Genomic DNA, 72089 nt, shown 5'->3' with positions numbered 1-72089 from the left:
ATTGGGGATGATTTCACAGTTTGGAGCAGAAATTGGCTAGCTGAAAGAAGATATACAATTGTGGTTGATGTGAAATGTTTATTCTGGAGTTCAGTTATTGTTGTGTACAGCAAGGACCTGTCTTCCATCCACTGCTGTTTGTCGTTTTCATAAATAACCTGGACGTAGAATGATGGGTTATTGATTTCGGGGAGGGCACGAAAGTCATTACAGCTGTGGATAGTGCCAAAGGATGTTGTAGGTTACAGAGGAACATTAGGAAGCTGCAGAGCTGGGCGGAGAAGTGGAAAATTGAGTTTAATGCAAAAAAGTGCGAGGTGATTCACTTTGGGTGGAGTAACACGAATGGTAGAATTCTTGGCACTGCAGATAAGTAGCGAGAGCTCAGTGCCCATGTGCACAGATAATTCAAAGTTCCAACTGACGATAATAGGTCGTTTAAGGAGGCATCATATATGCTAGCTTTTATTAGTAGAGGGATTGAGTTTCGGAACCATGAGGTCATTTTGGAGCAGTACAAAACTCTGATGCAGCCAAAATTGGAGTATTGTATGCTGTCCTGGTCACGCCATTTTAGGAAGCATGTGGAAACTTTGAAAAGGGTTCAGAGCAGATGTACTGAGATGATTCCTGTTGTGGATGGAAGGCCTTACGAGGAACGTTTGAGGGACTTGACGTTGCTTTCGTTAGACAGAAGAAGGTTGAGAGCTCACTAAGTTGACACATATAATATAATGAGAGGTTTAGATTGGTTGTACAGTGAGACTTTTTTCCGAGGATGGTGATGGATAGCACGAGAGAGCAGAACTTCAAATAACTAGATATACGACAGACGTCAGTGGTGTTATTTTTTTAATCAGAGGGTGGTAGGGGTGTGACACACACTGGCTGCAACAGACGTAATCTCGCCAACTTTACGGACATTAAAATGATCATTGGATCATCAGATGGATGAGAATGGAATAGCATAGGTTAGATGGACTTCAGATTGGTTTCACAGGGTCAGCACAACATCGAGAGCCGAAGTGACTGTACTGCGCTGTAATGTTCTATGTTCTATGTTCAATGTTCTATAATATAATCAGAGGGTCAGATGGGGGTGGGGGGGGGGGGGGAGGGTGGCATTGAGAGCCTTTTTCTTCAGATGGTGATTTCTTGCACGAACGGACATTGCTTTAAATTGAGGAGTGATCAATATCCGAAGGATGTCATTTCTTTAATCAGAGAGGTCTCGGGGTGTGGAACGCCATGCCTGCAACAGTAGTAGACTCACCAACGTCATGGAAATTTAAATGATCATTAGATAAACATATGGATGAAAATCAAATATTGTAGGTTGGATGAGTTTCAGATTAATTGTATCAGTCTGCGCTACATTGTGAGTCGAATTGCGTGTACTCTGCTGTAATGTTCTATGTTCCATGTAGACTCGTAAGAGCTATGGTCAGGGTAGATAGCAAGACGCTTTTCCCATTGCACGGGACTCAATTAATAGAGATCACGAGTATAAGGTGAAAGGGGAAATGTTTAAGGGAGATATGCGAGAGGGTGATGGGTGCCTGAAACACGTAGCCAGCGGAGGTAGTCCAGGCGGGAAGATAGAGTCATTTAAGATGTAACTGGACACATACATAAATGGAGAGAGACCAGAGGGTTGCAGAACTTTAGAAAATAGGCGACAGGTTTAGGTACAGGATCTGGACCGGTGCAGGCCTGCCGGGACAATGGGACTTTCCTGTGTTGTAATTTACTTTGATTTTGTTCTTTGTTACAAGGACATTGAACGTGATATGGGTGTGATACTTCAAAGTCCATCATCAGTAGTACCTCCACAGGACCAACACTGACTGAGCATGGCGAGGCCTCAAATGTAGAGCAACCCGACTGTGTAAAGTGATGGCGGAACCAACAAGAGGAAAACGTTCTCACCAAACTATTTGTCACAGGTATATGTGCCCGAAACGCACAGTCCTGGTGGAGGGAATATCCCAGCCTGATTTTGAAGATATTGCCAACTGTGTGTTGTGGAACTAACTCCTGTGAAGTACGACTTATTTCAAAAGTTTCAAGCAAACAGAAACTGATCATCAATGAGGCACTCTGGGGTACTGGCAGCCGCAGCATTAGTTGGGTTCCCTCCATCATAAAGTCAAATGTGGGTTTTTCACTTTTGATTCCAAGACGTTCAGCACCATTCACAATTACACTTATGGGTAGAATACGAAAGAGGCATAAAGTGGACTTTCTAAAAGTGGGGATTACGTGTATACTGAAACAGTCTGTTCAGCCCATCAAGAGTTTTATACAGGAACAGAATGGGGCCATATAGCCATTCAAGCCTGTTACTCAGCAATTGGATAAGCTCTTCTAATCTCTCATGTCTGTTATACAGGAAACGGTAGGGAACATGCAGCCTTTCAAAACTGCTAAATAGGATACAGGAAGGACAGGTTACTGAGCCGGAAGCAGGGGTTAATGGCTCTTCTAATACTGTAGTCAGTGTTTCCTAAGATTAAACACTTAGTAGAAGCCTCACGCCATCCCACCCACCCCACCAAAGAATTCCTGAAGTCCATCAAAGACACGAAGATAGAAGAGGATGAAATAATGGTCTCCTTTGATGTCACAGCCATGTTCACATCAAATAACATCAATCTGGCCAAGGTAACACTGACTACACTATTAGAAGACTCAAAGGCATATACACCAAACACCACGAAAACCATCAGCAAGGACAGTATCGTTCAGATAACGGACCTATGTCTCCCCACCCACTTCAACTTCAACAGAAAAACTAACAAAACAACGAATGCAATACCACCCATGGGATCGCCGATATCTGGGTTGTCGGCAGAGGCAGTAATGCAGAGACTCGAACAATAACTCTGCCAAGCATCCAACCCAAATTTTGGATCTGCTATGTATTCAAAGCCTTTATCATCACGAAACGAAACAAATGAGAGGAGACCTTCAACACCATCAATAATAGCTTTACCAGCATAACATTCACTAAAGAGGAGAAAAACAACAACAAGCTGTCATTCCTAAATGCCACAGTACATCAAACAGCCAACTTCAAACCTCCATCTACAGGAACACTACACATACGGATCAAATATTGAACTACAGAATCAATCAACCAATCTTCCACAAACGAAGCTGCATAAGAATATTAGTGCAATGAGCCACCACACGCTGTAGCACAGAGGAACTGCGCGGAGCAGTGGAAAATCACCTGTATAGTGTATTCAAAAAGAACGGGTACCCAATGAAAACAGTCCACAGATTTCTCATCAGCAAACACGAATAATCAGACAAAACACGTCCGAAAACTCTAGCCACTACTTAAACCCGAACTACTGAGACCCCTTGGAATCATGGTATCCTACAAACCCACCAGCGCAATAAAATAGCAGCTAATGAAATTGAAAGAACTTAGACAGACAACAAGCAAAAGCAACGTCATTCATAAAATACTGTGCAGACTGAAAGAATCATTACATAGGTCAAACAAGCAGAAAACTAACCACTAGTATGCATGAACATCTAGCCACAAAATTACATGACCCTCTCACACTTATATTTTTACATACAGATAAGGAAGGACATCACTTCGACTGGGACAACACATCCATCCAAGGACAAGCCAAGCTGAGACATGCACGAGAATTCCTAGATGTATGGCATTCCAACTGGAACAGTATCAACAAACACATTGACTTACCACCCCCGAGAAAAAGGAGAGGAAATGACATCACCAATGGAAATGACAGCACCACAGGAAATGAGACCACTATCACAAAGAAGCCCGAACATATAAATAGGAAACTGGAATCATCAGCAGTTCTTCATCCGGAGGCTCGCTGAAGATGTTACATAGTATAGTAATGAAACATCTCAAAATGAACCTGCCAACTCAGCGAGCAAACCTACATCCATAAGGCGATGCCATAAGCCAGGACATCGCAAACTTTTCACTGCACTCATTCGAGATACGTGTCAATGAAACCAATTCAATTCAAATATGGCAAAGTTACTGTCTCTGATGATTTGTCCAAACAAAGCTGCTGCGTTTGCAGAGCTATGTGGTGACCAGCATAATGTGGCATTACAGCACTTTAAACACAACAAGGATGGAGATTGAGTAGGGACATTTTGACCTCCATTTCAACGGAACGATTCCCAATACAAGAGAAACCAAAATGTTCAGAGATACAGATACAGATACAAAGCACACACAACAACACAGGCAAACACATATACATACACATAGACACGTGCAGACATTCAGCCCCTGAAGCATACCTTGTCCTTCAATTACATCATGGCTAATATGATCTCAGCCTTAGCTTGATTTCGTTTTGGTACGTAAGGCATGGCAAGTGACTGAGCTCTTAAAGGGCGAGCATGTTGGGACCAGTACTCGTAAGTCTATTAGTTTGAACATTGTTCTGGAAAAGGGTAGGCCTGTTAACAAGCCAATATTATAAGTTGTGACAAGATCAATTTTGATGCTATTACGCAGGAACATTCAAAAGATGATAGGAAGAAAGTGTTCACAGGTAAAGGGACACCTGGTCATTGGGAGTCTTGCAAAAGCGAGACGATGAAAGTTCAGGGACAGCATGTTCCTGTTACTGTGAAGGGCAATGCTGGCAGGAGTAGGAAACAGTACATGACAGGGGATATTTAGGCTGTGCTAAGAAAAATGATGGCGAGTTATCTCAGATGTCGGCAGCTGTGTTCAAGTCATCCCTTGACATGCATTTGGGGTGTAGGATTACACTTATGAGGAAAATCAGGATAGTATGAAAGGAGCATAACATTGTTTTTGCAAGTAGATTTAATGATATTCGAAAGAGATTCTACAAGTATATTAAGGGCAAAGGAGAAATTATGGAGAAAATTGGATCCCTTAAAAACCAACGAACCTTCTATGTGTGGAACTACAGGAGATGAAAAAGGTTTATTAGGTTTATTATCACAAATACTCACATGAGTGCAGTGAAATTTTCACAAGTCGCAACATGAAACGCAAACTTAGGCACAAAGGCAAGCCACCTCAGGTACAGAATCTTTGTTCAAATCAGAAAACATAATGAAAACAAAGTTAAATATAATACATTCCAGGCATTTGTATAAAAGTGTAAAAGCGAAGAAACAGTTAAACGTTCGTCAATAAAGTTCATAAGTGCCTGGCCATGCTAGTTTCACACACCTCACAAGGACTCGACTTCCCCCTCTCCGCTGTTTTATAGCCTGCTCCTGCTCGATTGGTGAGATCCTACAGAAATATATTGGGTCCGTATTTACTGTGTAGAAAGGCATGGAATCTAAGGAACTTGGGAAAACAAACACATGCAATAATGTTTTGAAATGAGGCCACGTTACCGATGCGGAAGTTAAAATCAGTAACCAGGGACAAACACTGAGGAAAACTTGAAGAGTACATTGTGGGAAGCGAGAGAACAAGCAGCAGAGCACGTTGCTGAGATATTTCTACAATACATCACAATTCTGAGGATGGTCACTGGACCCAAAACAATGACTCTGGTTTCTCTGCACTAATGTTGCCAGACCTGCTGAGCTTTTCCAGAAATTATCGGGTTTTTTTTCCCGTTTTGCAGCATCCACAGTTTTTCAGTTTTTATTTGTAATATCGGTAATGTGATGGAGGACTGGAAGACAGCTAATGTTGTGACATTATCTTCACAAAGGTTGCAATGAAACGCCAGGAAACTACAGACCAGTGGGTTTGAATTTAGGGGTGGGTAGGTGTTTGGAGGAAATTTTGAGAAAGATTATTCACATGCATTCAGAATGGCAAGGATTGATTAGAGATAGTCAGCATGAGTTTGTGGTTTTGAAAACATACCTCACAAAATTGAGTGACATTTTTTCAACAGGTGACCGAAATGATAGTTGAAATTATAATAGCTTCCGTTGTCCACATCTACCTTAGTTAGGCCCAACAGGGCTCTGCATGGCTGACTAGTTAATAAGATTAGATCAAAGCGGATCAGGGAGAGTGAGTCAATTAGATACAAAATTGGCTTGACACTCAGATACAGAGGGTGCTGCGAGAGATTTAATATTCCTACTGGAGGTCTGTGACCAAAGATGTACTACTTGGTCCACTGCGGTGTCAACTGTTGTTCCATATTTTTATAAATGATTTGGATGAGAATATATGAAGCGTTAATAGTAAATTTGCAGATGACATCAAAATTGGTAATATAGTGCACAGTGCGGAAAGTTATCTAAGAGGACCATGAGATTTTTATCAATTTTGCCAGTAGGCTGGGGAATACCAAATGGAGCATCGTGCAGATAAATGTGAAATGTTGCATTGTGTGAGACAAGACAGGGCAGGAATAATACAGTTAACAGTAGGACGCTGGAAAGTGTTATCGACAGACAGACCTAGGGGTGCACGTTCATAGTTACGTGAAGTCACAGGTAGAGAGGGTGGTGAAGAACCTGTTATGCACACGTCTTCTTGATTTAAGTTTGGAGTTGGGATATCATTTCGAGGCTGGACAAGAGAATGGTAAGTCATTTGGAGTATTGAGTACAATACTTTTCACCCTGCTGTAGGAAAGACGTTATACATTGGAAAGGGTAAAATAAAATTGAAATGATGTGACAGAGATTTCGAGACATAAGGATACGCGGGATAACCTGAGATGTTTTGCCCTTTTGTGCTGGACACTGAAGGATGAAGTTGCATATGTTTATAAAATAATGAAGCGCATGAATAGGATGAATATCCAAGGTCTTTCTTTTTCCAAGCGGGTGCCCGAAACTGGAAGGTTAAGGTGAGAGGGAAAACAGTTAAAACAGATCGAAGGAGCAGCTTTTTCTGACAAAGTGCATACGTAACGAACTGTTGTAAAAAGTGGAAGATGTGAGGGTCAGAGGAATATGTATCAAACGCAGTCCAATGTGACCAGTTCAGTTTATGAAATCTGGTGAGTATGGACATGTTGGGCCTCAAGGTTGGTTTGCTTATTGCATGACTCTAAACATCTATGATATCATAACACCTCCTTCATCATTAATTATTCAATGTTCTCAATTCGTTTCGAGGTCAAAAACCCTCCGCAAATGCTTTCGATGATCTAGTTCTTCCAATCTTCCTGAATAGAGAATACCAAATATTTATGCAGGCCACAGAAGCAGAATTATATTAAAACCCAATCCATATTTTTTTTGGTCGGGATAATCGTTCAGTCTACCATTACCATCAAGCAGATCGATGGCTTAGTGAAGAGCCTGTGCGAATATGTCATGATCAGAACCATGTACAACTAAACTGATCACAACATATTAAAGCTACTGCACGCCCTGGATGCTTAATTCCAAACAGCAGAACTAACAACTGAAAGAGAGGGCAAAATGATCCCAAGATTAACAGATCAGATTGAAGCTCTGCAGTCCTGCCACATCCAGTCATAAATAGTGATGAACTATGAAACAACTCACGAGAGGAGAGGTTTCCACAAATCTCCCAACTCAAAGTAATGAATCATCCCTGCACAACAGTGTAAAATGCAAGGACGTATTATCTGCCTTTTTTTGTCTATGATTCACCTCAACCTCATTATGTTGTCTGCAAAATCACAGCTGCCAGTTTTTAACCAATTGATTCGTTGCATGTAACACAAAGGAACAGCTGAACACAGTCGATACGACAAAGGCAACGAGCCCTAACACAATTCCTGCAATAAACTGAAAACTTGTGCTGCAAAACAATCCGTGTCCATGGGGAAGCTGTTTTAATCCAGCTCGAACTCTAACATCTACCCGGAAATGTGGAAAGCTGAGTCAATTATGTCCAATGCCCTGAAATGAGAATAATTACAATCTGACCAACTACTACACATTCAGTCCCGAAACGATAGTCAAATCGGTGGAAGTCCTTTTTGAAAGAGCTATCAAGCAGCACAGACATAACCTGCTCAGTGCGTTTTCCAACAGGTCCTTTTGATACATATTTCTCTAAAACACACCTCTCCCACTTTCTACAACAGTTGGTTACGTATACATTTGTGGAAATTGTGCTATATCGGATATATCACAGGATAATTAATCCAGACAAGGCGACTGCTCTGGCAGTTGGTGGAAGTTAAAAACAATTAATGAAATGTGGATATCTAAAATCTGATGCAGTAATAGTGACCTTGAAGCCAATATCAATTGTAAACACGTCCTTGCGTCATGAATGTAGTTTCATAAGCAATTCTCAAATGCTTTCCTGGTCTGGCCTGACTCCAGAGGCACAGATATGTGATATACTCTTCACCGGTCTTTGAAACAGCCAAGCAAGACGCTGAATTGTATTGAACTGCTCGGAGATCTTAAAGGATAAAACTGGACAGAATATCTGGCACTAGCCTTGCTATCAGTAACGGTACTGGGAAACACAGTCCTGTTGACCATGCAGAAATCTCCTTCCTTGCATCTGAGATTTTTGCAATAACATTCACAGAGCTTTCGCACAAGCTGCTCGGATACATCGGGAAAGTAGTAGGCCATTAACACATTCAGCCTCCCCATTCTAGTGCATGGCCGAACATCTCGATTGCCGTTTCCCACGCAATGTACACCTCACTTCATGTGGTTGACGTTGAGAAATATGAAATATTACTTTCAGCAGTCCTTTCCTTCCACCTATTTCTCTACATTTCATTATAATGATACCTGATTCTCTATCTCCACACCATACTCTTGCTCTGTCCCAAATCCTTTCGTGTCTCAAAATCCTTGTGCATACTCAGTTTCTTGCTTTCCACAGCCTTATGTGGAAGAGAATTCCTCAGGTTCACCAGCCTCTGCATGCAGGCATTGAATATCATCTCAGAGTGGCCTGCCCATACCTAACACTATGGCACTTTTTTTAGATGCCCCAGCCTGGGGAATTATCATCACTGCCTCAAATCTGTCTCAACCTGTCAGTGTTCTTTATATTTCACTGAGATCTCCAATCATTTTCGTCAACCTCACGGAATACAGACCCAGGTGACAAAAAAAGACTGCTCCCTCAACAAACGTGTCATCCCGGTTATCAGTCTGGTCATTATTCACAGCACTCCCACAATGTCAGGCGTGCCCGTTATTAGATAAGGAGACCCAAACTGCTCACAATAATGAACAATGTACGAGATGATATCTTACCAAGGTCATGTACAGCTGCAGTAAGATTCCCTCACTCTTGTACTGAAATATCCTGAAATGAAAGTCCACAAATCATTTATCTCCCTAACTGTTTTCAGTGCCTGTCATATTGCTGTCAGTGTCCGTTTCAATGTTTTAGCTATCCAATTTGGGGTGTGGGGGGGTGGTCTATGTACACTCGTCCATATGCCATTGCCATTATTTGTATTGCCTTCTGGCTTCAGAACTCGCTGCCCTGCATGGACCTCTGAGGTCTGCGCCAAAAAAGAAACAAAAAAAAACTGAGCATAAGTCCCTTTATAGAGTAACATTTTTCAGACAAATGTTTTCCAAAAATTAGACTGTCTTTCTATTCTTCCGCCGAAACTGCACCACGTCACAACTACCCACATTGTTCTTCATCTGCCACGAATTTGGCAACTCACTCCACTTGTCTGAATCAACTTGGATTTTTTTTTGCATCCTCCTCACCCTCTCGCAATTCCATTCTATTACAATCAGCAGACTTGGAAACATTGCATTTGATTATCTCCATCAAATGTTTGATGTGTACTGTGAGCACCTGGGACCCAAGCATCTATAACTGTGACTCTCCACGAGCCTTACATTCCAAAAATGATCCATTTATTCATACTTATTGTTTCCTGTCAGCTCAACAAATTATAACACCATGTCAATGTATAATTCCCAATTTTGGCGCTTTTATTTTGCAGAATAGATTGGCACTCCATAAAAAATTTCAGAAAATCCATGCATTTTGTAGCCATTGTGGTTTCATAGTATATCACACCGTTTTTTTCTCAAAATTCACATCCATTTCATAAATCGATGTTGACATTGTCTTTGGCCATTATATTCAAACCCAATAATTCCTCCAAAAACGTTTATCTATTTCATCGTACTTCTTTTTCTCATCAGACTTATTTTGTTCTCCTATTTCTGGGAGTTTTTTTTTAATATACTGCCATTATTTGCCTAGGATATATTATAAACAGTCAGAGAAACATTTCCACCTTGGCATAGGGTTTGTGAACTTTCTAAATTCAACTGCAATTGCCTCTCGTTCTTTGAAACTCTCGAGAAAACAGGACAAGTTACCTCATCAGAAATTCTTGCTATCTGAGGGATTTATTTGGGGAATGTTCTTTGCAATTCCTTTGTCATCAGTATATTCTTTCTTAGACTGGGACACCAAAACTGTGTGAAATACGTCAGGCACAGTCTGACCGAAACACTGTACAACTACTTCATGAAGTCCTGACTCCCAAATTTGATTCCTTTAAATTAAGGATAACTAAGTTGAACTTTTCACTCATATGTAGCCTTCGGAATGCACGTTAAATTGATTTTAATTACGAACTCACTGTCTGAGTTCGTACAGAAAGTCTTCTGAAAATCTAAATTTACCTCTTCCAGCAGTTGGCCATTGTCTATGCTGCAAGTAACGACTTTAAACAATTCTGATGTTTACCAAGTCTGGTTTCCCTTTCCAAAATCATGTGGATTCCCTCCAACTTTGCTGTTATTTCTCAATAACTGATATCACTTTCTATTTAATAGGTTGGAACATTTTCGCTACAGATGTTCATTGCTCTGACATTGCCCGCACGACCTCATCATTCCTTCGTAAATGGTTGGATCACGTTTAGTCCCTTCCAATCATCTACAATGGCTTCAGGCCTTTGCAGAATGTATAGAAAAAATAAAACTGTCATCGATTGTACAATTAACGTGACTCTTGATTTCTTCTTCTGACATTTTGATGTAAGTACATCTGGTCCCTCAGATTTAGCGATGTTCAATCCAGCTACATTTTCAAAGACTACCTTGATATGGATTAACTTTACATTTCCCATTGCTCAGGTCTGATACAGTGGCTCAACGGTTATCACTGTTACCGCATGGTGCCCGGGTAAAGGTCAGATTCTAGCGACGGCTGACTATCTGTGTGTTTTTTACACCTTCTCCCTGTGTCTGCGTGCGTTTCCTTCCTCAGTAAAAGAACGTGCAGGTTTGGGTGAACTGGCTATGCTACATTGCTCGTAGGGTTCAGTGATGAGTCTGTTAGGTGCATTAGTGTGGGGGACCGGGTCTGAATGGGATACTATTCAAAGGGTCGGTGTGAACCTGCTGGCCTGATGAGCCTGTTTCCACACTGTCGCTGTTCTAATTCTAAAAAAGATACCCATCTGATTACTTATTTCTTTTTTCTCAAAGAATTTCTGGATCTTTCCGCATGAATACAAATGCAAAGCAACTGCTTAGTTTCTCAACCATGTCCCTTTTCTTTGAAATAAATTACTAATTACCTCATTTGATGTTGCTTTTACTTTGTTTTCCTTGAAAGGCGAATCATGGATTTAGACTGTGTTCGTGTTTCCTGTTCATCTGTATTAATGTCCTCTTTTCTATTCCCTTATCGGTTTTATGGCTCTCTTTTTCTGGATCGTCAATTTCAAAGAATTCTCAGGTTCTCACAATATCTGGATTTCTTCTGAAGCAGCTATCTTTGATTTAATAAATCCTCAAATTTTGTATTTTAATCATTATTGAGTTACCTTCCCCTCCTTTGTGTATTTACTCAAGAAATTTTAGTATCTTTCAGACTTCACGGTATTTCTGTCAGTAAAAAAATTGCTTGTCCATCGCTCAAATTTTATATTATAATTTCCTCAGTCACTGTAGCCAGCTTGACTATGTAGCCTCCGGTTTACCATGACGTTTCATCAGAATGTGCAAAAACCTACGTTGTCAGCAGGCGCTGTGTAAAATGCAATACTGTTGTCACGATCCATCAAAACCTACTTCAGAGCAAGCTACTAATCAGCTCTTATGACCACGCAATACCAAATCCGAAATAATTTCGTCTCTAGCCTGCTTCCCAAAATATTTTTCAACCTCCCTCGTATGCACTTTCAGAATTAATCTTTTCATGGTATTAATAGACACTTAGTTAACAAAGTTTAGTTGCAACCTGATATCATTTAATGATACTACAACAACCTCAATACTTGCATATTTAACTTCCAGTGTATAAGGGGCGCAAACTGCTTTCGTTCAGAAACGAAATGCACTAACGTTTGCTTCTCATTGCTATGTATAAACTCCACCAAACTGGTCCTTTGGAATCTGAGGGATGTGGTCTGTGGTGTCATTATTGATAGTCTTTGAAAAGATATTCGTGGAGGCTCAACTCAGTAATGGCATGATGCCAAGAAATGTCCAGTAATACAGGACAAGCATCAATAAACTCGAGCCTGGATAAGTGTCACTGTATTCTAAGATCTCCCTCATTCTCACTGTATATCTTTTAAGCACCTAACTCAAAACAAAGCTCATGGTCGATCTCCGAATGAGGTGCATGGTCTACCACTCTCAATTCTACTGCGATTCAATGCAGTGCCTTCCTTCCAACACTCTCTGATGAGTGTGCTATGCTCCAGCACGAACAAAACTGCATGGATGAAACACTGTGAACAGGCTGAGTCCAAACTCCTCACTATTCTCCCCCTCCAGCACCCTCCCTCGTATACCAGCACTAATGGTAGGTTCACCAACTCACACCCTCACACCCTCCATTCCTTTCTGCCATTACATGGGAAACAGTTTAAGAATGGTTAGAAACGTTCAAACCAAGTGATGGAGTCCCGATATCCGTTCCCTCTCCACACTACCCACCCCCGGCATTTGGAGAGGACATTGGAATGATCTGGAGAGAACTAGGACAGTTCGTGTGGAGATTCTGAAACATCCACCCGCTAACCGGGTCAGGAGCAATACTGATTGAAGGGTGATTCTCACTTTAAACCCATTGTCAGTTCCAACGTCAGTTCTCTCTCTCACAAAATAACAAATGCCTCGTTGAACAGAGATGCACATACAGAAATACACAGAAACATTGATAAACAACACAATATACTAAGACGCACACGAGAGCCGCAAAGGCATATGCATAATTCTATGGCCGAGGGCAGACCACTCACAACATTCTCAAGCGGGCAGCTCAAACCGTAACTTTACTATTTGTTTCAGTAAGTGCACAGTGATAATTACCCGGAGTAAGTTAGCCAGGTTGACGACCAGATTGTGATTCAGACAAAAAAGTTACTCACAAAACTACAAAATGGAACACAAAGTATGGAATATATAATACCGACAGAACTCAGTCTATCCAAACTGGACATAATTAGGCTGTACCGAAAATATGTAGTTGTCTCAATGCAAAAGCCCCTTATAAACGGAACAAAAATGAGCCAAAGGTTTACAGTAGAAGAGCAGAAGGAGGGAGATTCTACCAGCCCGTCTCTACACAGCCCACTGCTGATCTGCACTCACTTCACAACAAAAATTCAGCTTCCAGGACTTTACGTATAAACAAAAATAATCTCCTGGAAAAGTTTTTCCTCTAGGACTTCTGACAGTATCCTTGAGAAATAAAACAGCTTTTAGACTAGCTTCGTAAAACCTATCCTTTTAAAAAGAACTATCTACTGTATATCCAAAGAAGACTTCAATTTAAAACCCCTCAAAACCCTAGAAATGATTAGCATACATGACATTGACCATACACATGCAAACATGCACAACCATATTCGAATTTCGGCCGTGGCACACGCACCACAATCATTTGAATATCGGCAACGCACTGGCAATCACGTGTTCGAGACCTGCTACATACACAATTGTCAAATTGAATGGTTGCATCAACAAGCTCAATCTAAACGGGCTGGCATTTTAATCCTTAAATTTATCCACAAACGACAGTGGGTTGTTATCAGTGTATACGATTGTCTCAGATGTGTTGCTGGCAATATAAACACTGAAATGTTGCAATGCCAACACCAAGCTCAAAATCTCTTTCTCAATTGTTGAATATTTCTGTTTATGAACGTTCAACTTCATGAAAAAAATACACAATGTATATCATGGCTCCATTATTTGGGGAACACATGATACTTTATCGTGGTGTGCTGGCAGTGAGGAAGGAAGGAAGGAAGGCAAATGTTTTGCACCAAGTCGCAAGGAGGCATCTTACATCTCCGAAAAGACAGACACATGCTCTACATGCATGTCGGAAAGTACTGGGAATGGTTAACTGTTTTAGAATGAAGGTATTGTGGCTGCTTTTAGAAGACTGCCTAACATGACTTTCAGTACAGGATCACCCACTAACTGCGCTGCGTTCATATAGGGATAGTTTATTCAAAGTCTGAACATTTCTCTCTCTTTCAATCGATAAGTGGAGGTGTGATGGAGTAGAGGGAACGTCCGAAGAGGCGAGTAAGCTGTCAAGAATCATGTAAACGGAGTAAAAAAATTAACCAAAATAATTATTACGTTCTCGGTATCCACATAAAACATAATGAGTGATTGCCCATCCCCCTCTTATTCCCTCACAGCGCTACAGATTAATCTTCGCTCACTCCTGATGGTACCAGCATGCCAGGGATTAGTCTGGTGAAACTGTCACAACAACACTCTCAGCGACGATGATAGTAATTCTTTTTAATTACTTTGCCATCTCCGATTCTTTCTTGTGACATGTAAGACCATTCTTTGTCTGTGCAGTGCGACTGGCGTGGAATTTACAAATTTATAACATTTTTGCACCAACATCAATAAAACCAGCACCAGAGGTCTCTCTCAGGATGCACATCACTCTCGATAAAGACCCAATCAGATATAATACACCTGAAACGGAAAATGGCCACCTGTTTGAATGGAAATGAACTGTGGGAATATAGAAAACAGGCAGAGGAAGGGAGCTATCCTTCATTTTGTCTTCTTTGACGGGATGTGTGCCGTTCTGGTCAGACCAACATGGTATGCTATTTTGAACTGCCTGGCTGGTTCAGCTATTCCATAGGAGAGTAAAGAGTAAAACACATTGTTGTGGATTTGCAGTCCTATGGAGACCTGGCCAGGAAAGATGACACATTAACTTCTCCAAATGACATGGGGCAAGCAGATGGGCTTTTCATTTTAAAAAAAAGGTTTAATTTAAATGCCATCTATTTCGGTCATAAAATGTCAACGGATTATTATTCTGTGCCTCGAGATTATGAGTCAGTGACTGTCTGTCCATCGAACAAAATCTTTGCAAAGAACAAGTTAACATCTCAATTGCAATTACTTTTTAATGGACACTTGGTTAGAAGGGACATGGAGCAGGTGAATCCAGGCTTAACCAAGATGCAAATGATGTTTTATTCAGAAGTTGCACTGATGCTGTGGAGGAGAGTAGAATATCATTGTGGTGTTATTGGATAGGATTAGTGAGTGGAGATGATATGGAGATGTAAATCTGTTTCGGTCTAAAATAATTTTAGATTTTTAGGACAGTCTAGTTACTCCTCGCATATTGGTGAATAATTTGTAAATATTCATTAGTTATAATTTGTAAGGAATAGGGTTTTTGATTTGAAATGAACACGTTGACTTCGACCTAGCCAATTTTTAAATAATATGATAAGCAAGACAGCTTAAGCTGATTTAAAAGACAGACTGACTTACCAGGAACACCAACTATCACGAGAGTGGGATAATAACCACCTTGAATAACCATCAGTACATCATAGATCCGCACTGGTAATGATATCCAAGGCTGAGAAAGCCAGTATAGACCCCAAGATAAACTCCTGTCCATTGTTGTAATATTCCAGTCTGATGTTCTCAGGCTCTAATCTCTCCTCCCTCCAACCTCCGCATTCGCTGGAGCTGCTGATCGCTGAAAGTGATGTCAGTGATGCTCCTGCTCAATTTATGGAATTACGAATTGAACTGAGTAACTTAATTAATAGAAGAGGCAAACTCTCCAACGACATATTTATTATCCACGGAGACTGACATTAATTATAATCACTGAACAAACAGCTCTAGACAACGGCTTTCAGTACAATTCAAGATAATGACTAAAATGTACACATTCTCGATGGGACAGGAAAGGGTGACTGAGTGAATGAATGCTGGAACTGGTAAATCAGTTTTGTATAAACATTCAAACTGTCTTGCAATGGGAATGATTTCAGACATTGATCGGAACATTAACATGCTTCTCTCGGTTATAAATGGAAGCATACATACTGTAAATACTGATCGGGCATTTTCATATCTGCAAGACATTGAGAGACCAGTTATGTTTCAAGATCTGAGGGGAATATGTGCCTGAGACAACATGGGGTCATAAAAGATAAACAGCGAGTGTGTGTGAACAACGAAACGTACCTAGTAGACAATTCAGATAGCATTCAGAGTTGGTAAAGTGTGGCTATGGAAAAGACACAGCAGAGTCTAGATGCATCTGAGGAGCAAGAGAATCGCCGTTTCAGGTAGAATTATTCAGGCGAGTATCATAGCAGTATTCTTTAATAAAACAACTGAAGAATCATCCAGTTAAGCTTTCTGGGTTGAACTAAGAAAAAAAGCAGGGGATGGTGATCTTATTGTGGTTGTACTATAGGCCAGCAAATTGTCAATGGGAATTAGATGACCAAAAGTATGCAGCGAGATCGGGGAGACTTGCAGGAATAATAGGGTTAACATTGTACGGGTTTCAATTTTCCGAACATAGACAGGACTGACATAACATTCAGAGCTAAGCTGGGATGTAGTATGTTAAGTATTTTCAGGAAAATTTCCTCAAACAGAGTATAGAGGGTCCGAGACGGAAAGGGGTAAAACTCGAACCACTTTTCTGAAATGGAGCTGGTCAGGTGACGGAGGTGAAGGTGGGGAACACTTTGGGAACCGTGACCATTCTTCTAATATTTTTTAAATAGTTATGGAGAGGGATATAACTGGTCCCCATGTTCAAGTTGTAACTGGGACAAGGAGATTGTTGACGGAATTAGAATATCGAACATAGAACATTAAGGAACAGTACACACTATTCTGCCCTCGATGTTGCACAGCCCTGTGAAACCAATATGAAGCCTATATAACCTCAGCTATTCCTTTGTCGTCCATTTGTCTATCCAATTACCAGTTCAATGCACTTAAAGTTGACGAGTACACCAATGTTGCAGGCACACTCTTACTACTCTGAGGAAAGTAACTATCTCTGACATCTGTCCTAAGTCTATCACCACTCACTTTAAAGTTATGCCCCCTCGTGCTAGCCACCATCATGCGAAGAAAAAGGATCGTACTCTCCACCCTATCTCATCATCTGAATATTATCTGCCTCAAATGTGTCGCCTCTCAACTTTCTTATCTGCACTGAAAACGGCTTCAGGTCCCTCGACCTTTCCTCATAAGACCATCCCTCCATACCATACAACATGGCATTAAATCCCCTCTGAATCGTTTCCAAAGCTTCCACATCTTACCTATAATGCAGTCGTGCATGATACTGAGGATGGTGGAATTTGAAATCAGTAATTTTAAAAATATTAATTAACAATTCACAAATAAATATAGCCCATTGTGAATGCATGAAAAAATCCAAACATTTGTCCTTTAGAGATGGCCATTTGCCACCTTCATGTGATCTACAAGTCATACCCACAGCAAAATGTTTACCTCGCAATTGTTCTCTGCAATTACCTCGCAAGCCATTCAGTTCAAAGGCAGCTAGGTCTGGGTTATAAATGTTGGACAACAAGTGTCACCCACAGCCGATACGTGATTTTAACAAAATGTCCATTAGGATGGCCCCACTGAAACCGTGCTGGGATCAACGTCCTGGCCAATCATATTTGTAGGTTTAAGGACAGGACTTTGAACTGACAGAGAGGATGCCGTTTGGAATGGAGGTTTCCAAGTCGAAAGAGGCAAGATGAAGCATCAGAACAGCATAGGGAGGTGGCTGTAGACAAGCAGAAAGGAATAGGAAGGAACAGAGTTTACCTAAAATTGCACATCAGCAAATAGGTTCGTTTCAGGAAATTTTGGGAAAAAGTAAGGTATGTTTTATTTTTGGAATGGGCAAAGTCTCTTCCATAATGTAGATGGATTTGTGGCAGAGAGAAAAATGAGATATGATACCAGAGAGACGTAGTTACAGAGTGAACAAACTAGGAACAGGACAAACTTCGCTGAGACTCAGACAGAATGGGATGTTTAACCCTGACAGTAATGGTTAATAAATGCATAACACAGAAAGCGTTTGTCCTCAGATCGTGAAGTTGAGTGAGTATGAATGTAAAGTCTGGCTACTAAATGCCAGGCACTCAAGCAGCAAACTATTTCTGGCCACCGAGCAGCATTTGGTTGCTCATCATGGCTTGAAACAGGAATTAATTGGAATTTTCAAAGACATTGTTATCATTTCAGGAAACTTTAATATTCGTATCATTTATGACAATCATATTGGCAAGAGTGATATTTGAAGAGCAGTTCCGAGAATGTTCCTGTCAGTTTTTCTTTGAATACCACATTGCACAATTGGCTACGGGTGCAACTATCTCAATTCCGACGTTGTGTTTTGAAGCTGAGTGAATGAATAATGCCACATGGAGAGATCCTCTCGGTATTTGCGATAAAGTGCAGTTTAAATGAATATTAAGTTTCAACTTGAATCACAGAAGAGGACAATCTACAACTAGAATCAAAAATATCAAATTACATGAGTTTGAGAGGAGAACTAACCAAGGTAAACACGGTAAACGCACTGAAATGCATGTTTGCAATAAACGGTGGGATACATTTGTAGGAATTCAGCAAAAGGAAACTCCATTGAAATATATGAAACCTCAACAAGGAAATCTCGCCCGCCCCTCAGTCAAGCCCATTTGGATTATGTAACATTAGAAGATCCCCAAAAGTACGAACAAATCTGAACAGAGAGAGTGTCTCAGAAATTAGTCTTCAAGCGCTTTCATACGATCTCCTAGTAGGACGAGAGCAGTGAGAGTGGGAATCATTTTCAGTGTTGAATAACACAATCGGACCAGTGAGAGTTGAAGGTGGTGGAGGTGCTAAGAGCTTTACAGAGAGTGGCCAGGGCCTGAACAATGTTATAAAGACAGTGCGAGTTTCTGCAGCTGGAGGTATTTACAGAGGTAGGGAGGGAAGTATGTACCTTTGTTTATTCATTCATGGGATGTGGAATCACTAATTGGAACAGCATTCTTTGCCCCACTGCTAATCATCAGAGGGCGTCTCACAGTCAGCCACAAAGCTGTGGGTCTAGAGTCACATGTTGGCAAAACCTGGTAAGAATATCAGATGCCCCTCCCTAAAGGGCGTAAGTGAACCAAATGAGTTTTTTCCCGCTGATCAACAATACCTTTATGGTTGCCTCACCAACATCGTGTACAACCGCAATATGACATCTCAACTCCTATTCTCTGTGCTCTGAGCAATGAAGGTAAGTGTCCCAAATTGTTGCATCTGCAGTCTGTACACGTGTGAAACAATTTTCGAAGAACTGTGTACCTGTATCCCTAGGTCTTTGATTGACAACACTCCCCAGGGCTTGTACATTACCTGTGCAAGTTCCACCCTCTTTTGTTTTACCAAAATGGAACACTTTGCACTTCTCTAATTAAACGCCATCTACTAATCTTCAGCCCTCTGTTACCTTTCAATCTACTATTCTTCAACCCATGACACCGTTAAGCCTGTTATATCAAAGATAATCTGCTTTGTTGTCCATTATTTTGCCAATTTCAAAGTCAACACCAATACTAACTTACTAGGAACCAATATTTCCATCCAAATTATTCATTCAAATAATAAATAAGAATGCACCGTCACATGCCTCCAGTCAGAAAACTAAAATGTCTCCAATCACCCACTTTCTCCTACCTTCAAGCCAAATTTATATACCATTCACTATCTCCTTCTGCATGCTGAATAACTTTACATTGATACGAACCGATTATGCAGTCTAACATATGGAATCTAGATCACAGAACATAGAACAGTGCTGAATAAGGTCCTTTGGCCATTCATGACATGCCAATCTTTTGTCATAGTCTAAGATCAAAGTAACAGACATACTCTTCATGTTACTGTCACCCATGTACCAATCCAAGAGTCTATTAAATATCCCTAATCCATCTTCATCTACTAACACCACTGGCAGTGTATTCCACCTACCTTCCACTCTGTGTAAGAACCAGATTGTGAACCTCACCCCCTCCCTTAACTTGCATCCTATCACCTTAAATGTATGTCCCCTCGTGATAGCAATTTCTGCCATGGGAAAAGTGTCGCTGACTATCCACTATATATCTGTTTTTCTCATTATCTATCAAGTGTCCGCTCACCATTCTTCGCTCCAATGAGAATAGACTTAGCTCCCTCAACCTTGTTTCATAAGAAATGCCATCAGTCTAGGCAGCATCCTGGTAAATCTCCACTGTACCCACTCTAAAGCTTCCACATCCTTCTTTTAATGAGGGGGGGGGGGCACCCAGAACCGAACACAATATTCCAAGTGTGGTCTAACCAGGGCTCCATTGAGTTGCAGCATAAACCCACGTCTCATAAAATCAATTCCCCTGCTAATGAAAGCCAAAACACGATACGCCTTTTTAACAACCCAATCAACTTGGGTGGCAACTTTGAGAGATCTATTGACGTAGACACGAAGATCCGTCTCTTCCTCCACACTGTCAGGAATCCTATCTTTAACTTTGTATTCTGCATTCAAATTCGACCTTCCAAAATGAATCACTTCACACTTTACCAGATTGAACTCCACCTGACAATTCTCAAGCCAGCTCTGCATCCTACGAATGTTGTGTTGCAACCTACAACAGCCCTCCACACTATCCAGTATTCCACCAACCCCCGTGTCATCGCCAAACTTACTAACCCACTCTTCCACATCCACATCCAAGTCATTTATCAAAATCACAGACAGCAAAGGTGCCAGTACCGAACGCTGTGTAACACCACTGGTCACTATGCTCCAGGCTGAATACTTTCCATCTGCTACCAACCTCTGTCTTCTATGGGCCAGCCAATTCTGTATCCAGACAGCCAAATATCATGTATCTCATGCCCCTGTACTTTGTGGAGTCTGCGTAGAAACGTTGAGTATATATCGCTTGGCCCGGTGACTTACCGATCCTTATCTTTCTCAAATCTTTCAGCACATCATCCTCCTTAACGTCAACCTGTTCACATATATCAACAGGTTGAATGCTATCCTCACAAATGACAACGTCCCTTTCAGTATTGAATACTGAGCCAAAGTATTGATTAACGATTTCCCCTACCTCCACTGACGCCAGGCACAGGCATCCTCCATTATCCATGATCGGACTTCACTCGCACTAGCCATCCTCTTGTTCCTCACAAAAGCGTAGAATGCTTTACGGTTTTCCTTAACCTGGCCCACAAAAGCTTTCTCATGTGTCTTTAATCCATTCTTCAATTCCTTCCATGCTACCATCATAGAATCCTGACAGTGTGGAATCAGGGCATTTGGCCCAAAAACTCCACACCAACCTTCCAAAGTGTATTCTACATAGACCCATTCCACCCAACCACCCCCACCGCCCCCCCCGATTACTGTACATTTCCCCTGACTAATTCACCCAATCTACACATCTCTGAACGCTATGGCTAACTTAGCATGGTTGATTTAACTAACCTACACCTCCTTGGACTGTGGCCAGAAACCATAGCACCCAGAGGAAACCCATACAGACACACAGAGAATGTGCAACTCCGATCGAGGCTGGAAATGATCCTGGAATTGAATCGAAAGTTATCATTTTCAGAAGCTTTTAGACAAGTTTCAATTATGGCTGAAGAGTAACTCGGGAGTGAATAGGGCCTATTAAAGATCAATGAGGTCGTCCACGTGTCGAACCAGAGGAGATGGGTAAGATGGGAAGAATTATGAGGCCTCAGTGCAAACCACTGAGCCATCATGCAGCCCTATGTAATCCTCTGGAGCGCTGTCTGTTCATTGCTTCCTCGACCTAAAGTAAGCTTCTTTCTTCGTCTTGACTAGATGTTCAACATCCCTTCGAACCTTGTCAAACGCTTTACTGGTGTCCATGTAGATCACCTTTACTGCTCTGCCTTCATCCACTTCTTAACTGCCACATCAAGGAGTCAATAAGATGAGTGAAACGCAAATTTGCGCTCACGAAGCCATGCTGACTATCTCTCATCAGCCCTTGCCTTTCCAAATTTACGTCGTACCTTCTCTCCGAATCACCTTCAAAAACTTGCCATCACTGGTCTGTTGTTTCTTGTCTCTTCACTGCAGCCCTCAGTCTTCCAGCATCTCAACGTGTCTGTCGATAGTATAAATATCCCTGCTCAGTGCCACGCAATATCTTGCCTAACTTCCCACAACATGCTGGCATCCATCTGATTAGTTCCTGAGGATCGGTCCACCTTTATCCATTTTAAGATTCCAAGACCTTCTCTTGTGCATTGTGGATTCTTTCCAGGAATCACTATTTATTTTTCAAAGTTTCCGAGTTTCCATGTCATTCTCTACAGAAAGTATTGACAGGATTTTTGTTTGCTTGAAAAATATCTCACCCATCTCCTCTGCTTCCACACGTGGGCGATCTCATTGATCTTTAATAGGCCCTATTCTCTCCCGAAGTATTCATTAGTCTGAATTGAATGTTTCTGAAAATGAAACAAACCATATCCTCCGACCACCACACACATCCCCCACTCTTATATATTCTGCCATGTATGTTCACACCAGCAAATAAAATCCAATTGGCTCAAAAACAAATGATCTTTTATAAAAGGCATCTCCTATTGTTTCTATAAGTTCAGTTGTTATTTATCACCATATCTTTAACCTTTGTGCAGCATGTTCGTGTCCTACTGTCAGGCTAATGCTGGTTGGTTTCAGACTGACTGCACAAAGAGAATTGGAAATCCTGTCTATCTTTTTTTTTAAAAAAGGTACATTGCAGTTGCAGCAGGTAATAGAGAAGACAAATCAAATGATGGTATTTATTACAAAATAGGAAGTCTAAAGTAGGAAGGTCATGGAAAACTATGCAAAGGGAGAGTCAGACCACATCTCCAAAATTATGAACAGTACGGTTGCCCAAAGAAAAGAGATACTTGCATTGGAGGCACACCAGCGAAGATCGGCTCAGCTGATTTTGGAAATAGAAGTATTTTCCAATTAAAGAGGTGGATTGATTGAGCTTGACCTCATTGGAGTTTTGAAGAATAACAGAGAAATTGAATGAAGCAACCAATATTCTGAGGGGTTTTGGCACTTTTGATGCTGCGGAGTTGGAAAATAAAACAGTACAGCATAGCAACAGGCCCTTCGGCCCAAGATGACTGTGCTGACCATGATGCTATTCTAAACTCATCCCATCTGCTTGCACATGATCCATACCCGAATATACTCCGCCTGTTCACATGTCACTCTAAATGCCACTTAAAGTATTTGCTCATGTGTCTGCTTCTACTTCCCCCCTTCGCACTGTCCACACTTTCTGTGAAAAATAGTTGCTTCGCATATCTCATCTAAACTTTTCAAATTTCCACTTGACCTTATGTGCCTTTGCATTTGTTACTAATGCAGGGGGAAAGAAATTACGGCGATCCACACTGTCCTTCCCTCCCCTAATTTCACATATTTGGACTCTTTCGCCCCTTAGACTGTGACATTTTGCAAAACAATCCAAATTTTTTTCAATCTCTTGCTCTCGCTAACAGATTCTTAAAATATCTAATACAGGCAATATGTTGGCAATGTGTTCTTAAAATCTTCACAAATGCTCTTCAACATGAAATGCAAACCTGTATACTCAGTCCTGCGACAGATGAGGACAAACATGCTGTTTGCTTTCTTCCCCACCTTTCCCACCTGTATCGCCACTTTCAGGCAACTATGGAAGTGCCCAAGATCCCTCTGCATATCATTGGCCATCAGTATTCTAACTTTCTTGCATTATACCGCACAAACTGCGTCATTTCGTACATGTCAAGGTAAACTCCATTTGCCATTTCTCCTTCCATCATTTCAGCTGATCGATATGCTCCTGCAACATTTGATATCCTTCTTCGTTATACACGACTCCACCGATTTTCTTGTCGTCTACAATAATTACCTTTGTCACTTCCTTTGGTTTCCCTTTTGCAAGAACCTGTAACCCGGAGGCATAAACTCCCAGCGAGGGCTCACTTAATCACGATGGATTTGAGCAGGATCTTCTTCAGTCGGAGGACGATGAATCTGCAGAATCCCTCACTACAGAGGGCTGTCGAGGCTGGTTCATGAAGTATATTTGGATCAGAGATTGTCAGAATTTAATTCATCAGCGATACAAGGTTTACTTGGGAAAGATAGGAAGGTAGAGTTGGGTATTATCGGATCAGCCATGATTTCACTGAATGCTGGAAATGTTCAACGAGCTAAATGTTTTATTAATCAGAATTAAACTCAATGAAACATGATATAACACCATGGTTCTCTGCTCATTAAGCTGCTTTAGAATAAGATTATTAGATATTTTTCGTTTCACACCATTTGATCGAGATTAGGCTCTTGCTACCTCTTTGATGCCTCTCCTGATACGCTATTATAGAAATCCATCACGTGTGTAATCTAGGACTGCATCCATTGCAGAACCGATACCCACTAGTCATGTAGTGGGGATGTAGACTACTGTCACACACGGTTACTGTATTGCCTTTGTTGTAAATGCATGCAATTTCCTGACTGTAGCCATTTTTGCATTAACATCACTGGCTGGTAGTTATAAATGATTTCCTGCTGACAGTTACTCCCCCTTGCTGTTTCTCATCTCCATCCAAATACAAACCGAGTTTTGATTTTCGTATCGACGTGGCTGTCTCATTAATTGTTCCTTCAGAACAATACCGGTCCTTCTTTGGCTTTTTACCTACCATTCTTAAATCCTGACAAGCCTCTAATATTCACTTCCCAGCCATGGCCACCTGCAGCCCCACCTGCATAATGACAGTTTGCTCATATAAGTTCACCTCAGTTAATGTTGTCGTTCCATCTGGCTCGTCGCAAAATTGTGGAGTTTTAAGGGATGCATCGAGGTTACAGGGCTGTGGCGGCGTTCAGGGACACGAGGATGTTACAGAGTTATGGATGGTTATAAGCAGTAAAGAATGTTAGTGGGAGAAATGGTTTGAGGAATTGGAAGAAATTACAGAGATAGAGCAGGTTGGATTAGATTCCAGGTATAGGGATGGGTGGAGGGAGAGGCTGGCAGAGAGGGGCACACAGAGAGCAGAGTGTTTTCAAAACAAGACTGGAGGAACTAACAGAGATATGGAGAGGTGTAATGACTGAAGAGGTTCACATGTATAAGAACGTGGGCGGCACGGTGGCACAGTGGTTAGCACTGCTGCCTCACAGCGCCTGTAGACCCGGGTTCAATTCCCGACTCAGGCGACTGACTGTGTGGAGTTTGCACGTTCTCCCCGTGTCTGCGTGGGTTTCCTCCGGGTGCTCCGGTTTCCTCCCACAGTCCAAAGATGTGCGGGTCAGGTGAATTGACCAAGCTAAATTGCCCGTAGTGTTAGGTAAGGGGTAAATGTAGGGGTATGGGTGGGTTGCGCTTCGGCGGGTCGGTGTGGACTTGTTGGGCCGAAGGGCCTGTTTCCACACTGTAAGTCTAATCTAAACGTTTGTATGTTCCGGAGCTTACATAGACAGGAAGGTTGTGGAGTGCGGCAGCTTTTCCAGACCACAGACAGTTACATACACAGACAGTTTCACGCAAAACGGAGTAGCTACATTCGGTAGGGAAGGTCGAAGGGGAGAGTGAAACTTCATAGATTAGGGTGAAAGAGCTGGAGAAGAATATGGAGTTAAGTAAATGGATAGAGAGACTGAATGAGCTGATATTAAAAGTGAGTGTAGTACAAACTGGAGAGTCACAAGGATTGGAGCGAGTGCTATAGATCAGCGATACTGCCGGGACTAAAGTGGATTCCCAAATAGGGAAGGTTGTAAGGGCTCCAAAGCCTGGAAAAGTTGTCAGGTCTGAAAGAGGTCACACAGAAAGGGAGGACTTTAGGGCTGCAGGTGTTCATGGAGCAAGTGGATGGTTTAGAACAGTTTACACAGACAGGGAAGGTTTTGTGCACAGTCGCAAGATGCACAGAATAATTGTTACAGGCGTTAGTGTATGAAGGTACTGGAAGCTGAATGGGTCCCGAACAGTTAGGAGAGATACGGATGGTTATGGTATAGGAGAAATTTATGGACTACAGAGAGACTTGTAGCGACTTGGAGATGAGAGAAAGTGTGTTTCAGAATCTGACATACATTGTAGGGACTGGATTAGGCCTGACAAATGAGAAGTGATATTGGGGCTGGCGTCTTTTACAGTAAATGAGGGTGCTGAAGGGATCGGAAAAGTTTGAAGATGAAGGATAGATTGGAGACCGGTGGGATTAAGAGATATGGAGGGCTGCAGAGGCATCGGGGGAATATATGGAGACCGAGATTTCTAAGAGCAGGGGAAGTAAGAGAAGTAGAGAAAATGCAGTGCCTGAAGAGGTTTCAGCAATCAGGAGGTTTCAAGGTACAGGATGATATTGCAAAGAAAGGACTAATTTCAACGATTGAACGAGCATACAAAGATAAAGAGGTCTTTCGGCAATGGAGGATGTTAAATTACAGAGGTCGGAAGGGCTTATTTACTCAAGTAATTTACAAACGTCTGAATAGTTGGAGGTATTCAAGCTGGGTTGATGTAAATAAAGTCTTCTAGGATTTGAAGGAGGGTGTTACATGGAGCACTTCCAGAGCTTGAGTAAGTTACACAGCTAGGGAGTGGTGCGAAGAGTGAAGAATATTAAGGAGATAGGGAGGATGTGGGGACGACAGGTGATTACACAGACAGGAGCGGTTGTGGAACTGGAAAAGGTTACACAGATAGGGGTTGTTGTGAGGACTGGAGATGTTTCACAGATTGGGATGGCTGTGGGGACTGAAGGAGGATATGCTGGTTAGAAGAGTTGTGAGGACTAAAGGAGTGTATGCTGTTAGGGAAGATCGTGGAGACTGAAGGAGTTTATGGAGGTATGGAGGGTCGTGAGCACTGAAGCAGGTTAGACAGATAGGGAGGATTTTGGGCACTGAAGGAGGTTATTGAGACAGGGAGGATCGTGGGCACTGAGGGATTTATTGACAGAGGGAGGGTCGTGTGGACTGATTGATGTTACACAGCTAGGAAGAATCATTTCGACTGAAGGAGGCCATGGAGATAGGGAGGGACGTGGGGTATGAAGGAAGTAATAGATATCGGGACCTTCTTGAGGATTGAATGAAGTTACAGAAATATGGAGTAACATTGGGACTGAAGGAAGTTATGGAGATAGGGAGGGTTATAGGTACTGAAGGAGATTACACAGATAGGGAGGGAGACTGAAAGAGGGTACAGACGTACAGAAAGTGGGGAGGACTGAAGGAGTTTATTGAGGTCGGAAGAGCTTGGAGGACTGAGGAGGTTAGTTAGATAGGGAGGGTTGTGGGACTGAAGGAGGCGATAGAGATAGGAACTTTATAGAGAAGCACGAGAAAGCGGGCCAGGTGCCGGCATTTTGACCACACGAGACAAGCACACGTTCAATGCGATCACATCTGATAATCTCACTCAATACATTGATCTGGATTTCACCCCATACACTGTTATTGTAGTAACTGGTGTCATTCAATGATACAGAGGAATGAAGCAACTCGGCAGGGTATGTGGGGGGGGGAGAGCGTCTCATAGAGATGGACAAGGCTGTGGAAGCTGGAACAGGTGATAGATATACGCCTAGTTTAGGAATGTGAGTACTTTACTTGGAAGAGGAGGTAGGAGAGGATGGGATATAGTTACAATCACAGGGAGGATTATGGGAACTCATGTGCGTAATGGAAATAAACAGTACCTGGAGGAAATTAAAGGCAGAAAGGTTTATAGTGGCTGTAGTTGATTACATGAATAGGGAGAATAGTAGGGAAAAGTAGAATTTCCAACTATTGAGTGTGTTTTAGAGACACGAGGAGTTTATTGTCATCAGTAGCATTGTAGAAACAAAATTATGAGAAGCAGGATAACTGTGCATGATATACAGAGCCAATGAGGTTAATAAAGTAGGGAGTTTTTTTTTGTCATGACTGGGAAGGTTACACGGATCATGAAGATAGCAGGAACTTGAGACAGTTACAAAAACAGGGAGGTATTTTCAGGTCCCGAGTGGAAGGGATAGTTAAAGGGACAGAAGATTTTTTGTTCTTAAATAAGGGGGATTCTGGGACTGGAGAAGATTACTCATATATGAACGACTGTAGGGATTGAAGTTAAATAAACAGACATGGAGAGGTATACTTGCAGGAGAAGCTTACAGGGATATGCACGGCTGTAGGGGCATACAGAGAGAGGGAAGGTAGTGTCTACTGGAGAATGTTACAAAGATTTAGGCATTGTTAGGAATTAGAGAAAATGGCTGAGATAGGAAGTGTTCTATGGACCAGAGGAACTTACAGATAAGATGGTGATAAGGAAGCGCGGGATTTTTCTCCTGTTCCTTGCCCAGCATGATATCGACATCATATCCTCAGGTTCTGAATTAAAGACCACTAACTAGCCTCTGTGCTATTTACTGTGAGTGATCTTTCCGGCTGCAGGATTTATTAAAGGATCAAGATCTCGGAATTCATCTTTATCTGGCTAATGAACCGTCGTCAATGTGTTCATGGACGACACACGATCGCTCTGACTATCTGCGCAAGACAGAGAAAGAGCCAGGCTCAGACATTAAACTGATGCAGTGGGGTTTACATACATAGAATGAAACTGCGTCCTAGAGAGATCCAGAAAATTATATCCTGGCCTGGGCTGCTGTATCTCTCTGGAGTGGAGAATTCTTTGGCTCAAGATGTCAAAACTCTTCACAGCCAGAGTTGCAGATAGAGGCAGTAATTAGACTCATACAGTGAAGGATATCAAATGGAGAGATACAGAGTGATATCACCAGAGTGCAGGAAAATTTCAGGATCAAAGAACTGTGTCATGAGAAGTGGTTTTGATAAAGTGAACGCTGCTACCAGATTTCATGGAGGAGTGAGATATTGTGTTTGGATGCGGTCCACTGGTCTCGTTCTGTAGTCATTGTCCGAGTCAATCATATGACCAGGATGAAGCAGAGTATATAGATGAGGAGAAACAGCGCTCAGGTGAAAGGCAATCTCCAAAATCCAAGAGAAAGTTTGAAATATTGGAATAGCATGGGGCTGTGGTTGAATACAAGCAGAAAGCAACAGTACAGGGCGGGGTATTACTGAAATCCCACTGCAGCAAATAGACTTGAGAGAGGAAATTACCATTACAAAAAAAGTAAATGACAGTTTCTTTACCTAAATACACAAAAAGAAGGGATTTGTGATTTACTCATGAAAGAACTGAAACTATCACTGTGTTCTAACAAATGAAAGGTTTAACAGACAATCAATTTTTCAATGTATAATTTCAGTTATATCACACTGCATATTTTTGGTATAAATTCTGTGATACAATCGAGCCCTCCACTATCACCTGATGAAGGAGCTTCGCACCGAAAGCTAGTGCGTTTCCAAGTAAACCTGTTGGAGTATAGCCTGGTGTTGTGTAATTTTTAACTTTGTACACCCCAGTCCAACACCGGCATCTTCAAATCATGACTACCATCGACAACACTAACCACAGGCTTAAAGTGGAGAGGATCTCCAAGAAGTTTGCACATATTGACACAGGCATCAAGTTTCTACGGGAATGCAGGCAAGCAGGAAAAATCCCGAAAGGATTATGGATAACATTCCCACTTAGATCGTACTCCAACACAGACTACGCAGAGAGACTTTGCCACCGCACCTCTTGTAAACTTCTCAATCATCTCGTGCACCAACTCTGCAGCAGGCGCCACAACCTTGAAATTCAGATGGAGTCCACACTCATAGCCTGCACACAGGATAAATCAGTACAATTAGGCAACATTGCCAAACAGACAAGGCGATAAAACTACACCACGTACATGCACGTCAAGAACAAAAAAAATGGAGAAGCTTGGCATTCTTACCAGTAATAGCAAAACCTGCCCTGGAACCACAGTAGACAACATTATCACTGCGGGGAAGTCTATTGTCAACTTATCCGACCACACCCTTCGACCGGAAGAGATTGAAGTCCTGAGTAGGGGTCTCAACTTCTGCAACATCACCAAAATGGACCCGTTGGCTCTGGCAGCAGACACAGAGGAGTTCATCAGACGAATGAGACTCCACGAATACTTTCAAGGTGCTGGCAGTGATCCCACTGAGCCCACTGATGAACGAGAACAGTCATCACAGGGATCTGTAGAGGAGCGACCAAAGAATGTGTCAACATGGACCCCACCGGAGGGCCGCTGCCCTGGGCTGGACCTGTATGTTCAAACTGTCAGGAAATATATAAATGCCGGATTCATCAGCCGTACCCACAAGGTAGAGCAAAACATAATCTGTACACAACGCAATGCCATCCAGGCTCTCAAAACCAATCGAAACACTGTCATCAAACCAGCAGATAAAGGAAGAGCCATTGTCATTCAGAATAAAACAGATTACTACAAGGAGGTGTACTAACAACTGAATAACCAGGAACACGACAGGCAACTACCAGCTCATCCTACGAAAGAACACACCCGAGAATTAAAGACACTGATCAGAACTTTGGATCCAGCCCTTCAGAGTTCCTACGCGCCCTCATCCCACGTATTTCTCGGGAGAGGAACTTCTAATGCCTTCCAAAGGTACACAAAACCAACACACCAGGGCGCCCCGTGGTGTTGGGCAATGGAACCTTATGTGAGAATCTCTCTGCCTATGTGGAAGGCATCTTAAAACCTATTGTACAGGGGATCTCCAGCTTCTTACAGAATTCTTCCAGAAACTGAGCACACACGGACCAGTCGAACCAGGAACATTCCTCGTCACAATGGACGTTTCCGCACTCTACATCAGCATCCCCAACAAGGATGGCATCGCGGCAACAGCCTCAGTACTCAACACCAACAACTGGCAATCTCCAAACACCATTTTGCAACACATCCGCGTTATCCTCGATCATAAGGCCTTCACCTTTGACAACCAATTCTTCATCCAGACACATGGAACAGCCATGGGGACCACGTTTGCACCCCAATATGCCAACATTTTTTATGCACAGGTTCGAACAAGATTTCTTCTTACTGCAGGATCGCCAACTAACATTGTACACCAGGTATATTGATGACATTTTCTTCCTCTGGACTCATGGCGAGGAGTCACTGATAAAACTACACAGTGACATCAACAAATTTCATCCCACCATCAAACTCACCATGGAATAATCTCGACTGTCTGTCTCATTCTTGGACACGTGCGTCTCCATCAAGGACGGACACCTCAGCACCACGCTCTACCGCAAACCCACAAACAACCTCACCATGCTACACTTCTCCAGCTTCCACGCAAAACATATTAAAACAGCCATTCCCTATGGACAAGCCCTACACCTACACCGGATCTGCTCAGATGAGGAGGAATGTGACGGACACCTGGAAGTACTCAAAGATGTCCTCACAAGAACGGGGTACAATGCTCAACTCATCGCCCGCCAGTTCCAACGTGCCACAGCAAGGAACCGTAATGACCTCCTCAGGAGACAGACATGTGCTGCAACAGACAGGGTACCCTTCGTTGTTCAGTACTTCCCAGAGGCTGAAAACTTACGCCATGTTCTTCGTGACCTGCAACAGATTATCAATGAGGATGAGCAGCTCACCAACACCTTCCCCACATCTCCACGACTTGCCTTTAAAGAACTGCCAAACCTCAAACAGATCATTGTTCGTAGCAAACTGCCCGGCTCTCAGGACAACTCCATACAACCTTGTCACGGTGGACAGGTGCAAGACGTGTCAGATTGTGGACATAGATACCACTATTACGCCTGGGAACACCTCCCACCTTGTACATGGCAGGTACTCATGTGACTCAGCCAACGTTGTCTATTTTATACTTTGCAGGCAAGGATGACCAGAGGCATGGTACATGGGGGAAACCGAGCAAATGCTACGACAATGGATGAATGGGCACTGCACAACAATGAACAGACAGGAGGGCTCCCTCCCAGTTGGGGAACACTTCAGTGGGTCAGGGCATTCAGCCTCGGACCTTCGGGTGACAATCCTCCAAGGTGGACTTCGGGATAGGCAGCAGAGCAAAGTGGCCAAGCAGAGGCTGATAGCTAAGTTCGGTACCCATAGGGAGGGCCTCAACCGGGACCTTGGGTTCATGTCACATTACAGGTGATCAGCATTGCACTGCACACACACACACATAGATATTCCTACACACACACACACACACACACACACACACACCCACTCTCTCACATACACACGGACACAGGTACACACAGATGCGCACACAGACACCGCCACACACCCTTATAGATACACGTACTCCCACGCTGACACATGCACACCCTCGCAGACTTAAGACTCTCTGCACCCACTACACGCACGTACACACACACACACACACACACACACACACACACAACCCCCACCCCAGACAGACAGACGCACACGGACACATGCACACATATATTTTGTGTGGTGAATTGTATTGCAGAGTTACATTGCATTTTGCTCAAAAACTGCATACATTCATGGAGAACTCTGAGCTCAAAAACTGCAGGAATTTATGTAAAACACTGTTATCTCAATTATTAGATTAGAATCAATCTGATATCAGGCATAGACAGAGAACACGGGGGACTAACACCTTCAGCATATTATCTAGCTATAACGATTGTTAGCAACTAACCCGAGAGATGGAAGGCTTGACAATCAATTTTTCAATGTATAATTTCAATTATTTCACACTGCAAATTTTTGCTATAAATTCAGTGTTACGATCGAGCCCTCCACTGTCACCTGAAGGAGCGTCGCTCCGAAAGCTAGTGTGCTTGCAATTAAACCTGATTGACTATAACCTGGTGTTGTGTGACTTTTATCTTTCTTCCTTGTCCCTCTCTTTCTCTTTTTCCCTTTCCTCTCTCTCATTTTTCGTTTTCTTCGTGAGGTTCTTATTTCCCTTCTCTTCCTGTTGTCCAAAAGATATTTGGTCCTTCTCTCTTTGTTCTATTAGAGCAGTTGTTCAATATTCTCTGTCCTTTGCCTTTATCCATACTCCCAACTGGTTCAGTTCCTTTTCATGTTCAAGCTGCCTCATCTGCAAATGAATTCTAGCCATTTCCAAAGTTTCTGATGAGGTTCCCAGCAACCTTAATGATTGCAGTTTTCCTGTATTTGCCTCTGCATCTTGCACAGACGAAGGTAAGTGCAACTCCAGCTTGTCTGCCAATTCCGTCAGCGTTGGCTTGCTCATATTTTGCAAAACCCTTACAGTCACATTGTCCACTCGCAGAAAACTCACAACGATTGAAAAAGCCAGTAGAGCACAAAACATTATTTAAGTCAACCGAATTCACGTATAGTGCGTATTGACTATTGTACGAATGGTCCTCTGTTATTAGAAGGGTATTACTTATTTGGAAAGGGTTCAAAAATATCTAGCAGCATGTTATTGGGACTGGGATGTTGAGTTACAACAGGCTGGACAGCTTGCGGTTCTTGATTACTGCTGTGTAGATGAATGAGTGGTGACATTGTAGAGTTTATAACATCATGAGCAGCACAAATATGTTGATTAGCAAAGGTACTTTCTGTACGATGGGTAATATCAACATTTGGAGGCAGATACTAAGATGGCAGGAAAAATACTAAGTACTGACATGAGGGTCAAAGTTTTGATATAGAGGGTTGTTTCATACAGATTTTCCTGGGACAGGAAATGGTAGAAGCAGGCAGAGGTAAAATTTTCAAAAGACATTTGGACAGTTTCATGAATAGGAAATGTTTAGAGGCACAAGGGCCAAATATACCCAAGTCGGTCTAGGTTAGTTTGCGAGTATTGCCAGCGTAGATGAGTTGGATCAAAGGCTCTGTTTCTGTGTTGTATCACTCTGCGAATCTGTGTCGCTATTTCAGTCGAGGTTCCAAAACAGAAATAGGAAGGAAGTTCCAGAAGTGAATTAAATTGACTCATTCATCATCAAGCATTTAATTTCAATGGTTTTACGATCGAGAGCACACATACCACAATTTATGAATTTTACAACACATTTTTGTCCAAATCTATTCCACGCAAAAATATTTTGTAACATTCAGTTGATTTCTTGTTATATTTATAGTCAATGTGTCAGCACACATTCGAATGCGCTACTCGTGATAACTTCAATATTCAGATGCAGGAGACATCGTGGTATTGTTGCTGGATTATTAACCGACAGAAGTAATGTTCCAAGAATTCGGATTTTGAATCTCAGCACACCAGGTAATGGAATTTAAACTCAGTTAGAAAAATATCTGCAATTAATACGCTTACTATGACTAAAAATTTATTGCCAATTGTCAGTTAAAAACTCATCTGGTTCATGGATGTTCTTTAGGGAAGGAAATTGCGATCATTACTTGGTCCGATCTACGTGTGACTGCGCACCCACACCAAGTTGATTGTCTCTAATTTCCATCTGGGAAATTAAAGATGGGCGATAAGCGGTAGCATAGCGAGTGATAACCTCATTCTACAATTGAATTAAGAATTACTATTACAGAAAGTAGTCTGTTGGTGCAGCGTTCTATTATCCCGGCTTTCTTCCATCAACATGAAATATGAAACTCGAGTGAAATCGTATAGGTTTTAGAAACCTAATGCTTAATATTAACTAATATTCACAGCTGTCTGGTCAATGGAATGCATGTGTATTTTCACTAAGATCATATGACAAATCTGAAGACAGTATCTTGATAAAATTCATACCTATTTATGCTGCTTTTGTGGCCTGAAACGGGAATAAGGCAGTTTTTGATTTCTTCTGTAATAGAACACAGAAAAGGGGAAGTTATGGAAACGAGCTTACGTGACACTCAATGTAAGTGTTTTCTGCACAGTTGCGATTCATTTTGGCTGATTTTTGGCTAATCTGATTGTGACCTGAAATCTAACTTCTCTTGTACCTGTTGTTAACTTCCATACACCTTGTTGAACAAGAATCCTTTTTCATTATTCTAACATTGATGTAATTACTGGTATCTCAAGGATGAAGATACTGAGATGCAAAGTTGGTATTTAAGTGGGACACGTGGATTCACTCTTTTTAAGGATCATCGCTACCACCTACTTGAATGGCGCATAATATTACTTGAAATCTAAATCTAAGCCTACGTGCTGTCCTCGACTTGCTGCATCTGACGCTGTGCTGCATCACCGTCTGAGTTTTCTTAAGGTGCTGAGCAACGTGCAATTATCCACAAACAGACCCGCTACTTCAATTATGGTTCCAGGAAGATCATTGATGAAACGTCTTAAGAAAGTCCCCTGCGAAATTCTGCAATGATTTTATGGAACTATACTGTGTGATTACTAACAACATCAAACGTCTTCGTTTGTGCTGTGTATGAGTCCAGCTAGCAGCTTTCATTCATTCGATTTCTGCTTTTGATATAAACGGTTCATACCACATTAAATCAAATGCTGCGTTAATGTGAAGGACAGTCGTTCTGATCTCTGCCTTGCTGTTTACGACTTTTGGCGAATTTTGAACAAGGCGAGTAATTTTGCCAAGAGACGAGGTGAGATCATTTATCTTTCACATCTGTTTACACCAACACAAAGGACAATATATACATATTGTCTGATACCGACGTTTTTTCAACTACTCTGATCTTATATGTTTTCGTTTTATCATAGTCATAATACTCCTTCATCAAAACGTCTTTGCCATTTTCATGCAAAATACCTTCGAATCTTGTAAAAGGTTTTATGTCTGTTCTTTGCACGTTGTGTCCTTTCTCATTTCAAGCTACATTACTTTTGCATATATTTCCAGCTGTCTGCAATGATGAGTTCTCGGTGTTTCTCTTTGCCGTTCTTTCTTGTCTTTTCTGAGCCTGTAATTTCCTTGACTTCTATGTGGCAGGAGGCATGGCTGTCCCTGCCGCTTGTTTATTTGTTGGGGACACACTGAATCTCCCTTTTAAATGCATCATGTTGCACTCGTGCTGTCATCTGTTATATCTTGCATTTTGTCTTTTGTGTCATTTCTTCTGTAATTGTTTTGTTAATACTTCATTGGCAATTCCGTTTTACTATGTCTTCTGCAAGTTGCTAAGACTCAGAGCAGTGACTGACACCAGTAGTATTAAAGAATTTGCATCCTTCACCGAAAATTCTTGTAAGTAAAGGATAAACGATTCACAGGACCTTTACGCCAAAGATAAACCATGTCTAGTCTGTAAAGAAAAGATTGTCGTCGTTTTCCAACATATTCTCTGTTAACCCTCATTGTAACGAGGTGGAGATATCAATCCAAACACCAGTTATATAGATACTTGCAAATTGCCACCAAGGCTGTTAAGAAGGCATTTGGTGTGTTAGCTTTTATTGGTAGAGGGATTGGGTTTTGGAGCAATGAGATCATGCCTCAGCTGGGCAAATCTCTGGTGTGGCCACATTTGGAGTATTGTGTACAGTCTGATCACCGAATTATAAGAAGGGAATGAAGCCTCGGAAGGTGTGAAGACGCGATTTTCTATAATGTTGCCTAGTTTGGAAGGAGGGCTTTACGAGGAAAGGCTGAGGGAATTGAGGCTGCTTTTGTTTGAGAAATGAAGTTGAGAGGCGGCATGAGGCATGTAAGGTAATCAGAGGGTTAGGTAGATTTGAGACAAAAAACAGCCTTTAACCTTGGATAGAGATGGTTAGCACGAGGAGACACCGCTTTAAATTGAGGGGTGATAGATATAGGGTAAATTTCAGAGTTAGTTTCTTAACACAGGGAGTTGTAGGGTCATGCAATGCACTGTCTGCAACAGTAGTAGGCTCGCCAACTTTAAGCACATTTAAATGAGAATTGGATCGGCATATCGACGAGAATGGGATAGCTTAGGTTTGCTGTGCTTAAAGTTAGATCCAGAGGTCGGTGCAACATCGAGGGCCGAAGGGCCTGTACGGCGCTGTAATGTTCTATGATCTATGCTCTGTCTGTTTCATATTAAAAGGTACCTTTGATAGAGTGTTTCTAAACTTTTTGGAGATTGAGATGGTAGATCTCCAGGCGCTTGTGTTCGATGGATGCTGCTCTCTCTGAATAACTTTCAAAAGATACACATTTTATCTCCTCCAACATCGCATCATCTTATTGATTCGATATTGGTTAAACAACATAATCAAACTTGACCAGATTTTAGTATCCTGGGTCATAGTTTAAAATGATTGATGAAATTTAAATTATCATAAAAACAGCAAACAAAATTCAGGTTTGTATATCACAGACAAATGTTATATGTTTTCATGATTCTGGTACACTCTGGGACAGTTATCTCGTCATAACGCAGGTGCTTGAAGTCTTTCAGCTCAGAACAGCATTCATACTGTCGTAAATGTACAGGACAAGCGTGCAACTTCAAAACACCTGTTAAGAAAAACATGAACCATCGTAATGAAAATACGGTTTCTTTTTTTTTCTGAATTTTACTCCCATTACTATGAAACACATCCATCATTAATTTAGATTATACTTTTCATATTAATTTCGTAACACATGTAGGTGATTGACATCTGTCCAATCTTATCTAGACTATTCTCTCTTGTTCTTTAGTATATTAGTAAGCGGAGCTACCACCCTACTGATGTTCGGTACACAATACCGGTCGGATTCGCTTCGTACTTCAACAAGGGGGCAATCTGCAGCCCTCCAGGACCGCATCGGTGTCCAACGATGCTACAAAGTTGTCATTTAAAGCCCCAGCTCTTTCCTCATTCTCTTCCTTGTGCAGACCGCATCTGGACCTGTAGACTTGTCTACGTTAAAGCATTTGGAATACAAAAGAAAGCTTCCTCCATCCTTATGCCGATTTGAATAAGAGTACTCAGAGATCTCGCCCTCAGTTCAACGTCCGTCTTGTCCCTCTCCTTGATGTATACCGGTTCAAAGTGCTCGTTAAGAATTTTACCATTTTTTTTCTGACTCCATGCAGAACTTTTCTCCTTTGCCCTTGAATGGATCAACGCTTTCTCTAGATTCTCTCTTGCTCCTTATTTATGAAAAAGAACGATTTGGGGTTTTCCTTCACCTGGTTTGCCAGCGATATCTCATGACCCCTTTTAGGACGTTTGCTTCATCGTTTCACATTGGTCCTGCATCCCGATATTCTGCCAAAGCTTTGTGTATTTTCAGTCGCCGTGCCCTTATGTACGCATCCCCTTTCCTCTTAGCTCATCTTACAATTTTGCCTCTCATCCATGTTTCCCTAACTTTGCCATTCGATCCGTCATTTTCACAGGAACATGCCTCTCCTGAACTCTCATCAACCTTTCCGTAAATGCCTCCCACATATCGCTTCAAACATTTCCTTTCCTTTCAAACAACTGGTTCCAATCTATATTCTGCAGCTCCTGCAGGATTTTGGTCTAGTTTGTCTTCCCCAAATTAGCACTCTTCCTTTCGGATTACTCTCTGCTGTGTCCATGAGTATTCTAAATTTTAAGGAATTGTGATCACTATTCACGAAATAATCCTCTACTGAAATACCAACGAACTGGCTGGACTCATTTTCAAACAACAGGTAGAAAATGGCCCCTTCCTGAGTTGGATTTCACATGCTACTGGAGAAAAGCCTCCTGCATGTTCTTTATAAATTTTGATCTTTCTAATCCTCTAACACGAAGTGAATCCCAGTCAAGCTTGAAAAATGTCTCCTTTCACCACCATTCTATTGCTCCTATATCTTTCCACGATCTACTTACATACTTGTATAACTATCTCATGTTCGCCGTTGGGAGGCCAACAGTACAGCCCCTATTTCTGAGCTCGGCCCATATTGGATCACGGCTCGCGTTTTCCAAAGTGTCCTCCTTAAATCTGATGGACTATAACCTTGTGCTAAGTGATTTTTAATCTCCTTCAGAACAGCTGCTATATTTTCTTTGACCAGTAATGCAACTCCTTCACCCTTTTACCTCCCACTCTATCCCGCTTGAAGTTTCGATATCTTGAGATGTTTAGCTGCCAATCATGCCCTTCCCTAAACCAAGTCTCCGAAATAGCAATCACATTATTCTCCCAGGTACAAATCGTAAAACGAAGTTCATCCGCTTTAAATTCTACATGTCTTGCATTAAATAAATGCACCTCAGACCACCAGTCCCTTTGTATTCATCGTCTGCTGTCTGCCTCCTCGTCCCATGCTGCCTGCATTATCTAGTTCTTTGCGGGCTTTGGGTACTACCTCCTCATTGTCCTCTAACCTCATTTCTTTCACAACCCTTTTCTACATTAGCTAAACCCACCGAAATGTGTTAGTAAAGTGCCCCCAAGTACATTGGTTTCAGTCTGGCCCAGTTGGAGACAATCCAACTTGTAATAGTTCTGCCTCCTCTAGAATATGTCCCAAAGTACCAAAAGCCTGAACACCCCACCCCCGCACCATCTCTCTAGCCTCTTATTCATCCTGCTTATTCTATATTCCGAATCTAACTAGCGCGTGGCAGTGGTAACAATTCTGAGATTACTAGCTTACATTTCACACTTTTAACTTGGCTACAAATACCCTACATTCGGTTTGTCGGACCTCATCCCGTTTTTCAATTATATCGTTTGTGCCTATATGCACCAAGACAACTGCTGTTCTCCCCCTCCCTTGAGAATGCTGTGCAGCTGATTCGATACATCTCTGACCCGTGCACCTCAGAGGCAACAAACCATTCGGGCGCCCCGTTATCGACCAAAGAACCGCCTATCTGCTCACCATCAAATTGATTCCCCTATGAATGCAGCCCTTCCATTCTTTTCCCCGCCTTTCTGAACAACAGAGGAGGAGGGCGGCTTGGACACACTGCACGTGTATGGTCGAGAGTTCAGCCACCACCCAAATAAAACGGTTTCATTCACCTTCACAGAAGCTCTGTTATCCTCACTCTCACCTACCCACAAATGGCTCTAACATGGCTCTTATTTTCCTTTCTTTATTGACTAACTCCATTTGCCTGATATTGAAATTTAAATTTTTTTCTAAATCAAATGAATTGTCTGTACAAGCGTTTGATCAACTTCATTGCAATTCCATCTTTCATTTTGGACCTGGTTAACCCAATTCTAACCTCTTTGCTAAGTCTGACAGCACATCTTTCCTCCAGCTTTCTAAACTTTCTTTGCAAATTTGGGAATATCGTCAACCTTTTTTTAGCAATCTCAAGAACAATTTCCCTCACTTTTAATTAAACCATCCACAAGTAACCGAAATTAAACGATAAATTATTTGATGATCAAGACACTAATCAGCATGTGTTTACATTTGCTGAGATATTTGGTGCGCCAAATCATTGCAAGTCTTTTCAAATCCCTGACGGGATCTGTCTAAACGCGACCAAATTTCGGACCCAAGTCCCAGACTTTTACAACACGGCGGTGAACCACACTGTTACTTCAGCACAAACACCCTGAAAAACTCGCTTCGCCTTGCAGTCTGTTCATAGATAAGTGACAAAAACCCTCAATGCCTACTATTTAAAGAAAGTAACATCAAAATATTTTATTGCTGAAATTGACCAATGAACAGATTTTCACAATTTAAAGATTGCCCCACATCTCTTTACTGCTTGTTATCTGCCAAAAATCTATAACAATGTGATGTTCCAATAAGGCACTTATATAAATTACATCAACTTCATTTCATACACAGACAGCTACTTGCATCTTCTGTGACAACCTTTCACATGAGAAGATACCTTTGATGCAGTGTTTTCTAATTGCTTGGAGAGCGATATGTTAGATCTCATGGCTTTTCAGTCTTGATGGCAGGTACTCTCCCTGACCATTTTCAAAAGATCTGCAATTTATACCCACCCCAAACCTGGATCGTCTCATTCGTTCGAGGTTGACAAAATTGTATCTAAAATCACACAACACCAGGTTAGAGTCCAACTGTTTTTTTTTGGAAGCACTAGCTTTCGGTGCACTGCTGCTTCATCAGGTGGTTGTGGAATTTAAGGTCAATGGACACAGAATTTATAACAATAGTTTACAATGTGAAGTAACTGAAATTATATATTGAAAAAGACCTGAATTTTTTTTTCAGTCTCTCATCTTTTCGAATGAATATACTGGTTTCGATTGTTTCATATGTAAATCGCAGAACATGTCGACGTTACATTGTCAAGTAAACTTTAGCAATAGTTGTCATTTCGGCCGAGATAATCCATTTAAGGTGTGAGCAGCCCTATATGAGACTGTCTGTGCCACAATATAAAATATGCATTTACAAAATCCAAATCATGTCAAAACAATAAACTGAAACTCGATTGTATGTTAATCCCTTCGAGCATAATGTAAGATGGCTGGTTAAATTTGATTTGTTGTGAAAACAGCATACAAATCTCACGTATCCATTCAATTGGTAAATGTTGCATATTTTCAATTTTCCAATACATTCCAGGACTGCCATCTAGTCGTATCACAGGTGATTGTAATATGTCAGTTCGGAACAGCATTCACTCTCTCTTAACGGTAGACAACACGCCTTGAATTTCATAACAGTAAGAATACTGGGGAGCAAATTGTTTTTAAAGACACCACCGTAATTCCCCAGCACTGTCCTTGTAATTTCCTGAATGGCTTCACTGCTTTTCAGTGATTTTTTTTTGAACAGTAATTCTTTTTTATCCTGAAAAATGTTATAAACTGAGCGCATATGCACCAACACAGGAAAACGATTCCAATTGACATTTGGAAATTGACGTTCAGTAATCTTGCTGTTTTATCAAACAAAAATAGTCTGAACGCTTCTAATAGCTTCACTTATGCAGAGACTTTTATTTACACTTTTGTGGAAGTAAATTACATATTAGACTCAATGGATTGTGCAACACTGCGTGTAAATGTTGCCTAATTTTCCTTTGCGTCACTGCATACATAAATGTATTCATGCAGCAGCTCAATAGCTGAAGCATATTTGTACTTTCTTGAAAAATAAACTTGGGGTCAGTGAACGCTTGAGGTTTGTACTCATTTATGAATCGCTCAAAGAAGAACTGTACAACATACTCTGTCCATAAGAGAAGGAAACTTCCAGATATAGAGTAAAGTAAAATAATGGATTTTCTCCTGTTCTCCATCTCTACAGCACTCTGATTGTTTCCTTTTTTTCTGAACCCGGAGCCTCTTGCGGGCAGCACTCGCCACGGGAATGTTTCTGACCGTCAGGATATTGAGGAGAACTATAAGAAAGAATGAGAGGCACGGAGGTAAAATACGACCTGTCCATTGGAATGTTGCCCATATTGATGAAGTGTAACGGATTTCCTTCAGTTTGCAATACCATGGAACATTATCAATTATGAACATTGGCTCATGCATAAAATTCTTCAGGCAGCCGATCGCACAAACTGTCCCTATCACTATAGTTGCCATTATTTTAATGCAGTACTTCGTTTTCACATTCTGACAACAAATGGCCACAAATCGTTAAAAGGTGAAATAAACTGTTAACCGTACAGAGATGTCCCCAGCTGCATTAATCAATGCAGTGCTGTTGCAGCGTATTGGAGTAATGGACAGGAAGCTACCTGGAAAGTAAATCGCTGGAATGCGGTTCAGAAGTACGGCAGTAATAATGACCAGGAGATTCGTCACAGCCATTGAGACCAAGTATCGGGTAATACATCGGAAGAGGCCGCAAGTTCCACGCGTTAGGAGCACAATTGCCATTAAATTAACTGTAAGAAGAAGTGAGTGAAAAAGTGAAAGAGTGAGGAATCCATGCACTTTTCTCTGAAATAACGTATTAAGTTTCATAATGAAGGCCCATTGAACTGGTAAAGAATTGCTTCGAAATTGGGTGCAGCAAGGACAGAGAACAGAAACATTGACTCAGCTTAATATTTTCAAAGCAACAAATGAACTCATGGCTACACCCATAATTTAATGTTCTGGAATATATTGTTTAAAGCATAAAAAGATCTACTCAATAATCTTTCATTTTTTTGTAACAGAAGTCTACTTATTTGAAATTGATTGCAGCAATTATTGCTAAAATTACATTAATTTTGGGGCACATGGCTTAGTTGTGGATTCAAGTGATCGAGACCAACAACATTACTGTTTGAAATGAAATTGCACGTGTCAATTTAAAGGCATTTAAGTGCAGAAATCTTTCATGGAAACCTGTGGACATGGCATGATGAAGATACGTATGATTCATAATTGCATCCGCACAGACCATCCCTTTCTTTCCTGATATGTATATTTTAGCTGTCATTGAACTTACATCATTTGTTCATCAATTTTATTATTTCGTAAGTTATTTTGCCGGTTTTTAATTAACACCATATTCAATTAATCTTTCACTGAATAATACTTTGGAGACAGCCAACAAAACTGGAAATAGGATTCCCAGTATCCACTGAACATCATAACCTGGTCAATTATGTAACTAAAAGTGAAGCACCAATTCCACGACATTTTCGCAATACATAGAAACATAGAAATATAGAAGGGAGGCACAGAGGGAAACCATTCCGCCCATAGCACATGTTCAATCATTCATCACGATTAGGGCAGTTCATTCAACTCAATAGCATAATCCTACTTTCGCCATTTATCACATTTGTCCAAAGTGCTATATCTAAACGCCTCTGAAATGCATTCAATTTTTGTCATCAATTACTTCCTTTGTAATTAAGTCCACAGACTTACGATTACCTTGGTGAATAAATGTCTCCTCCACCCTGAACCTCTCGAGGTTTTGGATTCACCCACCGTCGGAAACATTTTCCAGCATCTACCCTATCTCGACCTGTTAGAATTTTATAAGTCGCCATTAGATTCCATGTTCGTTCATCTGTAATCAAGTGAAAACTGATTGATCTTTCATTGTATAAATGTCAAACAAGTTCAAAACCTTTCTTCCAATCACGTTTTCTAGGAGTTGGTTTGCGTCTTTCCTGACGTTTCCTTTATATTGATAATTTAAGTTTTTTTCTTTTTTGCATTTGATGCATTAAATCTGTGGCCTCGCTTAATTCTAATGTTAATTCTGGTTTCCCTTTACAGATGCTGCCAGACCTGCTGAACTTTATAGCAACTTCTGTTTTCTTTAGTTTCTGACTTATAGCAGCCGCAGTTTTTTTTTTGGGTTCTTATCCCAACAATGTCCAATTCATCAAACCATGTTTATGCAGTTATTTTCAATACTTCAAACGTTTAATATTCAACTGATTATTTGCCAGAAACGTAACAGGAACAGAAATTGTTGACATGCAAAACCTGCTGGTCTTTCAGCATCTGTGGAGACAAGTCAGAGTTAATGTTTCGTGTCGAGGGAACCTTCCGCAAGACACAATGCAAACGGATTCTGTCTACATCTTCATTTAGTTTTGAAACTATAGTTTGTGAGAAAATGTACAGCTGGATAATTTATCGTAACCTGGGAAAAGTTACCTGGAACACCGATCGTCGCCAGTGCTGTGTAATAAATAGCACTTGGTACCTCTCTTGGTGGGACATGCATTTTCTGCAGAATGTAGTGGTGGTCGTTTGTTAAACGTTGAGAAAAGTTCGCTTAAATAATTGGAACGCAAATTCTCTCAGGATAGGATTTGGAAGATTCTGCCTCAGTCACACGTTCAGCATCATCAATGTTTACATTCTCAACAGTAACTGAGGTAATAATTAGACTTGCTTTCACATGACTGTTTATTGCAATGTTGAACACAAACAAATGAACGAATTTGCAATGAATTCAGTGCGATAAAAATCAATAAACCAAATATCGCGCCATGTTAAATTGACACTTTCTCGAATTTGAGGAAAAACGCCAAGTGAAAGAATAACATGTACAACACGCTCAGTCAGACATTCATCCATTGGTTGTGTCACATCATTAAGGAACATACAATAAATTTGTCAGACATGGCAAGACCATGAGAAAGTAACGTTAACTGTTTGTTACATATTCATTTTTTTATCCCTTTCATCCACCATCATGGGCTCTATCGGTACTTTTCTTACCCCAATACAGTTAAGCTGACATTTTCCTGATGTCAGTTTCCAAAATAACAGTGTGATATTACCATCCTCCAGTTCCCATACACTGAATTTGTAACCAGGCAGACTTGGAAAAATTTGGTTAACAGTTCCAGAATAAGTTTCGTCATATCTCTCAGCAATCTTGGCTGCATCATTCACGAGCCTAGTGACTTCTCCATCTGATGCTTTCCAGATTTTTAAGATTATCTTCTTCATCTATCACGACAATGATCAGTTGTTCAACTCCCACAAATTTAATCTCAGCATTGAACCATTTCCTAATTTAAAAAATTCAGAAGCATTATGTTCATTTTGTACTGATGTTATGTTATTTGATTCAGTGATCAATGTTGTTCACTTTTCTTTTATGATTAACAGCCAGTTTTTATTGGCTACAGCATAGAGTGCATCGTTTTCTCATACTTTCTATCAGTCTTCTTTCAAACGTTAGCTTCTCTTCTACATTTGAGATACTCTTACTGATTTCTAGTAATGTTATTTCACTAATCACGCGTTTTGGTTTACGTCTGTATTTTGTCAATAAGAGCCTACATTTTCCAGGGTACCCTCGCCTTCAGTAAACCAAATGTATATCTGATTGCTATGCACCTGTCTGTTACTATGATTGTTTAAGATGCTATTGGCTGACTGTGATAAAATGCCAACTTGTTCTTTTTTGTAAGCTGACAAACAATGGTTTAAGAGAATTGTATTGGATGCAGCACTTCATAAAGGTCAGCCATGCCCTTCACAGAAAGATAACCAAATACATGTGAGAATAACAACAGAGACTTAAAAGGATGGGACGAGAATGCAGATAAAAATGCTCCACTTTTTTGTTAAGCACATTCCAAAATAGAAACCATTTGCTTTAAAACTTCCATTTAAAAATGGAAAGGGAAAACTTGACGAAACATATTTACAAAGCCACAATTTCACACGACAGTAGACACTTATATGAACAAATAGAACATAGAACATGACAGGTTAGGACTGTCTCTTCAGCTCTCGATGTTGCCCAAAACTGTGGATCTAATCTCAAGAATATCTATCCTACAACTTCCGATTTTCATCCATATGTTTCTCCAATGACCATTTGAATGCCCTTAAAGTTGGCGAGAGTAATCCTGTTGCAGGCAGTGCATTCCACGCCCCTGCTACTCTCCAGCAAAGAAAATACATCTGACACCTGTCTTATATCTACACCCCCTCAATGTAAAGCTATGCGCCCCAATGCTAACCATCATAATCCGAGGAAAAGCATTTTCAATGTCCACCCTATCTAACCCTGTGATTATCTTGCCTGTCTCAATTCAGTCTGCCCTCAACTAGTTTGTCTCCAATAAAAACAGACTGAAGTCCCTCAGCCTTTCCTCATAAGACCATCCCGTTATACGAGGAAATGTTTGAGTAAATAATCTCTGAAACCTTTATGAAGCTTTCACATCCTTCCGATAATATAATCACCAGAATTGTACGCAATACTCTAAGTGTTTTCCCAGGAGAACTTTTTACAACTGTAAGGTTGTCTTGTTGTTCCGAAACTCATCCCTTCTGCCAACAAAAGCTCACACACTATGCCTTTTTAACAGCCCTATCAAACTGTCTGGCACTTTCCAGGTTCCTCGACCATGGACACCGAGATCTCTCTGCTCATTTACACTGCCAAGAATCTTACCATTCGCCCAGTACTCTTTATTCCTATTGCTTCTTCAGAAGTGAACCACTCACACTTTTCCACGTTCAACTCCATTTGCTCCCACTCAGACCAGCTCTCCAGCTTACATCTGTCCCTCTGTCACCTGCAATATATTTCTGCACTTTCCACAACTCCACTGAACTTTGTGTCATTCAGAGGATTACTAAACCATACCTCAACATCCTCATCGAGGTCATTTATAAAAATGGCAACAGCAGTGGCCCCAAAACAGTTTCTTACGGTACACTACGAGAATCTAAACTCCACGATGAACATTTACCATCAATCACCACGCTCTGTGTTCTTTCAGCTGGCCAATTTCTGATCCAAACCACTAAATCACTCTCGATCCCATTCCCCTGTATTTTGGGCCATAGCCTACTGTGGGCAAACTTATCAAACGCCTTATTAGCATATGTTTACACCACATCAACAGTTTCCCCTAATCCAACTGTTTGGTAACCTTCTCAAAGAACGCAATAAGGTTTGTGAGGCACGGCGTCACCTTCACAAAAACTTCTTGACTGTCCCGAATGAACTTATTCCTTTCCAGATGATTATAAATCCTATCTATGTTAATATTTTCAACAGTTTACCCACAACCGACGCAAGGCTCACTGTCCAGTAATTACCAGGTTTGTCTCTACTCCCCTTCTAGACACAATTGGAACCACCATTCGCCTAGCCACAGCACGCCTGCGACATTGAAACCATGTCTCTGACCTCACTACTCTCAACCTCCTGGACACTGCAGCTAGAATGTGGCTTCCCATCGCCTTTCTGACTTGGTTTAAAACGTCCCAAAGTCATTAGTAAATGTCACTGACCCACTAAGAACGTTGGCACTCCGGTGGTTCAGGGTTAGACCATCCCGTTGCAGACCATACGTCCCACCTACCCCAAATGATTACGAATTATCCAGGCATCTTAACAACTCCGTCCTGCACCATCCCTGTAGCCACGCGTTCAACTTCCACCTCTCCCCAATCCTCACTTTGCTAACATGTAACATGGGCAACAAACCACAGAAAACAATCCTGCTTGTTCTATCTTCACGCATCCACCCTCGCTCCCTGAATATCTGTCTTCAATCCCCATTCATATTCCGACCTATGCCGTAACTGCCTTTGCAGATCATGACTTGAAACTGCTCCCCCATCCCTTCAAGAATGCCGAAAACATTATCTATATCATCACGAACCCTGACATCACTCGTGAATGCCACTCGTTCCCTCAGAACCTCCTACCTGTCTCCCTAAGTATGGAACCCCAGTTACTAATGTTCTGCTCCTCTCCCCCTTCTCTTCTGAGCAACAGGAACAGACTCGTTGCCTTTGACCTGTACCTCATGGCTTACTCCTGGTATGTCGTCTCCCGAAACAGTATCGAAAACGGTATACATATTATTGAGTGGAACGGCAACAGGGAACACCTGCATTGTCTGACTCTTCCCTTTCCGTTCCTTAATGTAATCCATATGCCTTTTTCTTATACCTGAGATGTGACTACCTCCCTGAAACTCCTCCCAATATCCCCCTTTGCTTCCCGAATGGACCGAAGTTCATCCAGCTCCAACTGCATTTCCCGAACGCGGTTTTCAAGGAGCTGGAGGAGAGTGCATTTCCCGCAGATTAAGTCAACAAGGACATAATGGTGAAACTTTCCTTCCCTGTCCTGCAGGAAGAACATTCAGCTGCCCTAACCAGCATTTCATCCATTCTAAATTCCCAAAGAGACGATTGAAAATGAAGACTAACAAAAATTATTGGTTTCAAACGCTGGGAAATTAAAGTTGATTTTTGCAGGCATTCAGCATTGCACGCAGTGACAGCTTGTGATAAATACTTTTAGATAATCTTTGTTAGTGTTTGGTACCCGGTAGTTCGAAGATTTTCTTTAATTCAGTGCAGATGAACAGAAAAATCTGATCTCACAATGATCAATATTTTCTGAGGTAATTGCGAGGACAATCGACAATTTCACATTATTGCAACTGAATTTCCTTTAACATAGTAACTAAAGGCAGTAGACAGAAACTTTACTTCCATGAGCAGGGAAATTAGAATAATGAGAATGTAATCGCAAAATTACCTCACACAAGTAGCCAGAGACAAAACGGAGCAGGGTGGGGATGGAGGGGAAAGAAACAATTAAATTGCAGAGTCGTTAAGATTTCGGCAAAAAAGTGTTATCACACATTCACACCAAACGGACAAATGCAAAAAGAACAAGGGAAGAATGACAGCCAAATCTTACGTCACTGGCATGGGAAAAGATATCTTGTCCCTGAAATTTCCAAACAATCTAAATAGGTTTCGTCAAGCTGGACAAGTGGTCGAAAATTATTCCGTCCAATGAAATTCGAATACATGCTCTCTTATTTAGAAAACAACAATAACATTAACAAGCTATTTAAAATAATGACAATTAGGTCATTGCGAAAATCTATCCTCTGTTTTTAACCATCTCACTGTATGCAATTGGAAGACGTCGTAAATGGCAGATGGGAGATACAGAAACACTCTGCGTTGGACCTTTTCGTGTAGAGTGAAACGAAAGATGCACCAGAAATTGTCTGCTATGCCACAGAATTATACTATTTGATGTAAAAAATTTATAACATTGTAAGTAACGTTAATGTTCAAACTATATGGCAATTGGTAGGAAATGACATCCAGTCTACATTTTCTGCACTAAGGTTAGGGAGAATTATAGATTGCATGACAGATCTTGAAAGTCATTTGCAGTAAGCAAGTATACGATGCAGCTATGAAATACCCGGAAAGGGCCAGAAAAAATTGTATTGAAATGTGGTCAATAAAATGCAGTGCAAGTGGTCAAGGGCAGGGAATAGCAGGACTAGCAAACACCACGATTGATGGGAAGATCTGGGGTCGGCCATTGCGTTCTTTATCATTGATCGTTCGTGTATGTCATTAGAATTGCAAGTTAGAAGGATGTGGCTGCAGATAACATGAATATTACATGCAATCATTTCAACACAGAATGTGTAAATGTGCCATTCTGTTCCTGTCCAGGAGAGTCAGAATGTTCTCGAGATCTCTCCCATGCTGCGTTGGTATGGAGCTCAAAATAGAGATCGATTTATGCTGCTGAACAATCGACTCAAGAGTCCTCTTTCAAATCCCACTCCAAAAATATTCATCTCTCTTTTCAATGTCGTTTAAATTTTATTTCATGTTTATTCAACAATATCCATTTCCAATCAAGGCTCTCCAGTGCAACATTTGCATTCTAAAATAATTATCCAATTTCCTGTTTCGGATCATAATCTTTGATATATTTTGTAGTTTTCTAAATAAATATTAAGCATTAATATACTACAATTGGTAATTTCCAAACTCTCCTCCAGTGTAACATTTTCACTTGATTTGCCTGATTTTCCGGGTTCATATTCATCACATCTACTTCCCTGCAGGACTGTAAATTTTCAGTTCTGGAAAGTTCTTCTGCAAATATTGCAGAATTTTCTACAATTCCATGCCTCACATTGATATTTATTACAGTCTACACTGGCGTAATTGAAACATGCAACTGCTAAACAACGATTGTCCTGCAGATGGATACATTTCCATTGAATGGGCTAAAATTGTTGATGATATACGACAGGTTCATAACCTTTCATGCCTACTGTGAATGTTCTTATACATGCTGAAGATGGCAGAATTTAATTATTTTTCTGTACTTGCTCATTGTTACACTATCTCAGAGAGAGAGCCTTGTTCTGGGTTGTTGGATTTCACCTCAGACTGGGATCACGATGACTCGAGGAGTGAACACCCAGACCAATTATCAAACGAGGGGTCTCCAAAGGTACAAAAGGTGAGAGGCTCATTGCTTTATTTTCCTTTCATCAAAAATATTTATGAATGAACTTTTATGTTTTAGCAAATTGTTTTGGTGAGTTTTCTCTGAACTACATTAACCGAATCCAAAAGAACTGCATTGATACCCTTTGTGATCCACGTCAATTCTGGCGGCATGAACTGGATTTGGGAAAATGTTTGCGCAGCGAGAAAATCAACCTAATGTTCTGAAGCCCTTTTGTATTTCAGGTTGGAATGTGGTAAACTCTGTATTTTGGTCTGTAACTGATACGTTCACGCAAAAGAATGGAGAACAGTTATATTGCAAATAAGGAGAACTTGAACTCAGTTTTTTTTCTCTCTGTGCAGGTGCACGGCACCGTGTGGAAGGGTTACCTCGTTCTGGTCTGGTTTGAATTCACTTTTGTTTGCTGATAGCAGAATGTCCTCTTGTACAATTTGTGTTGTTCTGTACCATGGAATTCCAGATCTGGCAACACTTTGAATTTAGTTTGCATTTTGGAAATTTATGTCCAGAAAACATTGGAGCAGAGTCAGCTCTGCCATCCAGCCAAGGTGGATATGCTCTTCAGCCCATTTTCCTGCCTTCGGCACATAACCCTTCAGCCCATGAGCAATTAAATAACCTGCCTGACTCCTACTTATAGTTACTTCCTGTCCTAGCATCCAGAGAACTTTGGGTTAGTGAATTCCACAAATTTGCAGATTCGTGAGAAGTAGTTTCTCATCAACTTAGTTTTGAATTTGGTTCCACTTCCCCCAGGACTGTGAGCTCTCATCCTAGAATGCCCCACAACAGCAACGTTCATTCCACCTCAATTTCTTCGACACTTTTTTCAACTTGAATACCTCAATTTGATCTCCCTCATTCTTCCAGATTTCGGAGTGTCGACCTGCACTTGTCCACATCTCCTCGTATGACAGAACCCTTATCTGTGGTATCAATCCAGTGAACCTCCTCTAAAATGCCGCCAATGGCATTCAATTTTCCGCAAATAAGGGCACCAAAACCGTGCACAATACTGTCGATGTGGACTCACCAATGCCTTGTATATTTGCAACAAAATTTCCTTACATTTATTTTCTATTCGTTTTGCTGTAAAAACTCATATTCTGTTCGCCTTTTCTTTATTGTTTCTAGTTTTCTATGGCTCAGGAACGAGGGCACTCAGACCACTGTGTACCGCAGCACCCAGAAGTATCCCCCATTTCGACTATAGGTCGTTTTTTCAATTTTCTGACCAAAATACACGGCCTCAAACCTATCCACATTAAATCCCATCTGCCACATTTTGGCCCACTGTCCTAACCTATCTATATCCAACCTTAAGATTCTTATTTCCTAATTGTAGGTTATAGTCCCACCTATTTTTGTGTCATCTGCAAAGTTGGCAAGTTAGCCTTCTGTGCGTGAATCTAAGTCTTTAATATAGTTTTTAAATTGCTGGGAATAAAGGAATACACTCTTTGGCATGCCACTAGTTACGTCTGGTAATCCAGCAAAAATGAATTGCCCCGACTCTCCATCTTCCGTCCATCAGACAGTCACTTATCCAAGGTAATAAATTATTCCTAATCCCATATGATCCGAACATGTGAATTAACCTTTTCTATGTCAAAATATTAAATGCCTTCCAGAAGGCCAGGTAACTATGGCATCCCCATAATCTTCTTTGGTTATTACATCTTCAAAGAGCTCTAGCATATTAGTCAAACATAATTTTCCCTCCAAAAACACACACATGCTGACACTGATGGACAATGTTTGGACTTTTCAAATGTCCCGCTACTGCTTCTTGACAATTGCTTCCAACACTTACTCTAATAGCATATTTTGAACTGAGTGGTCTGCCGCTTCCCACACTTTGCCTTCTTCCCCATTTGAATAAGAACATTGCATTAACATTTGTCCAATCCACTGGAACCATTCCTGTGCTAAATGTGTTTTGGACCTATTGTAACCAATGGATCCATTATCTCCACAGACAAACCTAAAGTTTTCTACAGGTCCGCTAGGAACAAACAAATGACTAGAGTAAGAGTAGGGCCTGTCAAGGGCTGGTGGGTAAGTTTGGTCGTTTATTTAATAGTTAAAAGTTTAAAGTTTTCCTTTAAAAAAGCGGTAGCAGACCCGGAAGGCGCGCTAGGTTACCTGGGTAAGGTTTTTTTCTCTCTCCCCTTATTTAAACGCGCAGGCGAGTCACCCGAGGCACTACACGAGTAGTGCCTCCCACCCTTCCACCTCCTCTAACCTAATAATAAGACCAATTGTGACTAGCGGGTAAGTGCTGCATTTTCCTTGTTTGTTTCTTTAGATTTAGTTGGTTTTTGTTGTTTTTTTTTAAGGAAAGCTTACTTTTAGAGGGATGGCAGTGCAGAGAGGGCAATGTTCCTCTTGCAACATGTATGAGGTGAGGGAAGCCATTAGCGTCCCTGCTGAGTACACTTGCAAGAAGTGCACCCATCTCCAGCTCCTCCAAACCCGTGTTAGGGAACTGGAGCTGGAGTTGGATGAACTGCGGATCATTCGGGAGGCAGAGGAGGTCATTGATCGGAGCTTTAGGCAAGTAGTTACTCCGAAAGTTCAAGATAGATGGGTGACAGTGAGGGGGAGTGGGAGGAGGAAGCCAGTGCAGGGACCCCCTGCGGTCATTCCCCTCAAGAACAAGTTTACCGTTTTGGATACTTGTGGGGGGGATGACTTACCAGGGGCAAGCAACGAGGTTCAGGCCTCTGGCACGGAGCCTGGCCCCGTTGCTCAGAAGGGTAGGGTGGAGAAAGGTAGAGCAATTGTTCTTGGGGACTCGATAGTGAGGGGTACAGACAGACGGTTTTGTGGGGGCGACAGGGACTCACGTTTGGTATGTTGCCTCCCAGGTGCAAGGGTACGTGATGTCGCTGTTCGTGTTTTCCGGGTCCTTAAGGGGGAGGGGGAGCAGCCCCAGATCGTGGTCCACGTTGGCACCAACGATATAGGTAGGAAGAAGGGTGAGGATGTCAGACAGGCTTTCAGGGAGCTAGGTTGGAAGCTCCGAGTTAGAACAAACAGAGTTGTAGTCTCTGGTTTGTTACCCGTGCCACGTGATAGAGAGTCGAGGAATAGGGAGAGAGAGCAGTTAAATGCGTGGCTACAGGGATGGTGCAGGAGGGAGCGATTCCGGTTTCTGGACAACTGGGGTCCTTTCTGGGGAAGGTGGGACCTCTATAAAAAGGATGGGCTACACCTGAACATGAGGGGCACCAGTATCCTTGGGGGGAGGTTTGCTAGTGCTCTTTGGGAGGGTTTAAACTAACTCCGCGGGGGCATGGGAACCAGGACTGTAGCTTTAGGGTACAGGACCTTGAGTGTAGGGAGGTTAGGAATAATGCAGCGATCTCTAAGGAGGGTGCCTGTAACCAGAAAGGTGGATTGAAGTGTGTATACTTCAATGCCAGAAGTATAAGGAATAAGGTAGGTGAACTTGCAGCGTGGGTTGGTACCTGGGACTTCGATGTTGTGGCCATTACAGAGACGTGGGTAGAACAGGGACAAGAATGGCTGTTGCACGTTCCAGGGTTCAAATGTTTTAGTAGGATCAGACATGGGGGTAAAAAAGGAGGAGGCGTGGCATTACTTGTCAAAGACAGTATCACAGCAGTGGAATGGACGATGGAAGAGGACTTGCCATCTGAGGTAGTTTGGGCTGAGGTTAGAAATAGGAAAGGTGAGGTCACCCTGTTAGGTGTTTTCTACAGGCCTCCTAATAGTCCTAGAGAAGTAGAGGATAATATTGCGAGGCTGATTCAGGAAAAGAGTGAAGGTAGCAGGGTGGTTGTTATGGGGGACTTTAACTTCCCAGATATTGACTGGGAGAGCTATAGCTCGAGTTCATTAGATGGGTCGGTGTTTGTACAATGTGTGCAGGAGGGTTTCCTGACACAATATGTCGACAGGCCAACAAGAGGGGAGGCTATATTGGATTTGGTTCTAGGTAATGAACCAGGCCAGGTGTTAGACTTGGAGGTAGGTGAGCACTTCGGGGACAGTGACCACAACTCGGTGACTTTTAGTTTAGTGATGGAGAGGGATAATCGTGCGCCGCAGGGCAAGAGCTATAGCTGGGGGCAGGGAAATTATGATGCAGTGAGGCATGACTTAGGATGTGTGGATTGGAAAAACAGGCTTCAAGAGAAGAACACTAATGAGATGTGGGGATTGTACAAGGAGCAGCTACTGCGTGTCCTCGATAGGTATGTACCAGTCAGGCATGGTGTAAAGGGCCTTGTGAGGCAGCCGTGGTTTAGTAAGGAATTGGAGTCCCTTGTGAAAGGGAAGAAGGCGGCATATGTAAAGATGAGGCGTGAAGGTTCAGTTGGGGCGATTGAGAGTTATAAGGTAGCCAGGAAGGAGCTAAAGAGGGAGCTAAGAGAAGCGAGAAGGGGACATGAAAAGTCTTTAGCTGGTAGGATTAGGGAAAACCCAAAGGCTTTCTATAGGTATGTCAAGAATAAAAGGATGACTAGGGTAGGTATCGGTCCAGTCAAGGATAGTAGTGGGAAGTTGTGTGTGGAGGCGGAGGAGATTGGAGAGACATTAAATCAGTACTTTTCATCAGTATTCACTCAGGAACAGGACACTGTTGCTGATGCGAATATGGAATCACAAATAATTAGAATGGATGCCCTGGAAATATGCAGGAAGGAGGTTTTGGGAATATTGGAAAGGATGAATATAGATAAGTCTCCTGGGCCTGATGGCATTTACCCCAGGATCCTATGGGAAGCTAGGGAGGAGATAGCAGAGCCATTGGCCTGGATTTTTATGTCGTCATTGTCTACAGGAATAGTACCAGAGGACTGGAGGATAGCGAATGTGGTCCCATTGTTCAAGAAAGGGAGTAGGGATAGCCCTAGTAACTATAGGCCAGTGAGTCTGACTTCAGTGGTGGGCAAAGTCTTAGAGAGAATGTTAAGGGATAAGATTTATGAACATCTGGGTAGGAATAACGTGATCAGGGATAGCCAGCATGGTTTTGTGAAGGGCAGGTCGTGCCTCACAAACCTTATTGAGTTCTTTGAGAAGGTGACTAAGGAAGTGGATGAGGGTAAAGCAGTAGATGTTGTGTATATGGATTTTAGTAAGGCGTTCGATAAGGTTCCCCATGGTAGGCTAATGCTAAAACTTCGGAGGTATGGCATTGAGGATACATTAGAGGTTTGGATTAGGAATTGGCTGGCTGGAAGGAGACAGAGGGTAGTAGTTGATGGATTATGTTCATCTTGGAGCGCAGTTACTAGCGGTGTACCACAAGGATCTGTTTTGGGACCATTGCTTTTTGTTATATTTATAAATGATCTAGAGGAAGGACTTGAAAGCTGGGTAAGCAAGTTTGCAGATGACACAAAAGTCGGTGGAGTTGTGGATAGTGAGGAAGGAAGTGGTAGGTTACAGCGGGATATAGATAAGTTGCAGAGCTGGGCGGAAATGTGTCAAATGGAATTCAATGTAGCTAAGTGCGAAGTCGTTCACTTTGGTAGGAATAACAAGATGATGGATTACTGGGCTAATGGTAGGTTACTTGGTAGTGTGGATGAGCAGAGGGATCTTGGTGTCTATGTACACAGATCTCTGAAAGTTGCCACCCAGGTAAATAGTGCTGTGAGGAAGGCATATGGTGTACTGGGCTTTATTGGCAGAGGAATTGAGTTCCGGAGTCCTGAGGTCATGTTGCAGTTGTATAAGACTCTGGTGAGGCCTCATCTGGAGTATTGTGTGCAGTTTTGGTCGCCATACTATAGGAAGGATGTGGAAGCTTTAGAACGAGTGCAGAGGAGGTTTACTAGGATGTTGCCTGGAATGGTAGGAAAATCTTATGAGGAAAGGCTGAGGCACTGGGGGCTGTTCTCATTGGAGAAGAGAAGGTTTAGGGGAGATCTGATAGAAGTGTATAAGATGATTAGGGGTTTAGATAGGGTAGATACTAAGAACCTTTTACCGCTAATGGAGTCAGGTGTTACTAGGGGACATAGCTTTAAATTAAGGGGTGGTAGGTATAGGACAGATGTTAGGGGTAGATTCTTCACACAGCGGGTTGTGAGTTCATGGAATGCCCTGCCCGTATCAGTGGTGAACTCTCCTTCTTTATGGTCATTTAAGCGGGCATTGGATAGGCATTTGGAAGTTATTGGGCTAGTATAGGTTAGGTAGGATTCGGTCGGCGCAACATCGAGGGCCGAAGGCCTGTACTGCGCTGTATCCTTCTATGTTCTATATGTTCTAAGGACAGCAGTGCAAATCTGTGTGTGGAGTCGGAGGAAGTAGGCGACGATCTAAATAGATTTTTTCGTCAGTGTTCACACAGGGAAAAGACAATGTTATCGAGGATAACACTGAGATGCAGGCTATTACAAAAGATCATATTTAGGTCCATAATGAGGTGGTATAAACAATTTTGGAGTGTGTGAAAATAGAACGGTCCGCTTGGTCCGATGGGATTGAAACTCGGATTCGCTGGGAAGCTGAGGAGATTGCAGAGCCTGTGGCTTTCAACTTCATGTCGTTATTGTCGACAGAAATAGTGACAGAGACTGGAGGATAATAAATGTTGTTTCGTTGAAGAAGGAGAGTAAAGACAACCCTGGTATTTATAAACCAGTCAGCTTTCATTTGTGTACAAAAGTTTGGAGAGGATGATAAGTGATAGGAATTATAATCATCTAGAATGAAATAATTTGTTTAGGGAAAGTCAACACGGTTCTGCAAAGGGTAGGTCGGGCCTCACAAAGCTTACTGACTTCTTTCATGAGGTGTCCAAACAGGTGAATGAGATTAAAGTAGTGAATGTGATGTATATGGATTTCAGTAAAACATGCGATAAGGATCCCGACGGTAGGCTAATTCGGACATTGCATAAGTATAAAGGGTAATTTAGTGATTTGGATTAGAAATTCGCTAGCTGAAAGAAGATAGAGGGTGATGTTTGATCGAAAGCGAGGATCCTCGAGTTCAGTTACCCGTGGCGTACCTCAAGGGTCTGCTTTTGGGCTTCTTCGTACTGACTTGTTTTATAAGTGGCCACGATGAGGAGGTAGAAGGATGGGTTAGTAAATTTGCATATTACATTAACATAGGTGAAATTGCAGATAATGCAGAAGGATTTTGTAATTTATAGAGGGACATAGATAAGCTACAGAACTGGGCAGAGGTTGCAAGTTGAATTTTATGAGGAAGAGTGTGAGATGATTCACTTCCGAAGGAGTAACCAAAAGAGAGAGTACTGGGCTAATAGTAACTTGCTTGGTGGTATGGATGACCAGAGGGATCTCAGTGTCCATGTACATAGATCCCTGAATGTTTCCTCCAAGGTTGATGCGGTTGCTAAGAACGCATAGGGTGTGTTAGCTTTTATGGGTAGAGGGATTGAGTTTTGAAGCATGTTGCAGCAGTACAAAATTCTGGTGCGGCTATATTTGGAGTATTGCATAGCTTTGTTCACCACATTATAAGAAGAAGGTGGTCGCATTGGAAAGGGTGGAAAGGAGATTTACCATGATATTGCCTGCTTTGGAGGGAGGATCAACTGAGGAGCGACTGAGGGACTGGAGGCTGTTTTCGTTGGGGAGAAGGACATTAGCAGATGACTTGGTAGAGATATACAAATGGTAAGAGGATTAGATCGTGTGGACAGTGAGAGATATTTTCTTCAGATTGTGATGGTTGACAGTTCACCAGGGCAAGCTTCAAAACAATGAGAGAAGGGGAACAAACGTCACAAGGCATCAATATACATCACCAAAGCATACTCTTTCGGATCTGATTGTATCTTAAAATTTACGATGCTGTTGCTCTGTATGCTACTTGAGCCCATCGTGAATCAATAACTTCCCTTTACTATGTTCAGTCATATTGCATCTGACACACACAGATATCGCTGCTCTGCATTTAATTAAAGTCTGAAGGGTAATATTATGCGAACATTTGTGATAAATTTGAAATCTTTTGGCGTAATATTGTGGCTCCATAATTTAGTAATTTAAGATGGAAAATCGCCTTATTTCCAAATAAAACCCAGCGCAACTTGGTCAATCATTGGTGTTTTCCGATATACCTGTAATAAGCTAACATCGACAGGTCCTGTATATCATAAATAGTACATATTTGCCTGCTGTCTATCACAATGTTTGGAAATATATGATCTTATTATAAATTGATCCTTTTTTAGCCACCCACTTCTTACATTCTGGGAAACAATTATACTGAGGAAACCTATCGAAATACGATTTCCTCTCAGAAAAGACGTCTTACTGTGTCTAATTGCGTTATGATGCAATGTGCCTTGCTGCTCCATCGTTAACCATGTATCGGCATGTTCCTCCAAGTTCAGAACGTCAGTCTCCTGGTATATCACTTCTACTTTTTCATGTTCTTCTCTTCCTTTTTTCACAAAAGCAGGTTTTTTTTTCCCAGAAGTAGTTAATCATTGGTGAGAAAGAAATATGCACAATTCAATAGAGTACAATCCCTACAGTATGGAAACAGGCCCTTCGGTCCAGCAAGACTACATTGACAAAGAGTAACCCACTCATATCCATTCCTCTACCCAATTATCCTATATTTACCCCCGAGTAATGCAACTAACCTACACATTCCTGAACACTGTGGACAATTTAGCAGGGCCAATTCACTTAAACTTTAATGCTGTTAGTTATTCTAAACTATGTTTTCTTTTGTTCGTGCTTCAGCTGTTGTGTTTAATTAAATTTTGTTTTACTTAAAGCCGAGTGGTTTGACCCGCTGCATCACACCTGAAATATCTACTTCATATCTGTCTTCAAAACAAAAAAGAATGTCAGTGTCTAGGTTACCTTCCTTCAATACTTTGAAGGCGTCTGGCCTGGTCCTTAACACTGGGTACAGGATGATCAGGTTTCGAAGTTCAATACCCAAGGATGCTCAATATTCCAAAACGATTGCCAAGACGGAGCACAACGTGAATTTGCTCATTTGGTGAAGGATGATGTCATGTCTGCATTGTGAAATGAAATTGGCACTACGGACCGAAATGTTCAATCAGTCTCGGTGGAAATTAAAAATCGAAGTAAGAAATCCCTTTGGAGGAAAATTTAATGCCGTGTCAAAGGGTACTTCCGAATTCAGAATAGCATAATCCAGAAATAACGATGGCTTGCTTGTGAGAATTGCAGGAAGCTAATTATGCATGATTTAACATGCATTTTGATTCGATTAATCAATTTCTGAAGGATAGCCTCGCACAAATGTTCAAACAGTTCATGAAGAAGTGGTGTTTCAGAGCAACATGCCAACTGAAAAACTGACTATTCAAGATTTTGTATCATCTTACGAGCAAGGATCGATAAGATCACAACTAGTTAAAGATTCTCTTCTACTGCATAATCAAGATATGTGATAGATTCAAATTCAGATTGAACAATTTGAAGTCAGAATCGTATACAAAATGTTGAGCGTTAGATAAAAGTAACTAAACAGGCACAAGGAAGGGGTTAGACCAAATGGACTGGGATAATTCGAGACACATGACAAGCTTTCAGGGAGATGGTAAACACTTGTCGAATAAAGTATATTGAGGAGAAAAAAAGTATTTCAAAAAATACTGTTTCAATTATTTATTGAGATGTACCAACTTAGAGTAAAAACTATTGTTTTGCATTCTGTATAGGCGGATCGTACAATACAAAATGCACTAAGAGTAAAAATAGGAAAGTTCCCTGGATTAGATGGGATTTATCCTTGGATTCGCCAGGAAGCCAGGGAGCAGATTACCGAGCCTTTGGTTTTGATCACTATATCGTCATTGTCTCCAGGAATACTGCCAGAAGACTGGACGATAGGAAATGTTGTTCCTTTTTCACGAAAGGGATTAGAAACAACCCTGGGAATTATAGACCAGTGAGCCTTACTTTGGTTGTGGGAAAAGTGTTGGTAAGGGTTACAAGAAACAGGATTAATAATCATCCGGAGAGGAACAAGTTGATTAAGGAGAGTGAACACGGTTTTCTGAACAGTAAATTATGCCTCGTAAACCTTATTGAGTTCTTTCAGAAGGTGACCAAACAGGTGGATACGGGCAAATATATATGATCTGTTGTATATGGATTTCAGGAAGGCGTTTGATAAGTTTCCCCACGGTCGGCTATTGCGCAGGCATGGGATTTAAAGGTTTGGATCAGAAATTGGGTAGCTGAAAGAAGAGAGTGGGTGGTGGTTGATGGGAATTATTCGTCTTGGATTTCACTTAGCATCGGGTTGCCGCAAGTATTTAATTTAGTTGCATTGTTGTTTGTCATTTATATTAATGACCAGATCAGGGCATAAAAGGCTAGGTTCGTAAATTTGCGAATGACACGAAAGTCGGTAGAATTGTGGATAGTGATGAAGAAGGTTTTAGTTTACAGAAAGACATGGATAAGGTGCAGAACCGGCCTGAGAGGTGGCAAATGGAGTTTAATCGGGAAAAGTGTGAGATGATTCACTTTGGAAGGAGTGACAGAAATTCAGAGTACTGGGCTAATGGTCAGATGCTTGGTGGTTTAGATGAGCAGAGAGATCTCAGTGTCCAAGTGCATCGAACTTTGAGAGTTGCCACACAAGTTGATAGGGTTCTGAAGAAGGCAAATATTGTTTTAGCGTTTATTGGTAGAGGGACTGAGTTTTGGAACCATGAGATCATACTGCACATGTAAAAACCTCTGGTGCGGCCACATTTCCAGGGTTGCACACAGTTCTGGTCACCACATTATAGGAAGGATGTGGAGACTTTGGAAAAGGTTCACAGGAGGTTTACTAGGATGTTGCCTGATTTGGAGGGAATGCCTTCCAAGAAAAGGTTGAGTGACATGAGGCTGTTTTCGTTCGAGAGAAGTAGGTCGAGAGGCGACTTAATTGAGACATATAAGATAATCAGAGGGTTAGGGAGGTTGGTCACTGAGAGCCATTTTCCTTGGCTGGCAATGGCTAGCTCGATGGGACTTAGCTTTAAATTAAGCGGTAATATATACAGGACATGTATATCAGAGGTAGTTTCTTTACTCAGGGAGAGTTAGGGGCATGGAACGCACTGCCAGCAACTGGAGTAGTCTGGCCAACTTTGAGAGCATTTAAATGATTGGATAGGCATATTGACGAGAATGGAATAGTGTAGGCTCGATGGGTTACACCTGTGAGGCAACCTCGACAGCCAAAGGGCCTCTACGCGCTGTCAAGTTCTATGTTGTATGTTCTGTGTCCTAAATATTCACAACATTTTGCAAAAACAATGGCATTCTTTTGAAAACAGGAAGTTAAATATCTTGCATGTTCAACGAGATTTGGTGATCAGTTGCATAACTGTTTAAAATGCCGCGAATAGGAGCATAAATTGTCAAGAAGTGCATTGGAATGCTAGCCATAATACCCGAGGAGCCGGAGTAGTTTTATGCAGAGTGCTGCAGTTACGTAGAAGTCTACTCAGATTCCACAAACATGACTGTGAGCAAATTGGAACAACATATCTTCAGATGGATGCACTGGCCCTGAAGTCAGTTTAACGTATGTTTACTGAAATGATGACAGGACTTCACGGATTCAATTATGAGGACATTTTAGATAAAACTGCGACTACATTCTCTGTAGTCCAGAATGTTCAGAGGTGATCCAACCGAGGTTGGCAGCGTATAAATCGGGAATTGCATGATAGATAAACTCTTCCTCTGAATCTGTAAACAGGGGAATCGCACTTGATATCGGGTCAGCCCATGTGCCGACGCCTTGTCAAATACCATTTGGTCATCGAGATACATCACATCAGCCCAGTTGTCCACTGGACTCCTCATACCTTCATAGAATTAAAGTGAATATGTTAAGCATGACCTGCCTTTCATGACAAATAATTTACTGGAATTCGATAGATTCAAAGTATAATTCATGTTTGAATTTATTTTTTCCAGACGTTTCCTACTTTGACGATGAGGTTGATTGGATACTTCACGGCATTAATCATTTCTGTTCTGAACTTACTCTGTGTTCCAGCATAAATAAATGGATTAATGCAGGAACTCAAAAACTGAAGCATATATCCTGATTCCTCCAAATTAAATGATGATCCACCGAAATTAGAACCTGTGAAATATATAACTTTCCCAATCCGGAAGTAGAGAATCGTTACAACATACAATGAATATAACAGAATGAAACTGCCCGAGATGGCAAAAAGTAAAACCATGGATTTCTTCCGCTTCTCCATCTCTGGATCCCTCTGATTTTCTCCATTGTTTCTCGTGAGGAGTTGTCTGCGGGTTCTATTGGATGCTAGAATGTGCCTAACTGTCAGAGCATTGAGCAATAAAATCAGAATGAAAGGGAGACAAGGGTTTAAAATCGAGCGAATTACATCATATGCGATCCATGCAAGTGATGTATAAAATATCGGTTTTAAAACGCAGAACCAGGGCACATTATTACTTATGTAAACAGGCTCATAGACAAAATATAAAAAGGTGTCTTTTCCACAGACGAGCACCATAACAATGATTATAATACGCACTGCCATCTTTTCAGTACAGTACTTCATTTTCAATTCTTGGCAACATATGGCCACAAATCGATCAAATGTAAAGGCCACTGTTAACCAAGCAGAGCTGTCTATGGCAATATAGATCAGGACAACACGGAGACTGCATATCGGCGTGATGAAAAGAAAACTGGATGGGAAAAACATTCCAGCTATTCGGTTCAATATTACAGCAATGACCATGACAAGGAAATCTGTCACTGCCATGGACACAAGGTAATGGGTGATACATCCAGAGAGACCACATCTTCTTCGAGGCAGGATGGCAATGACTGCCAAATTAGCTGAAATATATTAAAAAATGAAGGAAGTGAAGCACGGAAGAATAATTTAGAAATATCATTTGTTGAATTCCCAACAAATCTAACTCAGTTTAATTGTAGTGTATGAAACTCATATGTTTGCAGCATGATCCTAAAATAGAAAGCAGTATGGTTCTGATGTTTTTGTCTTAAATAACGACTTCCCTGATTAGATTGTTTCCAGTGACAAGAAACCCTTCTGAATATTCCTCACAGTAGTCAGTGCAGTTATGTTTCTGCTTTAATGACCAATAAAATAAATAGGAATTCACGTCACATGCAAAGAAATGCGTGAAGTTGGAACAACAAAAAATGTATTAATAAAACGCTTGGATGGGGCAGAATTTATACGGATCATTCCGGAGGGATTCTTGACGCAGTTTCTAAATAGGGAATGGGTTGTACTGGTCAAAAACACATGGGTACCTTACAGAAATGTTGAAAGTCCCAGAAAGAAACACATATGGAATCTATCAGGAGACAGATTGCCTAAGTATGAGAATCTGTAACTGACATGTTAAATCAATTTTTCGAATAAAGTTGATTATTGGAAATGTTAGCATGCTATGTGGTCAAAAGGGACATTATACCGAGACAAGTAAAAGTACAGATAGAGTGCAAGATAGCAAGGTCACATTTACAAACACATTCATTTCATGTTGGATCATTGCCATCAGCTTCAGGCATGAAAACAGGAATCCAACAAGATCTCACTCATCCAAAGAAAACAAATACATCATGCCCAGGTTGTTGTGCACTGACTCGATTATTGACACCTTCCATCCCTTGCCCGATATGTGTATTAACGTTTTACACACTGGATACAGGTTATCTCTTGTTGATCTTCAATAAATGCTGAGGTCACAGTAACAAAATCAGGCATGGCTGGAAGAAAGAACTAAGCAGATCTCGTACCATTTTTGGAGATAAATCAGTCTCTCGTTTCAAGTGTCAAGTCCAGTGACCCTTCTTTAGAAAAGATATAGCAGTGAGGACCAGAACATTCGAAAGATTGCTAAGTGTCAGAAGCTCAATGAATCCTGGACCTGCAGTTATTAATGCAAAACATGACAAACACCTCAAAGGTACGAAAATAGATTAACTGCGGCAATGGGTTCATAAACATTGTGCTTCTCGAGATGGACGCATATCCTGAGCATTGTTGTAATGCTTATGTATCGGGAAAACATTTGGTATTTACTAAAGTGGCTTGAACATAGCATCGATTATATCCTTGCTAATGTCATCAAAATTCACGATGTTTAAGTGTATCACCATATTGCTGAATTATGTTTACACAATCATAACAGCCTGTGAAATCAAGCATCTTTTTATCAATGCCACGAGAAGTTTACCTATTAACAGCAACAACATGGCAGTAATGGGTTGACAACATTTTATTAACAATATTATATTTGCATTTTAATGGGAGAATGCTGAATCACAGGAAGTAGCAAAGCTCGCATTAAAATACAAGCACATACTGCTTTGCAGATGGAATACTGGGAATCAGTAAGTAAATCAATGTAAAGCTCACAAAGTTGGCCATTACGTCATGCAAAAGAAAACTCTGGTAAAAGCGCGGCATTTCTAGGATTCACGGGGTTACATTATGCAAATTACATGGAGATCGGACGACAAAAATGCATAAAAATATCGAGTTGAAGAGGAGAATTAACGTATTTAAATGTGACATGTCCCATGACATACGAGAAAGAAAATTTGTAACTTGGAGTCATGCTTCTTCCAAATGGAAGTGATATTTCAGCTAATCAATGATTCAAACAACTGTGGATGCATCACAATAGACATACATTACCTGGAATCCCGATAGCTGCAAGGATTGCATAATAAATGGAAAACAATAAGTTTTTCGGTGGTGCGTGCATTTTTATCAGAGGTATGTCCTGAACATGTAGCGCACTACACAGAAGATACGCTATTTATGCATGACACCCGTGCTCAGGGGAGATAATTAATGTTTCTGTCGTTTCAATTCTTTGCAATTATCGCACAAGAAAACAGAATAATGCAGCTGCTGCTCCACTGGCATTAACGTTTTGATCGCATTTCAAGTGTTCCATGAAATATGAATTGGCTGCAGTATTAACCCAATTATAACACGTCATGATAAAAGCTGTTTTTGATGTGTGGATGGAAGCAGCGGTGACCACAACACTTTCAGACAATAAATGACTTATGGTGGGCGCACGGGGCAGACGATGTGGAATAGAAGTTGCTGTCTTTTTGTGGACAATAAATTAGATAGATCTCCAAATACCTCTGAAGAAGAGCAGCAATCACCGAATGTGTCCGTTATACAAATATGTGCCGCACTCACAACCATTTTGGCCTATTTTTGCAAGTGGTATTGGAGTCCTAACAACGTTACAACAAAGATGTCACTGACACTCGAGTACATAATATGCGTCGCTCAATAGTGAGGAGGATTGCCTCTGTCTGGAGAATAATATCGATGGGTGACTTGACAGGCTGATCTTTGGTAAACGGAATTCAATCTGGACAAACGTCAGGAGATGCACAAGGGGAGAGTCAACCAAGCAACGAAATGCATGATGAAGTGAAGTTTCCCGGGAAGGCAGGAAGATCAGAAGAAGTTCACCATGCACATGCATGTCTGGAACGTGAGATGTCTGGACAGTGATTGAGAAGACACGTGTCACATTTCTAATTTAATTGAGACATCGAATTCATTGAACCATGATATATATTGTTGGTTTGGCCAAATTTGGAACATCATTTGGAATATCATTTGCAGTTTTAGAGTCCGCATTGCAGGAAAAATTATTGTAGCGTTGGAGAATATGCAGAGGACATTGACCAGGATGTTGGCTGGGCTGCAGAATTTCAGCAATAAAGAGAGAATAAGCGGACGGCAGCTGTTTACCTCAGGATAGAAGATGTTTGATAGGGGACATGACTGGCAATAAAAAAAATGGAGCATCGAAAGTGTAGAAAGGAAGAAACCTTTCTCCATCACAGAGGGATCAGTAAACAATGCGCATGAATTCATGGTAAATGGCAGTTGGTTTAGCAGAGATTTGAGGTAAGAAACCTTTGAGGGTGTTGGGAATCCAGATGTCACTGCCTGTCAGCGTGGTAGAGATAAAACACCGAGAACATTTAAGAGACAGCTAGGTCTTTAGTTTGCATTGTGAGTCCTTAATAGCTTTTCAACCTTCGTAAAGGTACAGTACATCTCTACAACTTCATAGCAAAGGTATGAGATGCTTTATCGAGCAATATTCCCAAAAGCATGATGACATGCATACTAGGCTGCTATGCAGGCAATGGAAGAAATTAGCAGGACACAGTGACAGTTATTTATTACTTCGTTGGCTACAGTTTAAAAGATAGATGACTGGAGAATATTGAACTTTGCGCTGTTGTGGCGTGAGGGTTGAATGGATAGATCAGGTAGTTCGGAGTCAGTGTCGAGAAATCCTGGTGAAAAGAATCAGAGGCACAGAACTAATCAAAACTGTAATTGGAAAGATGAGAATTGATCGTGGATAGTCAGCATAAATTTGTTTGAGGAACGTCCTGCCTGACTAATTTAAATCAGTCGTTGAAATCATGGAAAACATTGATGAGAATAGAGCTGTTGAACTTGTTTACGTAGATTTGAGTAAGTGCCTTTGACATGGCCCCACGTGGAAAACTGGCCCAGTAAGTAAGTGCCCATGAGATCCAAACCAAGTTGTCAACTAGATCCAATCTTTTCCTGCAAACAGTTGAAAAGAGGATAAACTATTGCTTATCTTTGAAATTGCTATGAGATATGAAAGCATCAGCTGTTGTTCTTGTTCCCTTGGAAAGAGAGATTTATTGCTTGTGGTGAGTGGAGGTGGGAGAAACGTCTGACTAAGGTGTACAAAACAATGGGAAGCATAATTAGAACAGAATATGGGAACTGTTTCCCAACAGCAGGTGTGACATGGAGACTCTGGAGTAAGTAATGCTGTCTCACAGCGCCAGGGACCTGGATTCGATTCCACCATTGAGTGACTGCCTGTTTGGAGTTTGCACACTCTCCCCATGCCAGCATGAGCTTCCTCGAGGTATTCCATTGGCACCTCTCTGTCCAATAGTTTGCAGATTATGCCTATCCCGTGCTATATTGACCGTTGTGCCAAGGAATTTAGACACTTTGGTGATGGACTTGAATCTGGGTGAGATAATCTTCGAAGGGTCAGTGGGGAGTGAATGGGCTGAATGGTCTGTTTCCACACTGTAGGAATTCTATGATTCGACTCGTGCCTTAAAGCAGAGGTCAGAAATTTAAAGTGCAGAGCTAAGGGTTTCAAGTAAGTCTGTGATTTATCTTAAGCAGGTGCTTGTAGACATATGTGATGTACTGCAGGAGAATTGGATGGCAACAAGTACACTCGCAATATTTAACAAGCAACAAATAAGCAGTTGAAATAACACAGCATCGTTCGTTATGAGCCAAGTGTATGTCGGTAGTTTTCCTACACTGGTATATTTGGTCAGTTTATCCATAATGGACTGAAGGACGTGTTCATATTCTGCCTGTCTAATTACTTACATGTGCATTTGCTTTGTCAAAATGTAAAACGTAATGAACCAAATGCTAGAAAATGGGATCGGTAAATTTCCGTAGATATTTTTGACCAGCACAGATGCAATTCGCCGAAGGGCATTTATTCAAAGCAGCAGATCGTTATTGTTACTGTTGCATATCATTATATTCGAACATATATAATAATGATGCAGCGGCGTAACTGTGCACCATTTTGTCATTGGCTTCGATCCCGTGCATACTCATTCAGCTTTCACTGTTCCAAGGTCAATGCCTGCCACACCAACACATTTAAAAAGGCGTTAATGTCATCTTCCAACCAATGACAATGTCTGAACATCTACTGGATGAAGGGCTTGATATTTAAACATTTCAGCAAATTATTAAATCGATGCACTGTTGAATTAACCTGTGAGGAAGCATCGTATGTTTCGCCACAATATCCAAAGACATATGTGAGTTCAGTAGTTAATTCTTCATTTCCCTAAATGGAACATCGAGTCTTGCATACGTTCACTCGCTACACTTAATACACTGGCCCCTAATTACGTAAAGCCTTGAGTAGATGACCAAGTGCGAAACTGCCACCAATTTGGCAATCATAAAATAGGGACACAGAAACGTAGATTGCAGAGCTATGGTAGGCCATTTGACCACATCGAGCTGGCTCTGCTGGCAAATATTCTCAGGGTTGATCATTGAGCCCAAATTCTTCCATCCCATTATATCCCTTGATTTGTTCAATCACAAGAGCTATGTGTATTTCTAAGTTCTAAGCGCATAATGATTTGACTTCAGAGACTTTGCTTTGTAGTAAATTTTGCAAACTCTCTGAGATCATTTTGGACATAGCCGCATCTGAATTTGTGGGTTGTCGAAAAAATACACCAGCTTTTTTTTTACATCAAAGTGGGCAATCTAACTTATATTCATATTATATTGCGTCAGCTGTGAATTTGACCACTCACTTAGTCTATCCAAATTACAGTGGAGGATTTCTGCATCCTCCTCACAGCCATCCGTTTTACAACGATTTGTGTCACCTGGAAATTGTGATATTTTACTTCTGGCTTCGCCTTCGAAAACATCAGTTTACATTGAGAATAATGAGGCCCTATGACTAGCTCCAGTGGTACTTCACAACTACCTGCCTCCCATTCAGAAAAGCCAGTTATGTGAGGGGCAGATCATGTCTCACAAGCCTGATTGAATTCTTTGTGTATTCACAAAACACATTAATGATGGTAGAGCTATGGATGCGGTATGCATATACTGTATCAAGATTCGATAAAGTTCCTCATAGTAGGCTCATTCAGAAAGTAAGAAGGTAGAATACATCAGAAAATTTGGCTCTTTAGAAACCGAATTGGATGACTCTTAGAAGACAGAGGGTGGTAGTAGATGGAAAGTATTCAGCCTGCACCTCGATTGACAAGAGGTGGTCTCCAGGGATCTATTCCGGGACCCCTTCTGCATGTGATTTTAATAAATTACTTGAATGAGGAAGTGGAAGGGTGTGTTAGTAAGTTTGCCAATGACACGACAATTGGTGGGTTTGTGAATATTGTGGAGGGTTGTTGAAGGTTACAACAGGACATTTGCTGAGAAATGGCAGGTGGAGTTAAATGTGGAAAATTGCAAGGCGTTTTGTGTTACCAGGGTTAAAGGCTGGATTTTGGCAGTGTGAAGGAACAGAGAGAGATCGGTGAGTCCATGCCCATAGATGCCTCAAAGTTGCCACCCAGGTGGATACGGTTGTTAAAAAGGCGAATGTTGTGTTGGCGTTCATTTAAGTGTGACTGGTTTTGGGAAATGGGAGGTTATGCATCTTCCCTGGACAACAGTTGGAATATTGGGTTCCGTTCTCGTCGGCTCACGATAGGTAAGATGTGGAACCTTTAGATAGGGTTCGCGGAGATTTACCAGAATACTGTCTGGACTGGATGGTAAGTCCTATAAGAAAGGTTGAGGGAGCTCGGGCTCTTCTTATTGGAGCAAAGAACGATGAGACACATCTTGATAGAAGTGTGCAAGATGATGAGAGGTAAAGTAGTGTGGATAGCTAGAGACTTGTTTCCCAGGGCAGAAATGGCTATCACAAGCGGTAGAGGTGGAGGAGTGGTGGGCATAATTTTAACGTGACAAAAGGAATTATCAGGAGATGTCCGCTGTGGATCCTTTACATTGAGAGTGTTTGGTGCCTGGAATGCACTGGCAGTAGTGGTAGTAACGTCGCATAAAAAGGGACATTTAAGCGGCTCTTGGATATGCACATGGATGATAGTAAATGAAGGGTATGTACATTATTTTGATCTTCGACAATTTCTGCAAATTCTTACGTGGGTAACCTTATCAAACACTTTAATGAAATCCAAACACGCCAAATCAAGCGCTTTACCCTTACCCACCTGTTTGTTCACCCTCTCAAATAACTCAATTAGGTTTGGGAGGCACGATCTACTCTTCAAAAATTGCGTTAACTAACCATAATCAAATTATTCCTTCCTTGTTGATGGTAAATCCTAAATCTTAAAAAGCTTTGCAATACGTTACCTACAACCGAAGTAAGTCTTACTGCTCTATAATTACCAGGGATGTCTCGACTCCCTTTCTTGAACATTGGGACAACTTTTACTAACCTTCTGTCTTCTGGCACTATTCCTGTAGGCAATGACCACATGACGATTAATGCCAAAGGCACAGCGATCTCCTTCCCAGCTTCTCAGGTATATCCTAGGAAGGTGCGGAGTTTGGATGGTGCTGTCTAAGTATCTTTGGTGAATTTCTGCAGTGCACCTTGGAGAGAGTCCACACTGCTACTACTTAGCGCCAGTGGTGAAGTGATTGAATGTGTGGTGACGTGGTACCCATCCAAGTGCTTGCTTTGTCCTGGATGGTGTCAAGCTTCTTGAGTGTTAGACCTGGGAGGCACCACACCAAATGCGAGTCTCTGTAGTTCCCACAGAATCTCCTAACTGTCTCGCTAAATATGGACTGCCCAATGACCAATGTTCTACTACTCTCACCCCTTCCGTTCAGAGCAAGTGGGACAGATTCTGTGTCAGAGTCTTTGACACCATGGTTTACCCAAGTATGGCGTCCCTCTATTCCCGACAGTACCCAAAATGGTATACTTGTCATCGAGGCGAACAGCCACATGGGATTCCTGTAGAGTCTGCTGGTTCCCTGACAGAATCCCATCTTGGTTTTTCCTGCACCTGTGGTGTGAGCTCTGTAACTCCTCTCAATTACCACGTCTACACCCCCGCCCCTCCCAACAGACTGCTGAATGATCCGATGTTCATGCAGCTCTGGCTCCAGTTCCCCATCGCAGTTTCCAACGAGGTGAATTTGAGTGCATTTCCCGCAGATGAAGTCAGTGGTAATACTAATGGTGACCCTTACCACAATCTCCAGGAGGAGCATTCAACTGCCGTAACATCCATACCCTCTGTTCTGAATTCCCAAAGGGACGACTGAAAAAAAAGCTAGTAACTTTACTAGTCTGGCGCACGGAAACATTTTCTTTGGTTGGAGGAGTTGGACGGGTGGAAGACTCTACCTAAGTAGTTTTTTGGGTCAAGCGAACACCCAGAAATATTACCTCACTTACTTCGCCGTCCCCTGTCTGTCTGCTCCTACAAGAGGTAAGTTTTTTAAGAAGGGCTTTAGCTTCACGGAAGCACACAGTCCTCGCTTCATCACTCCCGCTACTGAAAATGAAGATAATTGGTTGACTGTTAGAAGATGTATGAAGCAGTCACTGGAGGGACACCTGTGGCTGTTCCCCTCTATACCAAGTAATCCATTTTGGATACTGTTTGGACGCAGGGACAGGGGGTACGCTGATACGCAC

The sequence above is a fragment of the Hemiscyllium ocellatum genome (genome assembly GCF_020745735.1).
Source record: "Hemiscyllium ocellatum isolate sHemOce1 chromosome 41 unlocalized genomic scaffold, sHemOce1.pat.X.cur. SUPER_41_unloc_5, whole genome shotgun sequence".
Classification (NCBI taxonomy): domain Eukaryota; kingdom Metazoa; phylum Chordata; class Chondrichthyes; order Orectolobiformes; family Hemiscylliidae; genus Hemiscyllium; species Hemiscyllium ocellatum.
This window is presented reverse-complemented; position numbering follows the sequence as displayed.